Consider the following 72089-nt stretch of genomic DNA (forward strand, 5'->3'; position numbering starts at 1 on the left):
CTTTTTTTATTGTTATTTTATAGAGCAGGCTGAGAACATTTTCCGTGAAGATCAGGGGAAGCGAGTGTCAATTAAATTGTTCCCTCAATTATTTTCCACATTTGTGAACCAGCTCTCTTATTTTTAGACCTGACTGGAAAACAGGATTTCTATCCGGCAAGAAATGCTCAGAATTGACTGTTTTCACCCTGAATCAGGACAAAAAGGTCACAACTTTTCATGGAATGAAAGGCTCCAAAAATGTTTGATTTGGAAATGACAAAACATTTCGTTTTGAATTGGGTGGATATTAAACTATGTGAACTGCTTCAATTACTGGAGACCTCATGTCGCCATTTACCTCTACCCGCCTGGATCCCGGTTCAGACTACATCTCCCATGGTGCACCTCAGCCTCTCCCTCTGGTTGAGCCGCCACCAAGCATCAGGCGAGTCCCATCCATATGAGGGAATGGGAGCCCAAGGTAACCAAACTACAACTCCCATGAGGTGGCTTAGGTGGAGCTAGAGATTGACGTCAGCACAACTTGAAAGGAAATATTTAAATATTGAAACATTTCTGCAAATCCAACATTCTCCCCTGGAACAGTTTGATTTTGCAGAAACCACATTGTCCATCCAAAACCATTTCAGTGGAAATTTCCTGAGCAGCTCTAGTTATTTATTTCAAAGCTGGCAGAGGGGACATGGGCCATGATAGGCACAGATTGTCCCCTTTGGCAGCAAGAAGCTCTCTGAGGCAGTGCCATAGCCTGAGGACTGCATCCACCCTAGACAGCGAGACATTGCAGAGAAGGAGGACACGGTACCACTGCAGGACAGCAAGTATCTGAGATACATCCATCCTATCTTAAAGGATGATTTCAATGGGAGCTAACTGAGGTTCTGGGTCTAAGCAACTTGTCCATGGTCCCACAGAAAGTCTATGGCAGAGCAGGGAGTTGAACCTGGGCTGCAAGACCAAGGATAACACTCTAACACCGTTCCTCTTTGAATGCAACAAAGAGCCACTAATACACATTCTCAGAAAGTTGCCAAGGGCAGGACTTGAACTCATAGAACATGGGTGCCCCTTAGGTTCAATAGCCACAGCATGTCACCTTCGGCCACCCTCTTACTGTGACAGTGCTGTATTGCGACCCACGGGCCACCAAACAGCCAGCAGATGGTTGGTCATCACCACCACTGGACTAGATTGGAAGCGCTGGTCCAGAAATGAAAGCCCCCCATCACCAGATTCCTGTGCTGCCCATCCCACACCAACACCCCCTATTTTATTCTCATTTAATTCCTGCATCCAAAGCCAGCTAGCTGCAGTAGCAGCCATCCTACGAAATTCAGACGCAGTCCAGGTCCCCTTGAAAACCAGCTTCCGCGAGCAGCTGCCTTTCTGTCCATCCACCCGGCGAAAGCAGTTCTCTTCTCAAGCACGTATTTTCATGCAAGAGCAGATGAACTCACGTAGAAAAATCATTGAGACAGGAGAGCTTCCAAGACCCTTCTAAAATAACCTTTCCCCCGTTACTCTATTACACCGAAGCAAATTAAAAAGCAATTTGTCAACACATCGTTCACGAGCATCTGACACAGGAGAAGGCAAGGCTTGATTTAAGATTAAATCGCTCCTGATCAGGGGTAAAGAGTCTTCTCTTTTGTTACTTTCTTCAGCCGCTATTTATATGTATAAAGTGGTGGGCCCAATGTCTCCTTGGTGCAATTCCATCGGAAATGATAGAGCAATAATAGATAACAGAGGCCGGGAGAGAATTGGGCTCCTTGTTTCAATAGGAAATGTTCCAGGACTATTGACAGAGAGACCACAAAGGTAACTTTAGCCTGAGGTCCTAGGAGGGACCTTAACCCTTTCAAAGGGCCTGATCTCATATCGCCAACACCATCAAAACTCAGGGACCAGGCTCTGAAAAATCACGAGAAGGCCTTTTTGTGATGAGAAATTGGGGTTTTGACTACACCAAAATTATGGTGAAAATTGTCAGTTTGATTCCAAAAGTTTCCATTTTTTTGTTGGAAAAACAGCACCCTGAAAGTATCAGAGGGGTAGCCGTGTTAGTCTGGATCTGTAAAAGCAGCAAAGAGTCCTGTGGAACCTTATAGATTAACAGACGTATTGGAGCATGAGCTTTCATGGGTGAATACCCACTTCGTTGGATGCATGTAGTGGCTACATGCATCCGACGAAGTGGGTATTCACCCAGGCTCCAATACGTCTGTTAGTCTATAAGGTGCCACAACACCCTGAAAAGTTTTGGCTGAGAACAACATCTTTCAGTTTCAAAAATTGTTCGGTTTTCAGCTTGGGCAGTGGGGTAACTGAAAAAGTTGAAATTTTTCACTGAAAATTTTGCAGAAAACGTTTTTTTTCTCCTCTTTTCATCAACATTTTCCGCATTTAAATCCCTCCCTTTCCCCGACCAACTCTAGTTAATCTAAAACTCACCGTCTCCTGGCATAGAAAAGTATGTAGCATTGCTCACAACAGATTCAAGAAAGGTGTTCTCATTACACCTTGCAAATGGCCTCCTCTTACGAGGGTGTCCAAAATGAAACTGTGTTGAGTGTTTTCATTCTTGGCTGTGGCTTCCTAGTGCCCACAGGGTGCTGAGAGAAAGAGCAAGTGTTGGGGATGTGGGGGCTGGAGATTTATTTGGGGATGACAAAATGTTGGTATATCTGGAGCTGAGGTTGGTCTAATATATCTCCTGGAACTATGGACTATAGACTGGGGAAATGGGGACCACTGTGATAATCTAATCTGACCTCCCGTATGATCCAAGCCAGAGACCTGCTCCAAAATATTTCTTGGGAGCAGAACTTTTAGAAAAAACAGCCCTTCTTGCTTTAAGAATTGTCAGGGGCGTAGAGTGCACCTGGCCCCCTGGTAAATTGTTCTAGTGGTTAGTTACTCTCACCGCTAAAAATGTACACCTTCATTCCAGTCTGAATTGGTTTAGCTTCAACTTCAGTTTCATCTTCTGTCTTTGATTCCAAGTTGGTAAACCCAGGGCGGGGCTAGGATCTGCCTTGAGTGGGGTTGGTGCTTCAAAAGCCGTGGCAACCAGGAGTTATCAATCTAAGTACTTCTTTGGCCCTCAGCCTTGTGGACCAAGAGGCTAATTAGCTGGATCTCCATTTAGCCTAATCTAGAGAGAGACGTGACAGAGGTGTGTCTGTGCTCCGGTAGGCTGGAGAGGTAGCTGCATACAAATGCTTGAAGGAGCTGCACTAAGCAAGTCTAGTTTAGGATTTTAATCAGGGAATAAGTGTTCATTTACTGCTGATTGTCTTGGTCATTCCATCCATTCATATCTTTTTTAAAGTGGTGTTGATCTTCTCTGTCTAATCTAGGATTTTAGCCAATCCTGTGATGGGGTGTGTACCCCACACCAGCCCTGATAGGGCTAAGAAGGGCCGGAGAGGCCAATTAGGTCACCTGGCATCATCTGCCAGAGGGAGGGCCAGGGTTAATTGAGAGTGAAGCACAGCTGGGAGGCCTGGCTGAAAGCAGAAGATGGCTTCAGGGGAAGGAGGCTGCAGATTCTCTGGGCTGAGGGAGTCTGTCTGGGACAAGGAGGGGATCCCAGGGGGGAGAGTAAACCCTGAGATCCTACGCTGGAGTAAGGAGTCTGACAAGAGGCTAGGAAACGGGGAAGTAGCCCCAGAGAGCAGAATAGGAGCCCGTGGTCAGGAACAGGCATGGGTAGGGAGAGAGGCTGGGGAGGAAGGAGCCCAGGGAAACAGCAACAGGGAAGGGACTGAGCAGAGCTGGATTGCTGGTTAGAGGATCCCTGATCTGGAACCTGGTGTAGCGGACAGGCCCTGGGTCCCTCGGCACTGGTATAGGGGCACAGATCACTGTCTGGAGCAGGCATCTGACAGTGGTCCTGGGACTTTGTAACCCAGGAACGGGTGGACTAAAAGGGGACCTGGCAGGAGGGCCGAGTTACCAGAAGAGACTAACGCAGAGAGCGGAAGGGGGCCGCTGATGCTGCGGGAGCTACTTTCCCAGATCTAGACACGAGGAGGCACGTTAGGAGCCAGTGGGCACCCCTTACAAATCCACATGGTCAGAGCGGCTCCTACACATTAATGAATTTGTCCTCACAACACCCCAAAAAGGGAAAGATCATTATCTGCAAGATGGGGAACTGAGGCCCAGTGAGACTAAGGCCCAGTGGAATTAGGCTCAGATTCTCTGAAAGGATTTGGCTCCTAAGTGACTGGTTTGAGGTCACACCGGGAGTGTGGGGCAGAGCCCAGAATTGAAGCTGCATATTCTGTGTCTTGACCACAAACCAGGCTTCCTCCACCTTTGGCGGTTTGGGTCGGTTATGGCAAATACCATGGGCGGCTTCAGCGTGTTCTTTCCACTTCTGGTCATTGTCTCCCCACTGTCACTGGCCTGGCATCTTTGTTTCACTCATAGAAGATTAGGGTTGGCAGAGACCTCAGGAGGTCATCTAGTCCAACCCCTTGCTCAAAGCAGGACCAACCCCAACTAAATCACTCGTTACTTCAGATCAGGAACCGGGACAAGAGCCTGGGGGAAAGGATCCAAATTGCTCTTGTCCAGCTCCTAGAAATGCTACAAAACACCACAGGGGCAATGCCAGGGGGTGACCTTTGCCCCCACACTATTCCCCGGGACCAGTCAGGCTCGGTTTGTCAAGAGTGCCTCCACTTTCTCTGAAACCCTTCTATGAAAATCCATTGCCCTGGGCAGGCCTGTCACAGAAGTCATGACCAGCGGGAGGACAGTCGTGGGAAGAGGGGCACAGTCGTGGAGGACTGACTGTCTTTGACTAGCTTCTCCATCCCCATTTCACGAACTAAGCCAATCGAGGCCATTAGATACAACTCCAATTGGCTAGATTCTGTGCCCTCGGCTCTATCTGGCTGTAGTGGTGTCATGCCAGGCTGTTGGCACATACCTGGCATACGCCTGGTAGATATGGCCTGTGTAGAAGGCTCCTTTTTGAGCACGGGGGACACACTAACAGCTCCTGAGCTGTGCCACCTCCTGATTTCTAGCCCCGGGGACACGGCCAGGGGAAAGGGGCACGTCCCCGGACTCCAGCAATTCCCAACTGCTGTAAAAGTCCTGGGAGGCTGTTTGCAGCCTGCATCACACAGAGCAGCACTGAGGCTGGTAGGGACGGGCACCGCAGCCTGACCGCTCCAGGATCAGGAAGGCATAAAGGTGTCCGAAAGCTACCTTTGTGCGCACACCCTTCTTTGAGCCTGGGTACAAGATCTGGCCCTAGGCCCGTTGCAAGTCCTCTGGGATCCTAGCAAACAGCACCCAGTAGGAAGGTTAGAGCAGAAATTACCAGCACATCAGTTGCCAGTGGGTTTAACACTGTAGCTAGAAGAGAAGAGAAACAGACGATGTTTTGGCCAGTCCCAGCTGTCCTCGGGTTGCACTTCCCATGGGCAGGTGCGGGTGGTGGAAACGCGATCCTTTAATCCCTCTTTTCCTGTCTGCCGTGTACATGCTTGAGCCGCGATCCAGTTTCCTTTTAACTCTGAGCTAAGTGTCAGAGGATTTGATTGCGATTGGCGTGATCTCTGCTTGTGTCTTCAGCCCCCTCTCGGGCACCTGTGGGGACGCCTGCCATGGGAACAAGAGCTTTGAATTCAGGGATCTTTTCTCCCCATCCTTGGAGAATGGGGCAGAGACTGGCCTAACTCTGCTCTCACTGAGGTCAGCGGGAGTGTGACCAGCGACTTCAATGAGAGCAGAGTCAGGCCAGGGCTGAATCCTCTGTGGTACCTACCAGTGCCAGCTGTGCTGGGGGGTGGCAACGGGACGCTGGAGGGGGAGCCTGAGCCAAGCCATCCCAGACAGGAGCTCGAAGAAAAGTGGGGGCTGCCAGTGCATCAGGGCGGAGGTGTCGTGCCCAGGACATGGCCAGGGCGTTCGACTGTGCAGCTCCACAGGCCGTGTATGTCTGCCCCCAGTGGGGCTTTGCCATCCCCCTGATAACCGACTTTGCTCCTCCCCGTGACAATTGCTTGGCTTGCGCCAGGGTCTAGGCTTTAACTTTCCCATCAAATCTCTCCCTGGGTAAATCTAGCAAAGCTCTGACAACACTCGCAGGCGAGGCAAGGGCACTTGCTACACACACAGGAGGGAGCTAGCACTGAATCCCCGATGTCAGCATGCGGCTTCCCCCGCTCAGAAAGCCTGCGAGGCTGGGGCCAGAGCCTCCTCCCCTTTGCACAGTCACAGCAAGGACTGAAAGCCACCTTGAGGATTCCCCTACAATAGGAGAATCCTCCGGAGGAGGGCTGGCACGTCCCTTTCCCTTCCCCTATACAGGGTAACGGCATTCCAGGGGATGGCATGGGGCAAGAGAGGGCAATCCTGTAACTTGGGAGCCACTGGGGCAAGTTAGAGCAGCTCTGAGACTGCTCCAAATCATGCTAAGGGTGGTTTGCCCGAGATCAGAAGAGAGCACAAAGAAGGCCCCTCCATGCTCTCTGGGGATCAAGCACATGGTCTCCCTCAGTTTATTAGAGTTGCAGCAGCGTGAAAGGCAGTGAGCGCCCCTCTGCCCCTCCTGGAGAGTCTAGTCCGCTCAGAGCCTCCCAACCCCCTGTCCTGCAGGAAGAGAAGCCCCTTTGAGAACCGTTCTTCAGTAGGATTCGCCCTGCGTGGGGCAGGTTGGACATTAACATGGCTCGAGGGCTGTCACACACTCTCTTCCCAGCGTGACAAGTCAGAGCGACCCTCGGGGACTGTGCGAGAGCTCAGCACAATGAAATCACAGCCTGGAGAGCTGGCCACTGACCCCAGTTCAGGCCCAGAGTGCTCAGCTACAAGCTAAAAGGGAACTGTGTCCTGCCGCCTCTGCAATAACCAAAGGTGCTGGGAGCTGGTCAGAGAGCAGGACGGGGGCAGCACTGTGAACCAGCCCAAGGTGCTCACGGAGCAACACCCCTAATGGCCCGCATTCATTCTCTTGGATGCAGGGATGCTCCTCCAGGCCATGCACTGAACTGGCTCACGGGCATGTGCTCTGCTGCCCCCTACTGGTGGAATCCTAGCTGCTCATCCGAGTGTCATAGGGCTTGTACTGCTAATGCCAAGTGGTGATCCTTCTGTGGCACCACTGCCCCTACTGGATGGAATCAGACCCGCTCGTCTGGAAGTCCCAGGTGCTACCATGGGCACAAGAGGCCCACACTGATGTTTTTAGACCAGGAGGACCCAGGCTCTATCCCTGCTAGCGGCGTGAAGGTCACTGGCTGACGGTGTAGCGACAGGCTAGGGGGGATCGTTACCGACTTTACATGTGTATAACAGTCCACTTTGTAGTAGAGTGTCAATATGCTTTGCAAATATTAATTCACAACACCTCGGCGAGGCAGGCAGGGCTTATTTTCCCCATGGTACAGGTAGGGAAACCGAGAGGGGAAATTGAGTGGCTGAGGGTCTCACGGCAAGTTGTGGCAGCTTGGTGACTACAAGCCAGGAGCCCAGATTCCCAGTATCCTGCTCTAAACAGAGAACCGCATTCACCCCGGTGCCAGGAATAGAACCCAGGAGTCCTGACTCCCAGGCTCCAAACGCTAGGTCCCCATCTTTCGCAAGGTAATCAGCACTTTCTTGTTTGGTTGGTTTTTTTCCCAGCCGCGGCCACTGATTATTTCTAAAGCTGTTGGCTCCCTTTGCAATGACACACTCAGTTTGGAGGAGGCTGGAGCAGAGTTTGCCAATCCGGGCACCATCCAGGCACAGGGTATGGCCTGAGCTTTTATCTTGAGGGACACTGACGCCTTCAACCAGCTCGCAAGGCCAACGCACGCCCAAGGGGACCCTGCCTCTTTCTCTTCCACTACAGGAGATCAGGAGATGGGACAGACAGCAGCAAGACAGCAGGTCTGGAAGCTGGTGGTACCGATCCATCCATCGGATTCCGGTCAACGCTACCTCCTCTGATGGGAAACACCCAGTTGTGGAGGGCAGAGAATTCCCTGCATCTCAGAGTCAGGGGGTCATGTTTGGACCTTGTCAGATAGTCTTCGACAAAACGACTAGTCGCGAAAAGCACCAATTCGTCAAAGCTGAAAGGGGTCACGGGAAAGGATCGGCTTGGATGAATTTTCTGATGTGAAAAAACGTTTTAAAATTGGCAAAACGGGCTCTTGGTTACGGAGGGTCCCATTACCCTCTCACTCTTCCCCCAGTGTTCTCTAATGCTTTGTCCGGCAATGTTCCTGTCACCTGTGGGGACTGAACCCGCAAACTCTGCATCTAAAACATGAGTAGCAGACTCAAAAACTGCTATACGGGCCTTAGCCACTACAGGCAGACAAGGAGCCCCACATGATGGCACTGTGGGTTATGTGCTATTATTTTACTAAGTTCAGACATTAGCTGGGAGGAAGGATGGCCTAGTGGTTAGGGCAGAAGCCAAGGACTAGGGAAACCTGGGTCCAATTCCTTGCTGTACCACAGACTTCCAGTGTGACCTTGGGCAAGGATGGTGGAGGATGGTGAAGCACTGGAATGGGTTACCGAGGGAGGTGGTGGAATCTTCTTCCTTAGAGGTTTTTAAGGTCAGGCTTGACAAAGCCCTGGCTGGGATGATTTAGTTAGGATTGGTCCTGCTTTGAGCAGGAGGTTGGACTAGATGACCTCCTGAGGTCCCTTCCAACCCTGAGATTCTATGAGTCTGTGATCTGGGCCTTCCTAGGCCTCAGTTGTCCATCTGTAAAATGGAGACAATAGCATTTCCCCCCTTCATAGGGGTGTTGTGAAAGGAAAAATACATCACAGATTGTGAAGTGCTTTGAGATCTACAGACGAAAAGCACTGTTACTGTGAGACTAATGGCAAGGAGCTCTTGGCTCTCCTTGTCTGAAGAGCCATACTACAAATCCGATCCTGCCTGGGCTAGGAGCGCAGGATTGGCTCCCACAGCTGTCTTATTCTCCAGTCCTCCCCCGGTCTCCATCACTTTGCACGCCATCAGTCAGTGATTCAGTCCATGTATTAGATAATCCCCTAATGACATCTTGATCAACTAGTTTATTGATGCCCCATTTTCTGAGTTCCCTTCCCCAGAGCCGTTTTTACAAGGCCTCCACTACTTCCAATTGTCCAAAGCACTTTTCCCCATTTCTCTTGATAAAGGCAGATTTTAAAAAGCTGTTCAGCATCTCACTCATTTTAGAGCCATCATGTGTTTCATCTCTCTTATTGTTTAGTAAATGGCCTACTTTCTAGCACTTCCTTTCCCCTGAGACAGCCATAAAAACCTTCCTTATTCCTCTTAACTAATTTCTCTAGCATTCACTCGTTCTGTCTGTCTCTAATTATTGGATTCCTGCCCATATCTTTTCCTTGCCAGCTTTGCATGTCTTCCCGTTTGGATTCCTTTAAACGTTGACCTTCATTTTATTTAAGCAGGGAAGGCAGCGATTCCCAGTGGTTACGGTGGACAACTCAGAACCAAAGATGATGGTTCTAGCTCCAGCTGTGGCCACACCTTTTTGAGTCACTTTCAGGACGTTACATTCCCCAAGGCTGACCGGATTCCCCAGGGTTCAGCACCCACAATCAGGGACAGATTTTCCACTGAGCTCATGGCAGTTGGGGGCTGAGATCTTCCTGACTCTTCCATAGGGCTCTGGGAGAGGGAGACGATGATGGGCACCTCCTTCCCAGCACCCGTGGTTGGCCCTTGGCTCTCCCTACCCTGCTCTCCAGTGGGCCTTCCCAGCTATCTATGGGGCTGGGGACATAACTGCATTAAGAAGGGGGAGTTCCACAAGAGAGGAACACATGAATTTCAGGCTACACTGAAGTCCATGGCAAACTCCTGTTGACCTCAGCGGGGCCTGGATTTAACCCCATGGCCCTAGTGTTAGCTAAAGGGCCTGGCTCAGTGGAACTGCTTGCTTGAGGAAAGGCTGCAGGATCAGGCCCCATTATCACCCAATCCACACCACCCCCATGACACTGACCACAGAGGTGTCTTCCCCCAACCCCCGTGGGGTGCATGGCCTGCACAGAGCATGAATGGATGGAAGCCGAACGCCATGGTCCAGCCAGGGCTGGGTCAGTCCCTCCCTGTTGGTATGTCCCTGCTCTCCCACTCACTCCTGTTCACTGGGCATCTGCCAAGGGAGGGTAGCAGGCACCTTCCCATCCCATCCTCCCCCAGCCACATTCCCTCCATGGCCCCTTCCTCTGAGTAGCAACAGCCACCATCCCGGCGGTGTGTCAGCCACCGATTTTCTCTGCTGCTGCTGGACCCAGCCTGCCAAGCGCTCCATTCCCAGTGCTCCAGCCTCCAACGTGACCCAGGCACCACAATCTGAGCTAGCATCACCAGAAGCACCATGCTAATTGGCTGGCCTGGCCCCGGCACTGGGCTTGCGTCCCATTGCTGAAATTGCTTCCCCTTTACAGCTGCGTTGTAGCGTTTGTTTTGTTTTCTCCTCCGCGTGTCTCCAAGGCCATCCCTGGCATGTGTGCAAACTTCAGCCCAGCCTGGCACCTCTATCCTGATGCAGGTGGGGCGGAACATCTGAAGGTACCAAAGCACAGCAGGTGGCCAACCTCCATGGCCAACCTCCCCAGCCAGCTGTCTGGCAGGTGGCTTGTCTTCTAAGGAACCCGCTGGACAAAACAAGCTGTGAAACGTGAGCATTGAGTTCCTGTTGCTAGGCAGAGGATTGCGCTGGTTCTATCTAATCTATCTATCTATCCCCATCCACCCCCTCTATCTACCTATCACTAGTTCATCTCCGATGTCTGTCTCAGGCATCTGCCCCTGTGGGATCTAGGTGCTGGGGTAACTGGCCTTGGCATAGCTACAAACACAGCCCCAGAATAGTCAACCGGAGAGCAGCTGGTTCCGTCCCATCCTGACTAACCTCCAGGTCGAGCTCTTGGAGCCAGCCCTGTACCCCCTCAGGTGTGCACGCTGGGGCGGGGAGGTGCTCCTCGCTGCTCCCTGAGTGGTTCTGAAGCCCAGGCGTGCACTCGCCCCCGGCCCCTGCTGTCCTTATTTCCCACAATGCTCTCCACCCACGTGTCTCAAGCTTGATCAGGGACCCACTCCTGCAAACGTGGGCAGGGGGAACCAAATATTTTTTACCCAAATCCTCTAGAAATGTGGTTGAAATTTCATCCAAAAAAATGGAAAAGGTCTGTGAACAGTTGTTGGGGGGGGGGGGGAGAAAAATGTTTTGTTTCATTTCTAAATTTGTAGCAAACCTGATTGATTGATTGCTTTCCGACCAGCGGTCCCTGCAGGTACTCAGCATTACAGGGTTGTGAGAGTCCCCGGCCTGTTCTGCAGACCTAAGACATTTGGATCAAGATCTTGGGGGGGATCCTCATCTTAGGAGCTGTGACAATTTGAAGATCTGCCCTTGGACTTGAGGTGCTTATCGGAACCTCCCCAGGGTCATTTCTAGTCTGTGAAACCCTCCAGAGAAGAGACGACGTCCTGCCTGGCCTGAGAAAGCTGATGATCGCAGGGCAGCGTCCTCAGCTCCACCCGCGTAGCCCCGTTTCCTTCAAATTCCAACAGCAATATCAACTCTGCCTTCTAAGTAAAGCCTCCCTGACACCTGTGCAAGCTCACTGAAACGATGGAGCAGCACGGACGAAACACAGGGCAGCATCTGGCCCTGCAATTGGCACTCAGGGCCTGAGCCCATTGAAAGTTTCACTGATTTCAGCAGGCTTCGGATCAGGCTCTGAGTTACCAATTCAGCGAACGATGCTCCAGTCGGGAAAGAATCCGGCTTGCTGTCCCACTGCCGTGTTGAGTATTACGCTTGTTTTGACAGTAGCGCCAGCCGCCTGGCCGCAGACTAGAAATCAAATGGGCAGCAAGGAGCCGTTTTTACGTAGTCTATTTCCAGCGTAGACCTGCACTTTAAAAACATTTGTTCCTAACAGCCAGCGGTTCAGCATCCCTGTTCTCACTCCAGTCAAAGGCCCCCCAGGAAGCTTGGCTCTGAGAAGTGCTCTGAGAAGTGCTGTCCCAAATTTCTCTTATGTGGAGCCCGGCTGTATGCTAAGCTGGGGGATCAAGGCATTTTCATGCCATTATCATCTGGTTCTGCGTCAAGACACGGGTGCTTTTTTTTAACATCTATTTACTCTTAAAATATCACTTCCAGAGCCCTAGGGTGACCAGATGTCCTGATTTTATAGGGACAGTCCTGATTTTTGGATCTTTTTCTTATATAGGCTCCTATTACCCCCCCACCCCCTGTCCCGATTTTTCACACTTGCCGTCCGGTCACCCTACAGAGCCCAAACTTTCCGCATGAGGCCGAGTGGTCAGTTTAACCCCTGCTGATGGGAATCCTTCAGAGACATTTTGAGAGGCTTATTTCGGGCCTAAACTTTAATCTCCCCGAGGACTTTTTTCCTATGGGGGAAAAAAAGGATTTGTCTTAACTAGGGAGTACGGGGGCTCCTCTTGCAGAGGTAGTTTATAGAATATCAGGTTGGATGGAACTGCAGGAGATATCTAGTTCAACCCACTGCTCAAAGCAGGCCCAATCCCCAACTAGCTCCTTCAAGGATTAAACTCACAACCCTGGGTTTAGCAGGCTAATGCGCAAACCACTGAGCTATCCCTCCCCCACACTGAGCCAGCCCTTGCTTTGCGCTGCTGTCATGCAGCACAAGGGAAGGGCTGTCTAGTGGCTAGAGTATTCCTCTGGGCTATGAATGACTCCGGTTTAGTGCCCTATTTTGCCACAGACTTCCCGTGGGACCCTTGGCAAGACACTTAGCTCCCCATATGTGATGTGGGGACCACAGCAATTGCCATTGCTGCGAGGATAGACACTGTGACGTTATTGACATGAACTGTGACCATATAGATCATTGTTGCAACCAAGGTCCTGTAGTGGCACCAAATCTTGTATAAAGGGGGTCAAATAAGGTGTCTAAGACAAGGTTATGGTTTGCTGGTTATGATTGTGCTGTCTGTATGCATGTCTCATTTTTGTAGTTGAAGTTATGAATATTGGCTATGTACTTGTATATCAACGTGTTTTGATTCCAAATAGCCTCAGTGACGCATTTGGTCAGCTTCTTGAGAAGGGGCTAGTCTCAGTAAGTGCCCAATCAAGAAACACTTAGTTGATAATGAACTCCAATCCACATCTGAGCTTTCCTGGGAACGTTCAAACTAACATGTAAACAATGGCGTCGGCCTGTAAAGAAGTGAGTCATGCATGGACATGTGACTTGCCCATGTGACTCCAGGCGCCATCTTGCTGCTGTGATCGTCCACAGGACTGCTGTATCTCCTCCATTTTGTCTTCAATCCTGCTTCTAACCTCTGGAGGGACTTTGCTGCAAACTGAAGCTCTGAACAAAGGACTGAATGACCCATTCCAGCTGGGGATGTTCCCGAGACTTGATTTGAACCTGCAGCTTATTCCACCACTGCTACAAGCCTGAACCAAAAACTTTGCCATTACTGTATGGAATTGATTCCATGTAACCACTTCTAGCTCTCATCTCTATCTTTTTCCTTTTATGAATAAACCTTTAGATTTCAGATTCTAAAGGATTGGCAACAGCATAAGATCTGATTTGTATATTGACCTGGGTCTGGGGCTTGGTCCTTTGGGATCAGGAGAACCTTTTTTCTTTTGCTGGGATAGTGGTTTTCATAACCATTCGTCCCCATAAGGAGTGGCAATGGTGGTGATACTGGGAATCTGGAGTGTCTAAGGGAATTGCTTGTGTGTCTTGTGGTTAGCCAGTGGGGTGAGACCAAAGTCCTCTCTGTTTGGCTGGTTTGGTGCCTTAATAGTAAAGGAAGTCCAGCCTTGCCTAGCTTTAAGCAATTTGTCCTGAATTGACACTCTCAGAAGTGTCCCACCAAAGCCAGCATCGTTACAGATACGTTAAAGACTGAGGCTCTCAGACACGAATGAGTATTGGGGGCCATATAAATACCTAAGATAGGTAGCAGCGGGGTTGAAGTGGCATTGCTCGGGTGGAGATTAACTCCAGGCTAAGAATTAGGGTTCATGTAATAGCATTAAAGGTGCAAGTGCTTTTTGCCATCTCACAAGATCTGCTGTTCTATCTACTCACATGCGAGTGCCTCCAAACAGCAGTGAATTCACCCTCCCAATCTTCTACTCCACCACCTGCCCTTGGTGTGAAGCACTCTTGTGCTGGCTGGGGATCCCTGACCCCACCAGCCTCTGGCTTCACAAGCACCACTAGCCAGTCCTCTGCAGGCCCCACTCTCTGTACAGGTTAGTGATAGGCACAACCGACCCCTGAGCCCTCCAAACATCCCGGTGGAGCACCCAGCCCTGATCCACTGAACATGCACAGAAGAACTCTTGCATCTGTTCTTCCCAAAGGACCAATACACACCAGCTTGTAAGCGTCAACTCAGGACCAGCACTTTGTTTAACAACACAGCACTGAGATATATTTAGAGTGAAAACAAGAACAAGTTTGCTATCAAAGAACAGAGATTCCCATGATAGTGACTTAAAATATTAGAAACAAATGGTTACGTATAAAACAAACTCATCACCCACTTTCTAGAGACTAAACGTAACTCACAGGCATTCCCCAATCTCCCTCAAGATCGCTCACCCAAGTTCTTGCCCTAGCATTTTCACCCAGTTTGGCTGAGAGCCCTTTTCAATAAGATCAAACTCACTGGCGGCTTGTCCTCACAGACTGAATGTCAGGATCCTAAACAGAAGTAGGCAGGATCAGAGGTAGAAGACAGGAGCCAGGAACCAAAGCCCAGGGTCAGAGTCAAGCTGAGGGTCGAAGCCAAGCCAAGGGTCAGAGACGGAGTCAGGAATTGGGCCGAGGGTCAATACCAGGTATCGGGGACAGTGATGGGTTCCGGGGGTCGAGCAGGAGTCAGGATCCAAGTCAGAACCAAGGTTAATACCAGGAGTTCGGAGACAGAAAAGCAGAGCAGGGCTAGCCAGGGACCCCCAGGGTTGCCGGGATATTTCCTGGTACACCCCATGAGTATATATAGAGATCAAGGAGCCAATCAGGGATTGCTCAGACAGGCACCCATCAGTTAGAAGGCCTGGTGTGCGCCCTCTACAGATCATGGGTTGCACAAGGCAGCTGGTTACAGCTGTTGCTGGGAGGCCATGTGGGGAAGTTGGTTGCCCTGTAGCCCCAGGTTCAAGTCCTGACACTGAAGAAATAAGTTGGAGTTCATCCATACCCCAGATATAGCACCAACAGTTCTTTGTCTATCGCCTGCTTCTTCCTGTTAATTTCCTTTCTCTGACAACGTCTCAATCCTTCATTAGCATTCGGCTCAGACATGTGAGTGGATGCCCATTGTGCACCGGCCAATACTTCATTTACATGTGAACAGACCGATAGATCAACACTTCTTGACTGAAAGAAAACCTGCTTCTGACCTTTGCTCATGACCAGTCCCTAGACACATACTTTTCAGTGTCTGTACATAACTCCTTACCCAACATCCACCCATGTGTTTCGCAGTGATATCGATGACTAGTGTGACACAGGCTTTCATTAGAGACCTCACAGGGCACTCTTTGGTGAACTAGGACGTACACGTCAGACCCAGGAGATCCCTAGGCAGCCCTTCTGTGCCCTTTGGCATGAAGAAGTTCCTGGCTCACAGAGCAGAGACGGGCTGGTTCCCCCCACATTACAGATGGGGTAGTGAGGCACATCTGAGATTAAGTGATGTGATCAGAGTCACACAGGGAGTTGAAACTAGTTCTCCTGGGTCCCAATCCAGTGGCTTAGCCTCAAGTCCAGCCTCGATTCCCCTGGCTGCATCAGAACCAGAAAACAGGCCCCTTTCCAGTCTGGCTCCAGAGACAGGTTCAAAGCTTGAGGCTGAAGCCTGGAAGATCCCAGCTTGGCTCTCAACCCCCAGGGTGCTGACAATTGGCAAAAAGCCACATCATCTCCTTGCGTGCTCACCACATCAGATGCGGAGTCCCCAAAAGGCAAAGTCCCGGAGCCCACAATCGCACTTTTGCAGAGCAAACCCCCATCCACAAGGCGCTTTCTCCTGCAGATGCTCCGCCGGCAATTTTCAAACTCTTGTAACGTTGCGAAACCAAACCCGCCCATCTTCCAACCAAGCCGAGGCACCAATCCGCAGTGAAGATTAGGAACCCGATCCTCTCTTAGAATCATTGAAAAGGCTCCTGTTGACTTCTCTCGACTTTGGCTGGGTCCCTGTGGGTATGTCTACGCTGCAATCAGAGTGGAGACTGCAGCTATGTAGACAAACCTAGGCTAGCTTTGGTCTAGCTGGCCCCAATGGCTATAGCAGGGAAGCCACGCCGTCACGGCTCCAGGCTGGGGCGGTGGGTGAGGGCTCCAGATGGCGGTGCGGGATCTGGGGTGGGGCTGGGGCTGAGGGGTTTAGGGTGCAGGAGGGTGCTCTGGGCTGGGACTGCAGGGTTCATAGGGCGGGTGGGGTATCAGGGCTGGGGCAGGGGGTTGGGGCATGGGAGGGGGTCAGGGGTGCAGGCTCCAGGTGGCATTCACCTCAAGGAGCTCCTGAAAGCAGCAGCATGTCCCCCCTCCTGCTCCTACGCGGAGGCACGGCCAAGCAGCTCTGCACGCTGCCCTGTCCGCAGGTGCCGACCCCACAACTCCCATTGGCCGAACTGCAGAGCCAGCGCTTGGGATGGGGGCAGCGGGCGGAGCCCCACAGCTGCCCTTACGCGTAGGAGCCAGAGGGGGGACATGCCACAGCTCGCATGGAGCGGGGAAAGCCCCCGACCCTATTCCCCAGCAGGAGCTCAAGGGCCGGATTAAAAGGTCTGATGGGCTGGATGGGACCCACGGGCCATAGTTTGCCCACTACTGCCTATGTGAAAGCCAAAGTTGGCAGTTGGCTCTTTCTCCTTCAGCAATATTGTAAACCACCTGGTGAGACTTTTGTCCCTAGAGATGAGCTCAATGCACATGTGGAATTTATATTTCAGGATCTGGGAGGATTTGAGCTGGTTTGGAATTTTGGGGTTGAACTGTTTTTTGTTGGAAAATGCCAATTGATTTTAATGGTTTCTCAGCCCAGGAACTTCTGGGACGGGGGGAGAAGAGAGAGGATGAGACCCGTGCCAACAATCCAGTGACTGGGGCATTCACCTGGGAAGCGGGTGACCCAGGTCAAGCCTCTGCTTCCCATCAGGCAGAGGGAGGACTGGAACCAACATACGTCCTAGAGGAGTGCCCTAACCACTAGGCTAGCCAGTGTCTCACTAAGATTTTTTTTTTTTTTTGGTGAAACATTTTCACAGAATCTGCTCCTTATTCTGCAGCATGAAACCAAACTCCGCAACCTCTCCGGTTTTCATGAAAGGAAATTCTCATGTTCCAGCCAGTCCTTGTTAACACACTGGACATTTTGGCTGGGCACATTAAGGAAAGGGGGCGCGTCTGGATACCAGCCTGGGTTTGGATTTCAACCAGCCCCAAACCATGCCAAGGCACTGGGCAGTGGGGCCAGATCTTTTGCTCTAATATGACAAAACCACAGGGGCACAGGTGGGTCCCAAATAACCGCACTTACTAAACGCACACACACACGTGAAAGACTGAGCTATGTACCTGGTGCTGCTCCAGCCTCCGACCTGAAACCTAACTATAAACTATAAATCCAAACTACTGAAATCCACAGTGAGTGCCGCTAGAGGGCTCACGACCTATTTAAAGAGGTACTCCCCTATTCCTCTAACGTGCAATTGGTCAGACTGCCTCAAGTCACACACGCCGCCACCCCTTGGGGATTTTGCTCAGTCTCCGAGGCCAAACACGGAGCATTTCAGCTTTGAGAGGGGCTATCTGGGAGAGAGACACACACTCAGGGGTGGGGATGGAAAGTGTTTTATAACCTCCTCAACCCCGGCACACGCTGCCAGAGAGACAGGTGGCTGGGCACACGCGCATGGCACCGCATGAAGTGTGAGCTGCACCCACGTGCCCCTTCCTGCCCCCCAGACGCACCCATCATCTGCCTCCCACTTTCTAAAGGAGCATTGAAGAAAGATGCAGGGACCGGCGGGGCCCTTCTCTGGTGGGCGGGGCCCCTCTCTGGCGGGCATGGCCAGCGGATGCACGAGGCGGAATTCTAAGCAGACAGATCCATCTCAACTCTGCAGCAAACTGGAGTACAGGATTAAATGTTTTCCCTCCCTTTTAGCATGCCTTATGCCTTATTTATGACACCCACGGAGGAGAGGGAGCCAGCTTGAGGCAGAGGAACGTGGGGAGAATAACGCAGAGACTAAGTGAGGAACAGAAGAATTATGCAAGAGACTAACTCGCCGACGCAAAGCAGAACGGGACAGGAGTGGGGCCGGAAGTGGGGAGAGCAGGGGAGAGCACAGGAGCCAAGCTAGGGATAGAGGATTGGGGTCCAGCATGGGGTGGGAGTGAGGCCAGGGGACGAAGGAGCATACAATGGCCCAGAGCGAGAGTTGGACAAGAGGTGATGGATCACGGAGCACCCATGGAAATCTGGGATGGGCAAAGTCCAGGAAGCACAGGGGGGAAAGGAGCAAAAGTGGAAGAGAAGCAAGCAGTGGCATCAGATAAGCTGGGTGGGAGTGGAATGGAAGCCCCCAGACTCAGCAAAGAAACCAACCGGTTAGGGAGACTGAACCCCCATGCCACCCCCTGGCCTGGCAGGGAAAGTAAAAGGGCAGAGAGCCTCCTCCCCCAGGGGCAGCCAACCTCAGGCCTTTCACCAGCACTAAACCTTCACTGTTCTTTTTTGTGGGGGTTACACCAGAGTTTACAACTACATGCAAATGAGTTTCTCCTGTGCAAATGAGTTGCACCTAATGCGAATTAGCTCCTTTGCTCAGTGGCATCAAATGGCACTCCCGGAGCTGCCCAAAGCCCGGCAGCTCCACACCCAGGGGCGAGCAGCGGGGAGAGGCTCTGGGGTGCACGGGGTGGGGGCTGCGGTGGTTCTTCTGCCTCAGGCAGAAGGGGATGTGATGCTGGCTTTGCATTGTGTCTGGCACTTCCAGAGGCCTTCTCCTTCACCCGGTGTATCCCTGGAAACCCCCGGGCCAGAGAAATAGCCAGAGAGGAGTTCCTCCCCCTCCTCCCCGCCCCACACACACACACTTCTCTGAGGTCTGAGGGCTTCCTTTTTGGATCCATGAATTCATGGCCAGCATCATTACAGCCTACCCCAGGGCTAAGCGAGGCCTTCAACCTCCAATTACCCTTTCAGCCAGCAAGGAGTTCGAAACCCCCCCCTACAAACAACACGAAGGTCAGGGCTGAAAGTGGACCTGGCCACACAGATTGAAGATCTCAGGGGTGGGTTTGGGCAGCTCAGTCACTGCTGAGCGGGGCAGGGGGCTTGTTTGGTGGGAGCTTAATGTCACCCTCTAGTGTCTGGCCCCACACAAAGAGGCTAAGGATCTCCATGGGGAACCGACCTCTGGGCTGAACCTGGCCAGTACCACTCCGTGTGTAGGAAATGGGGTCTGGGTGGTCCCTGGAGAGAACACCCACCCCAAAGCTAATTCAACCAGGCAGCACGCCTGGCTCCAAACACAGGCTGGGCCTGGGATCTGGCTGCGAAGCCCCCTCATAAATGGTCATTGGGGGAGGATGGAGAGGACGGGAGCTGGTGGCCATCAGACACCAATAGGCCATGGGATGGGGCCTACAGAAATCCAAACTACTGAAATCCAATCCAAACACGGGATCCAGCTCCCCACTCCAAACTCATGGAGATCAGCGAGGGCAGGGACGATGGAGCAGGTGGGGGAGGGGCTAGTCTCTCTTTCACGCTCGCCCTGGGGGCACAGCTGGCAGCGAGTTGAAGTGGCAGGGTGAAGAGTGATGTCTCAGGAGCATTGGAACGCTGGGGAACGCCGAGAAGAGCAGGATTGAATGGTTATTTCCAGACGTCTTGTGCCAGCTGCAGAAGGGACATGTCAGGGCCGTTAGCTTATTTCAGAATGGGCGGGGGGGGCTAAGTGGCGAATCCGTGATGCTCCGAGCAGTGAGGGGTCCAGTGCAGACTCCACGGTTCTATTCCTGTGATGTTACACTCCATATTCTTTATGAAAATATGCCCATGATATGGATATGACATAGCTGAGATGGACTTCATGCAAGATGGCTCATGTCAGATATCACTGGAACGGTTACGATCTACTGAATGCGATTATCCAGTTTGTATGTGTGACGGTACCTCCCGTAAGGTTTTAGGGAACTATGACATAACTGGAATATGTTTTGTGCTGCCTGTGCCATGTCACGTATCTCTGTAAGGGTTATGGTCTACTATATCTATTCATCCTATTTGTACACGTATATCATTTTGTACTTGAGGTTAAGAATATGGGCTGTATGCTTACTTGATTTTTAAGTAAGCTCTGTGAGGCATTTGGACAGCTTCTTTAGGAAGGAATTCACAAGGTTAAGTACCCGATCAGAAAGCACTTGGGGAACAATGCATCGTGGAATGCTCCGATCCACATAAGAAGTCTTCCAGGAGACATTCAAGATACCATGTGGACAATGGCTTCTGCCTGTAAAGACTATGAGTCATGCATGGACATGTGACTTGCCCAGGTGACTCCAGAACTCCATCTTGGAGCTGGACTTTGCATAGGAGAGAGGAGGGGGTCTCCACTCACAAGAGAAAAATCTATTTAAACCCCTGGGAGACCCCCTCCATTTTGTCTTCAGCTGGCTAAAGAGGGAGCCTCTCCACCCCCCAGGATACTTGAAAGAAACTGGAACAAAGGGCAGTGACTGCAAGGGGTGTGAGGGATTGCTTGACCCAGGTTAAAAGGAGATTAGCCTGTAAAATGGAGCATTCTGGAACTAGTGAGGATCTTATCTGTATTCAGTTTGATTAGACATAGATTTGCGCATTTTATTTTAGTTTGCTTGGTGAGTTACTTTGTTCTGTCTGTTACTACTTGGAACCACTTCAATCCTACTTTCTGTATTTAATAAAATCACTTTTTCCTTATTAATTAACCCAGAGTATGCATTAATACCTGGGGGGGGGGGGGGAGAGCAAACAGCTGTGCATATTTCTCTATCCGTGTTATAGAGGGCGAACAATTTATGAGTTTATTGATTTATTTGGGTTTAGACCCCATTGGGAGTTGGGCATCTGAGTGCTAAAGACAAGCACACGTCTGTGAGCTGCTTTCAGGTAAACCTGCAGCTTTGGGGCAAGTAATTCAGACCCAGGGTGTCAGTGCAAAACTCCCCGGGGCTGCATCAGGGCTTGACAGTTCCCTTGGCCGAGACGAGACGTGGCCCATTTGCTTGGTTTAGCCAATTCCGTTGGTGTTCCTCTCCTGCTAATGTTCCTGGCAGCAGGACCAGCAGCTTTGATTAATGCTGCTCGCCTTAGGCAGCTTTATTTAATTTGGGGATTTCAGTTGGGTAGCTGAGTGGCTGGCTGCTCGTTACACGGGGCCAGGAGCTCGTTAAATCATTACCAGAACACTGCCTGGCAGGAGAGCGCGCCGGATCGCTGAGCCCCCCTGGAACTGGACTGCGGAGGTGGCATCGTGGAGCTGGAGACCTGGCCTGGATTTCTCAGCCCACCTGGAATGGACTCTTGGTTCCTGGGACGGACTCTTTCTGCTCTAACACCTTTGGAACGGACTCTGAGCCTAGCCCCTTGGTCAAGAAGCAACTGGGCTGGGAGTTCTGGGCCCATAGGAATGGACTTTGGGGATAGCTTCTGGGATGAGAAGATCCTGAACTGGATTTCTCTGCCCACAGAATCATAGAATCATAGAATCATAGAATATCAGAGTCGGAAGGGACCTCAAGAGGTCATCTAGTCCAACCCCCTGCTCAAAGCAGGACCAATTCCCAGCTAAATCATCCCAGCCAGGGCTTTGTCAAGCCAGGCCTTAAAAACCTCCAAGGAAGGAGACTCCACCACCTCCCTAGGTAACACATTCCAGTGTTTCACCACCCTCCTAGTGAAAGTTTTTCCTGATATCCAACCTGGACCTCCCCCACTGCAACTTGAGACCATTGCTCCTTGTTCTATCATCTGCCACCACTGAGAACAGCCGAGCTCCATCCTCTTTGGAACCCCCCTTCAGGTAGTTGAAGGCTGCTATCAAATCCCCCCTCATTCTTCTCTTCTGGAGACTAAACAATCCCAGTTCCCTCAGCCTCTCCTCATAAGTCATGTGCTCCAGACCCCACGTGGAATGGACTGTGGGTGCAACTTTCAGGTGCACTTTTTCATCCCACGTATTCTAGGTCTTTGCTCTGCCAGACCTGCTGTTATCTCCTTCACTGTCACCACTACGAGCCGGAACATCAGCTGTTGTACAGGGGAATAGTTCCACAATGGAGTCACATTCATTTATACCAGCCGAGGATCTGGCCCTAAATTGTGTAGGAAAATGACCTAAGCCCCCAGAAAAAAAATAGTTTTGTTCCAGGCCAGTTCGCAGCTCGTGAATTTAGGGTTTGGGGTTAACAGAATTTTGCATCCAAACATAAGAAGATAAGAACGGCCATACAGGGTCAGACCAAAGGTCCATCTAGCCCGGTGCCCTGTCTGCTGACAATGGCCAATGCCAGGTGCCCCAGAGGGAATGAACAGAGCAGGCAATCATCAAGTGATTGTTTCCCATTCCCAGTTTCTGCCAAACATGGCATCTGTGAATCCTCATACACTTCACTGCAAAAGAAATAATATAATCTTTCTCCCCACCATGCTGAGATTTCAAAAACATGGAAGTTTTACCTCAAAAACAGGCCTGTGTTTGCGTGAACTCTTTTTACAAGTGTGTTGATTTGCCTGTATGGGGATGGGTCTGGTGGTGGCACTGGCCCATACCAGTGTATGTGTGTGTTGATGTTTGGACATATTTGTGCCAGGTGGGTCTGCTCTGTGCTGCCGTCACTCCTTGCCTCAGACCGCCAGTCGTAGCTGTAAGCTTGGCACCAATCTATACCCAGCCCAATAAAAACAACAAACTCAAACTTTGGCAGTCTGCACCTTGAAACAAACCAACCAACCAAAACTCCAAGGCAAACGCCCATCTGCAGCGCTTGAGGGCAAGGCCCTGACCTGGGCTACCACCGAGAAGCTCCACCTCTCTCCCAATCTCACCCTGCACTGCCCCCTGAGAAGGAGCAGGCAGGCGTTCTTAACTGGCCTGCTGGTTCTTGATTGGCCAGCATTTCCGCCTGGCCCTTCTAGGCCTCTGGAGGATTGTCTTGTTGATAATGTGGTTTGAGTGGATTTTCTTTGAGCAGGGGGCAGCAGGGTGCGGATCAGGGAGCAGAGAGGCCTGGCAGACCCCGTCACAATATTACACACACACACACACGCGCGCGCACACACACACCTACATTAAAACAACATTATTAAGGTTGCAAAGTCAAGCACTGAAAAGTTAGGAAATGCCAGATTTAAGGTTGCCTGGACAACCTTAATTCAGCCCCTTCGTGCGTATGCATTCTGATACAGTCCTTAACGACATGAACACATGCTGCTGTGTCCACAGGACCCTGCCTCGGTCAGTGCCCAGGATGGTCGGCAGTCTCTTAATGATCAGCTATTTAATATTTTCTTTTATCCTCATTGTTCCCTGTGTGGCCCCAGGCCTTATTTACTGCACCCTAATCAAACCCTGCTGTGAAGACAGGCTTGTAAATCTCCTGTCGGGCTTTCCTACGGTGCTCGTCTGAGTAACTGAGCGCTTCACAGCCATTAACGAATATCTTTCACAACGTCCCTGTGAGATGAAGGGGTAGGATTATTTTCTACATGAGAAAGGGAGGCACAGAGAGATTAAGGTCAAAAGAATCCACTCATTTCAGGTGCCCAATCTGAGATGCCCAGGACCCGATTGTCAGAGTGCGCAGTAGTCCAGAGCGCTTTCCGTGATCAAAGCGCAGCACCCACTGGCTTCCGCTGCAGCTGCGAGCGCTCAGCACTTCTGCGAATCAGGCCCCAAGGTATCAAGCTGGACACCCAGAAAATGAGGAACACGCTGTGAAAAAGTGGTGTAAGCGACTTGTCCAGCATCACGCAGGAGCTGTGTGGCAGAGCCAGGGAGAGAATCCAGTTCCCCGTGGCAGGATTCAACTGCCTTAACCATGAGACCGTCCACTCTTTTCCTGAAATCCCCTGCCTCATTCACTACCCACCTTCCAACTTCTTCTACTAATGGGACGGGATTCCAAGAGACAACAAGCCTCCGATTCATAGCCAGAGCAGGTCCGTCCTGTGCTCTGCATGAGACAAGGCAGAGCTCAAGAAGACAATCTCCTTGAGCACCTTGGGAGAAAGGAAGGGGACCTCTGACATCAGAAGGCCCACATAGGTTGGGCTTAGCCCTGAGAGTTATTTGAAAGCAGGGAGTTCTGTGCTGGATGGATAATGTAGAGGGCTGGAGTTCTCTATTTAACCCCGATCAGGGACTTTCCCCATACTGTCCTTCAATTCTGTTCCAGAAGGGTCGATCCAGAGTATGGTTCGGGCTCCATGGGCTTCAATGCTGTGGCTGCCAACACCGCCTAGCTCCTGGGATTGGACTGACAGCCCCAAACTCGTTTTACCCAGGACGCCGAACAGCCAACAGCTGCTCTTCGCTCCCGTCCGAGGTTGGCTCGGAACCAACAACCTCCATAAAAGCGTATCCCGTGAGCCAGGGAGTCCGTTATTCCCTTCGGCTCCCAAAGCGTTATTAGCTGTAGAGATGAAAGAGAATCACGCCGCCAGGTGACAATAATGTAGCAATAAGAAGATGCAGGCGTCTGCATATTAAAAGTAAGGCAAATAATGGTGCCCTAAGCGTGTACATAATCCTGGGGGAAATAAGTGTGTGAATAATGAATTGCATCGGGAAAATAAACTATGTTATTGCGGTAAAGGTGAGTCTATTAACGTTAAATTATCCCTGCCGTGACTGCACGGCGGTTGTTGCCAATATATCATTGCCTCCTCTCCTAGATCAGCTATGCCCCCAGGTCACTCAGCCAACCAGCAGCATACAGGACCCCCCCAACCATCCACTCAGCAATTTCCTCAGTTCACCCAGCTGCCGAGGGGCCCAACCAAGACTCTGTGGGCTACTGGTATGAACCCGAGTTCTTGGGCTCCAATGCTGATGTAAGCCAAGGGAGGACCTAGCCCAGAGATTTGTCAGAGACCAGCCCCCAAACTCCCAACTGTGGGAAGGGGCCATGATTCAACTAAATGCAAAATCGATACGCATTTTGGAAATCTGGGTAAGGGTCCCCCTAAACTGAGCTCAAAAGAGGGGCTCAGGGCACAAATGCAGCATAAATGCTTGACCAGGATAATAGCTAGATAATATACCTTCCCCCGGCCCTTTTCACGCATGCCCCTTGTCTGGCTAGCGGAAGAGGATTCTGCTGTTAGTTTAATGGCATTAGCTGCAGAGGGTGGGGCTCCCTGTTGAAGCTAAGTGAACTTGAATCCCCATAAAAGTCCCTGCTGAAGTGCTTTCCCTAAATGAGTCGAGCGCATTAGTGCAGGCAGGGAGCGGCGTGATGGATCGTACTCCTCTGCCAAGCACGGCCAGGACGCAATCCCTAATGGAGTTTTGGCAGGAGCTTGGCTTCGCCTCTCAGAAGCTATTTAATCCCCTAGAAACCTCCTCCCACCCTCTCTCTCTGCTGCCGGAAACACAACCAGGAGCGATGGTGTCACAGCGTTTTCCACGCTGCCTTTCGGGACCGTCCATGGTAGCTTGCCAAGTCCAGGGTACTTGACTGCAACAGCTCATGATAACATTAACACCCTGATCAATCTATCCATCCCCACACTCCCCGTTCTCTCGATCTATCCCTCCTCCCCTCAGCCCCCTTCCTCCTACGTCTGTTGTTAGGCCACATTCATCACTGTGGTATCTGAATTCCTGGCAAGTGTATCCCACTGGCCACTCAACGTCCTCTGTTTCTCCTTCTCCAGCCCCACTTCAGCAGCAAGGTTGGTTGCAGTGGGAGGGGTGTGGGAAAGCAGGTTGTGGGCCAGCCGGTTGGAGAAGCAGGCTCTGCGGATCAGGCTTTTCCAGGAGTGAGTCCCGAATTTGGGGGGGATCAACCGCCAAGAACGTTCAGTCTCCTGCCCGCCCGAGCCTCATGCTGGAAGTGGGCTGTTCCCTCACTCCAGGAAGTTCATGGCCATCAGGGGAGGTCACCCCCGGGCGAAGCGGTCCCTCCGGTAAGGGGCTTGTCCCTCCAGGGCTTTCCAGATGGGGACTTGAGAAACTTTGACCTGCACTCAGTGGGGAGCCAGCGCAGAGAGCAGGAATGGCATGCGCCCACTGGCCTGTGCTTTTCAGCAGATAGGCCCCATTCCCTGCGCTGTGTTAGTAGCAGTGCGACTAGTAACGTTTGCACGCAGTGAGTGTGGACACCCAGGGGCAAGAGTGCAGGGGCCTGGCCCTGATCAGCCACAGAGGTGGCTTTGCCCCCTGGAACTTGGGTGTTCTTCAGCGGCAGCGCCTGGGAGGACTTGTGCCTTCTGGATACCCTCAAGGAAGAGGGGAAGCATCCACCTCCTTGCTTTGTCCCGTCACAGCACCTCCTCTCCAGCGACGCTGCCAGGCTCACAGCACAAGTCCCATTGGGCAAATGGGAACTGAGACCCAGAGAGACTAAGTGACTTGCCCAAGGTCACACAGGGAGGCTGTGGCAGAGGCAGGAATTGAACCCAGCTCTCCTGAGTCCAAGTCCTGTGCCTCATTCTTAAGGTCACCCTACCACCCTCAGCCAGAACTCCCACTGAAGCCAATGGGCTCCTTGCTCTCTTTTTTAACCAATGAGACTTTTTCAGGCTCATTCTGGACCCACGTTCCAAGCCCATTCCGGAGCATCCCCGGTCTCTGGCTGGACAGCAATCCCCATCTTCGGACAGTAACGCTGCTGCTTCAGAACAAGTTTCCAAAGAACCCCGGTCTGTCGGCAAGACCCTCTAGAGAAAGGCCTCGCTCCTGAGCGGCTCTTTGACTTCAACCGTCAGGATTGGGTCCCGGCCTTTAAGGCATAACTGCTGTGCAAACACGTTGCACCTGGCCTTGAGATGGTTCAGGGGTACAGTGCACAGCCAGGCACTTATCAGCTCGCTGCACCGGGATGGGAGGCGTCTCCACTTCTACTGCTAATAGGGCGGGACTTTCTATGATCCCCGGCACAGCTGGGGATGCTGGCGTAACAGGATGGAAGATGCATTTAATAATCCAGGCTCTTATTCCCCTGGGATCTTCCCCACAGGAGCTGTAGCAATACAGGGCCCGATTTCCAGGCGGGCTCGGTAACCAGAACTCCAGCCGAAGTCAGTAGGAGCTGCTGGTCTCCAGCCCCTCTGAACAATCAGGCTCGAAAGTGGAGGCCGCCTCGCTGCTGCAAACCTACTCCAGGAGAACTTAAGCGCTGAAAGACCTGGGGACGGGGGACTGGCGGCTCTGGACATCAAGGAGTCTGATCCTCTGAGGTGAGGATGGTGGAACCGAAGAGAACGTGAGCAGCCGGTTGGCTCGCCGCATGGTTTGCTCGGAGAGAGGAGGACAAAAGGGCTGAGAGGCAGGGAGCGCTGTTGAGAGAGACAGTCAGAGAAGCGAGCTGGCTCCTCTCGCTGCTCATCCAAACCTTGGCACTTTTCAAGAGGGACCTAGGACCTGACCCAACCTGGTCTGGTCTTTGGGTTCCAAAGCTAGTCCTCATTAGAGACGCTGGGTCCTTGATGCCCTCTGGCTGGTCTCACACAGGCTCCTTTGTTTACGGAGCCCCCTCAGCTCTTGGACACTGACCTTGCGCTCTGGCCATTAGGGTCTATTAGTAGGCGTTGTGCGGTGGCGTCCCAGAGCCCCAGCTGTGGGCTGGAAGGCCATGGTGCTAAGGGCTGTAGGAACAAAACAGCGTTTGTCCTCCAGGTCATTACGGAGACAAACTCCAATCTGCACCCGGAGCAGGCTCTGGTCCATCTCTCCGGCTCTTCCCAGCCTCGTCTGCAGCTGATCCAGCAAGACCTGGGGCCAGTCCTGGTTTCACAGAACTCAAAGGCAATTCTCCAAGTGACTTCAACGGATCCAGGATTTGACTCTAGGGAGTGCGGGGCCCTATGCAAAGGAAGATGTGAGGCTCCATCCTTCTCCCCTCCCCGCCAACATCACCCACCCCCAGAGCTTTTCCATTGTCAAAGGGCCTCCATCGTCCAGTTTGTAGACAGGGCCTGGCGATACATCTCTCCTTACAAGCAGGCTGGGAGGTTGCAGATGGACCATTATTCCCCATCAGGGTTTTGGATCCACCCCAGAAGTGGCTGCCTGGGAGAATCCACCCAGCTTTTATACTGAGTCCAGAGCAGGCTGCTGGATGAACGCCCGCACTCCCAGGGTCACGTCCCAGCCCATGGAATCTCACTGCTTTGGATTACGGGTCTCCCACTAACCTAGGACTCAACAGCGGGCACGTGCTGACCCTGAGCTGCTAAATCCGCTGCTAATGCACAAGTGCCCCAGCAACAGAGGGTGCAAAGGGAAAGAAACGCTCCAGTCGAGATACGTTGACCTCGACTCCCAGCTGCACCCAGAAAGCGTTCAGCACAGCTGAGGAGGGGGGTGCGAAGGAGCCATTCATTGCCGCGTAGGTCTGGTGCCGGGGGAGGGGGCGGGGTTCAACGGCTGCTCTGCACTGGCCCAATCCTCTATGTAGTTTAGAGCAGCCCCAAGAGTGCTCTAAATTACTTCCAGCTGCCCATGGCCCTAAGGGGTGGTTGCAACAGCTGGAGATCACCAGAGGAAGAGGGCGTTCCAGCCCTGCCCCCTATGCCAGGGGCAACTGTCCGGGAGCACCCTACCTGCCTTGTTAAGCCAACTTCAAGCCCTCTTTGCCCTGCCACGATGGCACAGAGCACTCTTATCAGGGTGGAGGACCTGGGCCATGATGTATAGTTTCCTGCAGTCAGAGGATTACAGGCAGGTCACCCGGGAGGGGGTGGGGGGGGTTCCCTTTGACCACTAGGTTACCAGTTGAGTCACCAAAACATGGGACTCACTCCCACCTGCTGAGTGATCTGTGGGGCTCAGCTGGCCTCTGCTGGCATGTGCTTAGATCACAGATGCCACCCACCCCCTACACACACACACAAACACACACACACCCTACACACACACACAAACACACCCACACACACACCCTACACACACACACCCCACCCCCACACACAAACACCCCCCACACATCCCCTACACACACACACCCTACACACACACACACCCTACACACACACACAAACACACCCCCCCACACACACAAACACAACCACACACCCCCCCTACACACACACACAAACACAGACACACACACACAAACACACCCACACACACACACAAACAAACACACACACAAACACAACCACACACACCCCCTACACACACACAAAAACACACATGGCAGCGTCAGCAGAAAGGTCAAGAACAGCCTGGGCCGTAGAGACAGAAATGAGCGCTCAGCCCTAGATCTGGGTGCAGATGGACCAACGTGCTGGGGGCCGCTTGCCCGGCCACTGCCCGCTCTGGGCATAGCTGGAAGGCTCCAAAGGCCCCGATCTGGATAACGTTCGCCTTGGAGGGGCCCGATTCTGCTCTCACCAGCAAAACTCCGTTGGCTTCAGTGTCGTTTCTCCTGCTCTGTGTTAGTTTCAGCAAGAGGATAATCAGGCCCCAAGACCGTCGCTCCAGCCCCAACCTGGCCTGTGCAAACTGTGCAAGTGACAACCCCGAGAGCCCGATCCCCGCTGCCGAGCTGCATACCATGCATGTCAAATGTTGCTCAGCCAGACCGGCGGTGCTGTACACCCCACGGGTAGCAATGCACCATCCTGCCAGGCCCGGAGGGGCAGCGGAGAATTGACACGAGGTGCGGGGCCTCGGTCATGCGGGTGTGCTGCACGGCAGCTCGCTGGGCACGTTTGCACCTTTCCATTGCTGGGCGTGTGCTGCAAGGGGCTGCCACGCTGGGTCCAGTGGGGTGCAGCCGGCTCTGGGGTGGGGGACATAGCCGCTCACACTTTCAGTTCTGCAAGCCGCTGGCAGGGCCGGCGCTTCCATTTAGGCAACCTAGGCGGTCACCTAGGGCACCAGGATTTGGGGGGGCGGCAATTCAGCAGCGGGGGGGTCCTTCCGCGCTCCGGGTCTTTGGCGGCAATTCTGCGGCGGGTCCTTCACTCGCTGCAGGACCCGCCGCCGAAGTGCCCCGAAGCCCGGGAGCGCGGAAGGACCCCCCGCCGCAGAATTGCCAACGACGACCGGGAGTGCGGAAGGACGCCCGTCTGGGGCGCCAAAAACCCTGGTGCCGCTCCTGGCCGCTGGTTCCCTCTCTTGTCACAGCTACTCACTGTGTGGGGAGCACACCACCGTCCCAGCCTGCCCTGGCATGGCCTGGCATCAGGGCACCACAGACCGGTGCTGGGGCCTCCACCCTGCAGGGTGGCTTTGGGGAGAGAGAGCATCGGCTCGCCCTTCTCCGTGCCCCATCCTGTAGGAGAGTCACCCCCTCCCACACGCGCCGCTGCGTGCGCACGGGAGCGCCGAGCAGCTGCTGCCTCCCGCAGCACGTGTGTGCCACAGACCCCGCTAGCGAGGCGGAAATAACGACACGAGCACAGCAGAATAAACTGATACAATTAGGAGAGAGCAAAATCCAATTTGTCTCAATCTGTCCTTGGACTCTGTCCAAGACGCTCGTGCAGGGGGCAGAGGAGCAGATGGGGGAGGGGAATTCTGCTTGGGAAGAATGGGGGGGGGGGGCGGGGTGGACCCATCCTCCGCATCAGAAGATGAGGAGATGCCGAGGAAAAGCTGGACGCGCAGGGCCTAATTCGGCTCTCATAAAGCAGGAGGCACGCCAAAGAAGGCAGTGGAGCGACTTCAGTGTAGAAGCGACGGGAGTGAGATCAGAATCAAAGCCCCGGCTGGTTGTGCCACTGACGTCCACCCTTACTGTGCTCATAGTACACGCCTCCGTCCTTATCCATCACTCCCCCCCACTACTGAAGCCTTCGTCCTTCCCACAGCCCTGCTGCTGCCCCTCAATCCTGACCCACTGCTCGTCCAGTGCTGGGCTCCCAGCTCTGCCGATGCCCCTCGATCCTGACCCTGCTGGTCCAGCGCCAGGCTCCCCATCCAGACCTTTGCCAACGTCTCGCAATCCTGACCCGAACTGTTAAGGAATAAAACGCCATACTGCATTAAACTACGCGTGCCTTCCTGCCAGCCGCCCACAATCTCCGCTCGTCTTTCTGCTTCCAAGCTGCTATTGAGTGAAGAAAAAAAACGACAGCTCCTTCCCGTGTTGCGAGGAAAGCTGTCGGCGGTGGCTCGTGAGTCCGTCCCGCTACAAGGGAAGATGGGACAGCTACCGGGCAGTATCAGCACTTGATAGTCCACGTTAGTATTTGTCTTATGATAGACTTTAGAGGTGCCAGCTGGGGTCATGGCCACATTGGGCCAGGTGTTGCAAATGGGGAAGCGAGGCCCAGAGAGACTAAGTGACTTGACCGAGGTCCCCCAGGGAGTCTGGGGAAGAGAAGGGAACTGAATCCTAGGCCTGCGGCACATCTGAAACGTAGGAACCATGGGATATGTCTACACTACAAGTGCATCACAGTCCTGAATGACGTAGCTAGGATGGCCTAAGACCCAAGCTAGGGTCCTAACCACTGGGGAGGCCTTTCGCTCCAGGTACCATCCCCTTTCTCTACTAAGCAAGAAGAAAGTGAAGAGAAGTGCGGGGCTAAAAGCAAACAAGAAGAAGCATCTGAGGTGAGTAACAATTTAATGTGATGCACAATACACACATTGCATTGTTGGTTTGGTATCTATTGTATGCAATCCATGTGACTCTCTGTCCCTCTCTAGTGGCTAGTCAATGCATAGCAGTTTATGAAGCTATTAAAGCCAGGTAGGCAGGGGAGCTGAATGCTTGAGCTCAGGTCGTAGCATCATGTGCTTTTTAAATCCAGAGGTCCCAGGTTTGAGTCCCTCCTTTGGATGATCCACCCCCCTGGCTTCCATATCTCCTGGAGTCTCCTGTCTGCCACTGCTCCATCCTCTCAGGAAAGGTGGAGAGAGCATCAAATGGACCTGATTCTCTGCTACCCTGCTGAGGTTGGACGTAGAATCATAGAATATCAGGGTTGGAAGGGACCTCAGGAGATCATCTAGTCCAACCACCTGATCAAAGCAGAACCAATCCCCAGACAGATTTTTACTCCAGTTCCCTAAATGGCCCCCCTCAAGGACTGAACTCACAACCCTGGGTTTAGCAGGCCAATGCCCAAACCACTGAGCTATCCCTTCCCCCAGACTGGTGAGGGTGAAACAGACTCAAGACTGATCAATGGCTCCATGTCTAGTTGGCAGCTGGTTTCAAGTGGAGTGCCCCAGCGGTCGGTCCTGGGACCGGTTTTGTTCAGTATCTTCATTAATGATCTGGAGGATGGCGTGGACTGCACCCTTAGCAAGTTTGCAGATGACACTAAACTGTGAGGAGTGGTAGATACGCTGGAGGGTAGGATACAGAGGGACCTAGACAAATTAGAGGATTGGGCCAAAAGAAACCTGATGAGGTTCAACAAGGACAAGTGCAGAGTCCTGAACTTAGGACGGAAGAATCCCATGCACTGTTACAGACTAGGGACCGAATGGCTAGGAAGCAGTTCTGCAGAAAAGGACCTAGGGGTTACAGTGGACGAGAAGGTGGATATGAGTTGACAGTGTGCCCTTGTTGCCAAGAAGGCTAACAGCATTTTGGGCTGTATAAGTAGGAGCATTGCCAGCAGATCGAGGGACGTGATCGTTCCCCTCTATTCAACATGGGTGAGGCCTCATCTGGAGTACTGTGTCCAGTTTTGGGACCCACACTACAAGAAGGATGTGGAAAAATTGGAAAGAGTCCAGCGAAGGGCAACAAAAATGATTAGGGGGCTGGAGCACATGACTTATGAGGAGAGGCTGAGGGAACTGGGATTGTTTAGTCTGCAGAAGAAAAGAATGAGGGGGGATTTGATAGCTGCTTTCAACTACCTGAAAGGGGGTCCAAAGAGAATGGATCTTGACTGTTCTCAGTGGTACCTGGTAATAGAACAAGGAGCAATGGTCTCAAGTTGCAGTGGGGGAAGTTTAGGTTGGATATTAGAAAAAACTTTGTCACTAGGAGGGTGGTGAAGCACTGGAATGGGTTCCCTAGGGAGGTGGTGGAATCTCCTTCCTGAGAGGTTTTTAAGGTCAGGCTTGACAAAGCCCTGGCTGGGATGATTTAGTTGGGGGTCGGTCCTACTTTGAGCAGGGGGTTGGACTAGATACCTCCTGAGGTCCCTTCCAACCCCGATAGTCTATGATTCTATGACTCCCACTATGCATTGGTGTAAATGACTCTGTAGGGCAAGGGAGATCTGGGCCCCATGCATCTGACACTCACTGAGAAAACCCAGTCTTGATTAAAGTCTTCACGGGATGAAGGATCCACCACCTCCCTAGATAAGTTGTCTAGACCCTGCCTTTGACTGCTAGAATACAGAACCCTCTGCTTTCAGAAATCTCTTCCCCATGTAGATACGTGCAGACCGTGATCAAGTCACCTCTTAACCTTCCCTTGGATGAACTAAATAAACAGCAGCTTCTTCACTCTCTCCCTCTGATCAACTCACTGATATTCACCTAAAAGTCTTATCTGTATTGGCCCAGCACTAGCTACCAGCCATCCAAAGTCACGTTCACCTGAGGGTCATTCGGTGGGTCTCAGTCCGCTTCCTCGTGAGTATACAAGCATATCACCAAAACCAGTGCTAAGGCAGAGACGTGCGAAAGAGCTCAGTTCCCAGGCAGGCACCCAAAATTGCTCAGCACGCCGGCTGCTGAGAGCTTTTGAAAAACTGGCCATTAGGCAGGTGTCTAAATGGGCCCTGAACCCCGGGGAATCCAGCCCCCTTGTCACCTGACGCCTTCAGTCAGGGCAAGGATTGGGCAATGGATCAAACTCCCTGCTCTGTCTCCTGGTGAACCCTCCAGGCTGGTGCTGAGGCTGGTACAGGAGAGATTGTGCAACTCCTTTCCTGGTCACCGCTGACTCATTCACACGGGCACCACTGCTGGGCTGCATCAACCAGAAACCAATGACTGGAGCAAGACAGTTGCCAGCAAGGCACAATGCCAGGGCGTAGGGGCAGGGCATGCAAAGCAGGGGGGCGACACCTTGTCAAGAGCAGGCATGGGAGGGACGGCACTAGTGCAATCTCTGGAGCTGGCCTCAAAGGAGCTGTTAATTCCCCGAGCAGGGAAGCAACATCCATCGTAAGAGACATTAGAACAGCAAAGGAGCAAACCGATCACAACGCAGCTCTGAGGGGAGCCCAGAGGAGGGAAAGGTGCCGGGAGACTGGCACACGTGGGGCTGGAATTCGGCTAGATTTTATGCCCCTCCCTGCTATTTATTATCACTTTCAACCCCAACCGCCCGTATAGTTTAACGCTGTGAAGTCAGTTCAACATGGGGCCCCTAACGGGACAATCAAACCAAATCATCTCCTAGCACAGGCTCTTAAAATCCTCCATACCTCTACTCCCAAGGCTGCTGGGAGCTGCAATAGATGGAGGGTGAGATCACTGGAGCTGCATTTAACCAGCCATCGTGGGTACGATCCACTTGTATTACAATAGAACCGGGGGGGGGGGTGAGGCAGGATTGGGGCCACGCTGGTTTGCACCCGGGGGAAGCCCAGCTTCCCTCATTATAAATCCATGGTACGCCCACATTGTGAATACAGTGGGCAGATCTGGCCGCCCCATCTCAAAAAAGATATATTGGAATTGGAAAAGATTCAGAAAAGGGCAACAAAAACGATTAGGGGTGTGGAACGGCTTCCGTGTGAGGAGAGATTGAAAAGCCTGGGACTTCTCAGCTTGGAAAAGAGATGACTACGGGGCGGGGGGAATATGATAGAGGTCTATAAAATCATGACTGGTGTGGAGAAAGTGAATAAGGGAGTGTTATTTACTTCTTCTCGTAACACAAGAACTAGGGGCCACCCAATGAAATGAATAGGCAGCAGGTTTAAAACAAACAAAAGGAAGTATTTTTTCACACAACACGCAGTCAACCTGTGGAACTCTTTGCCAGAGGATGTTGTGAAGGCCAGAACTATAGCTATTAGCCAGGATGGGCAGGGATGTGTCCCTAGCCCCTGTTTGCCAGAAGCTGGGAATGGGCGACAGGGGATGGATCACTTGGTGATTGCCTGTTCTGTTCATTCCCTCTGGGGCACCTGGCATCGGCCACTGTCGGCAAACAGGATACTGGGCTAGATGGACCTTTGGTCTTGACCCAGTACAGCCATTCTTATGTTCCTGGTAGAGCCTGGGATTTGCCCACCATGGGAACATGTGAAGTATCAGCTCGGGGATGGGGAAAAGGGAGGCACTTCAGTCCCACCCTAACGCCACCCACTGTGGGCGGCTACCAGCCACCTAGTGCCATTATCCCTCCCTGAGGCAGCATACGCTGCCGGCGGAGCTAGCGCGCCAGAGCCACGCAGTGGCCACCTCCTGTTCCACCAGTGCCAGCCGGCCAGGCTTTGCCAATGCCCTGTCCCCTCCTCACCACCATCTACACCAGCCCTGGCGGGGGCCTTAACCCACAGAGCCGCCTCTACATGCAGCCAGGGACACTGTGACGGCGCGAGTCGCCCCCTGTTGGACTAGGCATGAGGAGAGGAAGAGTAGCCTAGTGGTTAAGGTGCTGACTTGGGAGATGTGGGTCCAATCCAGGCACTTCCGTTCCTTGCTCTGTCCCGGCCTCACTGGGGTGTTGCAAGGGGCAATGTATTAGAGGAGTCAACACTCTGCTAATACAGTGGGCCATAGACAGACACATTACAAGGATTCTCCTTCCCAGCCTCTCCGCAGGGTGCCACCTGGTTATCCCGCATTAATTAAGAAGAGATTAACAATGAACTGCGTAACGAAGGACCCTGCCCTGCAGTTGCCTTGCATCTTGCCAGCTCTTTGTAACTCCCATCCAGCTCTCTGCAACCTTCCCCACCTTCCCTTGAAGGCGACGGGAGTTGAGCCAATTCCAGTGCCGTGCTTCAAAGCCGAAGCCTTTAATAACATTCTGTTTCCAATTGCTTTCAGCTGACAGCCGCCGTGGGGGTTTTGCAGCCCCTCGGAGGTAACCAAAATCTTTTATAGTCAATTCCTCGTCTTCTCTCTGTGAGAGTGAGAGTGAGCTACATGCGTAGTACCTGCACTCTGCATGCGGCCGGTGCCGTAAGTGTAGACAGAGCCTAAGGGTACGTCTATACTTACCTCCAGGTTCGGCGGTAAGCAAATCGATCTTCTGGGATTGATTTATCGCGTCTTGTCTAGAGGCGATAAATCGATCCCGGAAGTGCTCGCCGTCGACACCGGTATTTCTGCTCCGCGAGAGGAGTACGCACAGTCGATGGGGGAGCCTGCCTGCCGCGTGTGGACCCGCGGTAAGTGCCTTGTATTTCGAACTAAGATACTTCGTTATTCACATAGCTGAAGTTGCGTATCTTAGTTCGAACTAGGGGGTTAGTGTGGACCAGCCCTTAGAGTCGCTGCTGGGCAGCTCTACGTTATGTAATTGGCATAGAGTCCACGGGAGGATTGGTGTAGTGGAGGCTCTACCACATAACCTTTCCAACCCCAGCATGCCTTCTCCCCTGGTCAAGTCCCAGCAGCCACACATGCACCAGCAGGGAGCTAGACCCAGATTCCCTGCCACCCGGGGAATTCTCTGCTGGCAATTGGTAGCTGGATTCACAGCCCCTTTCCATCACCGGAGAGGCCCAAAGAGGCAGTGAATGAACAGAATGTTGGGAATCATCAAGAAAGGGATAAATAAGAAGACAGAAAATATCATATTGCCTCTATATCAATCCATGGTACGCCCACATCTTGAATACAGCGTGCAGATGTGGTCGCCCCATCTCAAAAGAGTTTTATTGGAATTGGAAAAGATTCAGAAAAGGGCAACAAAAATGATTAGGGGTATGGAACGGCTTCCGTATGAGGAGAGATTAATAAGACTGGGCCTTTTCAGCTTGGAAAAGAGGCGACTAAGGGGGGATATGATAGAGGTCTATAAAATCATGAGTGGTGTGGAGAAAGTGAATAAGGAAGTGTTATTTACTCCTTCTCATAATACAAGAACAAGGGGTCACCAAATGAAATTAATAGGCAGCAGGTTTAAAACAAACAAAAGGAAGTATTTTTTCACGCAATGCACTGTTAACTTCTGGAATTCCTTGCCAGAGGGTGTTGTGAAGGCTAGTACTATAACGGGGTTCAAAAGGGAGCTAGATAGATTCATGGAAGATAGGTCCATCAATGGCTACTAGCCAGCATGGACGGGAATGGTGTCCCTGGCCTCTGTTTGCCAGAAGCTGGGAATGGGCGACAGGGGATGGATCACTTGATGATAACCTGTTAGGTTCATCCCTCTGGGGCACCTCCCATTGCCCACTGTCAGAGGACTGGATACTGGGTTTGATGGACCTTTGGTCTGACCCAGTATGGGCCATTCTTATGTTCCTATGACTGGGCATCTTAGTCTGGCCCAATGCCTCTAGGATGGGAATTACAGGGAAAATGGCATCGGCAAAGCAATATAGGCAGACTTGGGCCAGATTGCCAAAGGAAAGGGCTCGGTTCACTTACCACTGGGGCCCCTTATTGCGGCTGGGTCTGGCGATCAGCTCTCACCGAGGCTGGCACCCTTATCGGTTGCCTGCACCATGGTCTCTCTCTCGTTCTCTGGGACTGCGGTGCTTCCTCTTCATGACTTGGCTCTCTGGCCAGGTCACTATTAGTCTTTTCCTTCAAAGTCCCACTGCACAAGCTGTCCCCGTGTGCTGTGTCAGGCAGTCTTCCAGTCCCAAGTCTGGGTCCAGTGTCACTACCCCAGTGGCTGGTAGGGAAACCCAGACACTCCCTCTACACTGGGCCAGGTCTGCACAGTCCCTCTCTTTGCCGTTTCCTCCTACTCTGTTTTCTCAGACTTTCTCAGTAACTCCTCTGGGGTTGACCCTTCTTCCCAGGCTGGGATATCAGGGTTTGTTCTTCCCCTGGGTTTCCTCCACTCCGGAGTGACTGCAGGATCCCTCCCTGCTGCCAACTTCCTCCCTTTATCTTCCTTTCCCATCCTGTCCCCCAGCTGGGCTCATCAACAATTAGTAAAATTATTAAAACCCGGGGGGAAGGGAGGGGCCTCCGTCAGGTGCAACTATGAAGGTCGATTGGCCCTTTTTAGCCTGCTCAGGCCTTGGGTGGGGTGGCCACCCTTTCAGAGGCACCTCGACCAGCGGCCTGATAGCTCAGCACCCAGCGCGCCCTCGGCACCCTGCACCCTTTGGAAAACTTGGCCAAGCCCTTCTGACAATTCTGGCCCTTGTTTCCAAACTGTGGGGCAGCAAGACTTGTGCACGTAGTCCTGCCTGGAGTGCATAATCCCAAATGATTTCTGTGGGGTTACTTACACCATTCAGGATGACTTCGTGGAGGTATGGGTTGCCAGAGCCAGCCCTTAGTTCTCTACCAGAGCCCACAGGCGGCCAGGAATGCATTAGCAGGGAATCACAGAAATTAAAGATGGAAAGATCGACCTCTCTTTGCGTCTCTAGTGCCCCCGTCCGTTCTCCGTCTCCCGTTCTAGTTCATCAAATCCCATTGGATTAGGGGGCCTAATTCCCAGCCCGAGGCAGGATTGTCCCTTACAGGCCACTGTTGAGTGTTCTGTCCAGTCTAGGGGAAGGGGGCTTCCACCCCATCCATGGGCGCCTCCCCCACAATCTGTCATCTCTTGTGAATCTTCAGCATCCAAAGGGCTCATTGGCTGCATGGGGTCGAGGTGATACACTGCGGAGCGCTCAGGGTAGGTCCTTAATTGAACCCAGCCCTGGTGGGTCACAACCGTCGGCTGGCTGCTTGGCGGCAGGGCCGGCTCCAGGGTTTTGGAGTGAGGGACCGTCCACCGAATTGCCGCCGAATACCTGGACGTGCCACCCCTCTCCGGAGCGGCTGCCCCAAGCACCTGCTTGAGAAGCTGGTGCCTGGAGCCGGCCCTGCTTGGAGGCCTATGAGAAATGAGCCACGTGCGGGAGTCAGGCCAGTTCTGACATCCCCAAAATCGACTCTCTGTTTTGGCTCCGCCTCCCCCTTTCATTGGCCGTGTCAGCAGAGGGGTCAGAATGGGTAAATAGAGGGTAAATACTCACGCTGATGCCAGCTAGTGCGCAGCGTGGAGGGATTCAGCGCCCCGCATGGGGAAGGGCACAAGCTCTCCGACTCCCGGGACAAACCGCTTAATCCTGCTCTGTATGGGGAGCAGAGACGGACGCCAGTCCTGAGCTGCTGAATAATCATCACAGCGCGTTAGCGAACATCCTGCCCCCACAGATCCAGGGCAGCGGCCCCTGGGGCCCTTTTCTCCACATTTCAGTCGGCAGCTGGGACAGCGCAGGATATTGCAAGGCATTTATCACTGGGAACGGGGCGGGCAGGAGCGAGGAGTCTGTCTGGGTTAGCCGCTCGGGGTCAGCCCCAGGCCCTTGATTCGAGAGAGGAGAATGGGCCTGGCCCGGGTTCCCCGGCTGCAGAGCGCTGGCAAAGCAGAACTCCAGCGAGGAGGAATAAGGTCACAGCTAAATCCGTATTTCCTAAAACCAATATGTGTGCGGGTGTGTGTCTGGAAGGAAGTCCTGGAGACAGCTTACAGAAACGCTGCGGCTGGTTCCACCTCTCCGTTCGTGCCCGTGGGAGGGCTGTCGTCTTAAAGACACTCCGCAGCAGAGGCTCCGTTTGATGATGCGAAGTAGGACTGGAGAAATCACCCGTGCAACCAAGAAACTTCGGAAACCAGAGACTTTCAAATCTATCAGTCCATCCCCATGCACACCCGTCTCTGAGTAACTCCTCTGCCAGGGGCTGGCTGCAGCAACCAGGGGTGCATTCAAGATCTAGGGTGGTCCTGTAATATTGCAAAACAGAACTAGCTCATGACTCCATCCAGAAAACAAAACACGTCCTCTGGGCACCTCTCGGGTATCTCAGAGAGCCAGGGTCAACTGACTCGGGCTCATCTGCAGGTACGTCTACACAGCAACTGCACACCTGCAGCTGGCATGGCAACTGCACACCACGGCCTTCCTTTGGGAAAACATTGCAACAATGACTCAGTACGCAGCACCTCCCCCATGGTGCCTTGGGCAGTGTCCTTTGCCTCAGTTTCCCACCTTGCGACAGGCCAATGGCCAAGCGTCCTTGTAACACTCCGCTCCCCTTTTCCCTCCATGGCACCCCACTCACAGTTTGCTGTCCAAGGCGTGCCTCTGGGGCGTGGGTGGTCGAGTGATGCTTCTCTCGCCAGCACTGCTGCTGCCTCTGATGCCAGGGTCACTGCCGTGCCCTGAGGTTCCTCCGCCTAGCCCCGTCCTCAGCGATTTCAGCTCGGAGTGATTTCTCCGGGCAGGGAGGAACCTCACTGCCGCTACCGCCTCTGTTTTGTTTTCACTGCCACAGCGCTCACCCCACCAGGTCTCTGGCTCAGCTCATCAGGGATTTCAGCGCTAGTGAGGGCAGGACTTTCAACTGAATCTAGTCAACTCCATCTTTAGACAAATAGCTCCAGGGACCCTTTAAACAACAGACACATCATTCTTTCCCATCTCTACCCCCTGCTTAGCAAGTGAGGTTCACGGGAGGGTGAGCCCTTCATTTAAGACAGGGGTGGCCAACCCGTGGCTTGGGAACCGCATCCTGCTCTTCGTAGGTCAATAGGAGGCTCCTTGTATAGGCACCGACTCCGGGGCTGGAGCTACAAGCGCCAACTTTCCAATGTGCCGGGGGGCGCTCACTGCTCAACCCCCTGCTCTGCCCCAGGCCCTGGCCCCACTCCACCCCTTCCCCCGAGCCTGCCGTGCCCTGGCTCTTCTCCCCTCCCCACCAGAGCCTCCTGCACACCACGGAACAGCTGATCGCGGCGGGCGTGGGGAGGGAGCGGGAGGCACTGATTGGTGGGGCTGCCGGCGGGCAGGAGGCGCTGCAGGTTGTGGGGGGGGAGCTGACGTGGGGCTGCTGACGTATTACTGGGGCGCTTTGGCAACGTACATTGGTAAATTCTGGCTCCTTCTCCGGCTCAGGTTGGCCACTCCTAATTTAAGACATATTAAGTACAGTCCTGCAGCCCTTTAGCTGGCCAATAAGGAGAGCGTCCTTTCCTTACCCGACACTTCAGTGACTTTTAACCCCAAACAGCCCAAATGGGTCACTTTGGCAAAGCAGCCCCGCCCAATGATCACCTAGGCAAAGCATGTGTGTCTATGCAGATACGGTCTGATCCTGAGGTCTTTCCCCCCAGTTTGTCAATAGATGACAGGGCAGAGCTCATTCAGACCACCCCTTGTACCGCTCTTCCCATACACACCCCTCTAGCTATCCCTCCACCCCTCAATCTATCTAGCTCCATGCACACTTGTCTACCTAGCTACCTATCCGTTCCCATACCTACCCACCCATCTATCTAGCCTCTTCTCGTTTGTCACTTTCATTGTGTATCTCACATCTTAAACTATGCTACAGTGCCCATCCCAAACTTGGGAACCTAAAGTTGGTCTCTGCCCTAAAACACTTACAGTCTAAGCATTTTACAGATGGAGAAATGAAGTGCAAAAAAAAAATTACATGACTGAACCGAGGCGAAAGTCTGGGACAGAGCTAGGACTTGAGTCTAGCTAGCCTGGGTGGTAAAGAGATCCCTTAACCCCAAGACCATCCTTTCCAGATCCTCGTTTACTCTATAGAAAGCATCGGAAAGCCCTGCTCTGTAAATTGACATCAGCTTCCAATGTGGTCGTTGATTACTCTGTGATTTCAGAGCACTGAGACAGGGCACGTTGGTAAGATTCACATTCATCCCACTTACAGGGCCTCCCCATCGGAACTAAATATAACTAATGCTGTAACCACCCGTCTCGGCAGCATTTGCCTGACCTTTAATTGCCATATAAATGTCTCTAATTGCAATTGATAAGGGAATTAGCCTGAAAATTGTCCCAACAAAGTAATGTGAGCAATTGCCTGAATGCCCCATTAAAGCAACAAGACATTCATTTAGCTGAAGAGGGGAAATACCAGTTCTCTGAGGTCTGTCCCATTGAATCACCTTTCCTGATTCTCTGCATCATGTTTAAGCGGCTGTGACTGTCTTTAAAACGCTGAAAAGGTCCCTGCAAGGTCACATTGGCTTGTCATGTACGTTTGGTGACAGTATTGTTAACTGCAAGCCTTCAAAAGTCATGGGTCAGACCTTCGAAAAATCAGGAGATTGGTTGAAAAGAAATGGGAGAGTTTTTTGAAATAATAGATTCGGAGGTTCTTTTTATTTGCCTTTTTGGGTTTTGAGTCTTTGGCAGAAGTGCTAAATTACTTTTTTGTTTCGGTTTTCACCAAAAAGTTTAGTAGCGATTGGACGTCAAACATAGTGAACACCTGTAAAAATGAGGTGGGATCTGAGGCTAAAATAGGGAAAGAACAAGTTAAAAATTGCTTAGACATGTTAGATGTCTTCAGATCACCAGGGACTCATGAAATATATCCTAGAATACTCAAGGAGCTGACTGAAGAGGTATCTGAGCCATTAGTAATTCTCTTCGAAAACTCACGGAAGATGGGAGAGATTCCAGAGGACTGGAAAAGGGCAAATATAGAGCCCATCTATAAAAAGGGGGAATAAGGACTGTGACAGCCTGGGACTGTGGGACCACTGTGCACCCTTAACTTTCAAGCCTGAGCTGTCTCTCACAATGCTTTGCTAGTAACAAAACAGCAAACCCCTCCAGGCACTGTTATCACTCAGCACAACATGTGAAGCCCCACACCCAGCTAGGTTGCATTAATGCTCCACCACTCATGAATCACACTGAGAAAGGCACCAGCCAAATCCCCCCCAGCTCCCAGCCTTGTACCTCAGGAATATACTGTCTTGCACTGCTCGTCTTGAGCAGTGCAATTTTATGAATTGGCCCATCACTTCATCAATGGAAAGTGGATATACACCAGCCTTTGTACGCCTGGGCAGATTTACCAAACGCTTCAGGCAAACTCACTGGTAAAGATTAGCAGTTAAACAATGTATTGACTCCAAAAGATAGATTGTAAGTGATTATAAGTGATAGGCAAAAAGTCAGCGTGGCTACCAATAGAAAAGAAAATATAAGCCTTTCTAAACTCTCAACCCTATTAGACTGGGTAACATCTAGCTTAAGCAGTTTTTCTCACCCCACTGGGTATTGCAATTCCTAGTACACGGGTTTCACCCTGGGCCAACCTCCTCTGTTGGAGTCTTCAGTCTTCTGAGTGTCCTTGTTGCTTGCAGCATAGGTGGGGGAAGGAGAAAGGCCAAGCATGAGGCCCCTGTGTCATGTTTTATGCCCTTTAGTCCATGTGCTTGGAGAACACAGGTCCAGGCATGTCTGGGGGGCATTGATGAGTCCCCAGGCAAGGTTGAACCATCCCCTGGTGTGGCCTCATGCAAGTGAGTCATTGTATTGTAGCTCCCTTGCTGGACAATGGCTGTTGAGGGTAGTTTGACACCCTCCTGGGCGTTGGTTATTTTCCTTGCTGTTGCCTCTGGGGATCTAATATCTGGCCGATTCCCCAATTTACAGCATATTTTACTGACAACCGCACAACACAATCTCATAACTGCATATGCACTAATGATATACATATTTAGATAGAACGGTGACTTTCTGCAGATCATAACCTTTCCCCTGATACCTAACATGGCATGCTTTATATTCAAGATCACAATTATATATAAATGAGGAATATGGCGGTTACAGGGCGCTCCCCCAAGGTATAGAATGTCACAAGGTTAACCTGGGGAATTACGGACCAGTCAGCTTAACTTCAGTACCCAGAAAGATAATGGAGCAAATAATCAAGCAATCAATTTGCAACCCCTTAGAAGACAATACGATGATAAGTAAGAGTCAGCGTGGATTTGTCAAGAACAAATCATGTCAAACCAACCTAATAGCTTTCTTTGACAGGGTAACAAGCCTTGTGAATAGGGGGGAAGCGGTAGATGTGGTATATCTTAACTTTAAGCTTTTGATACTGTCTCACATGACCTTATAAACAAACAAGGGAAATACAGCCTAGATGGAGATACTATACGGTGGGTGCAGAACTGGGTGGAAAACCGTTCCCAGAGTGCAGTTATCAGTGGTTAACAGTCAAGCTGGAAGGACATAACGAGTGGGGTCCCACAGGGATCAGTTCTGGGTCCAGTTCTGTTCAATATCTTCATCACTAATTTAGATAATGGCATAGAGAGTGCACTTATAAAGTTTGTGGACGATACCAAGCTGGAAGGGTCTGAAGTAAATAGGATGAAATTCAATAAGGACAAATGCAAAGTGCTCCACTTAGGAAGGAACAATCAGTTACACACACACACAATGGGAAATGACTGTCTAGGAAGGAGTACTGAGGAAAGGGATCTGGGGGCCATAGTGGATCACAAGCTAAATATGAGTCAACAGTGTAACACTGCTGCAAAAAAAGCAAACACCATTCTGGGATGTATTAGCAGAAATGTTGTAAACCAGACATGAGAAGTCGTTCTTCTGCTCTACTCCATGCTGATTAGGCCTCAGCTGGAGTATTGTATCCAGTTCTGGGCACCACATTTCAGGAAGAATGTGGACAAATAGGAGGAACTCCAGAGAAGAGCAACACAAATAATTAAAGGTCTAGAGAACATGACCTATGAGAGAAGATTGAAAAAAAATGGGTTTGTTTAGTCTGGAAAATAGAAGACTGAGAGGGGACATGATAACAGTTTTCAAGTACATAAAAGGTTGTTACAAGAAGGAGGGAGAAATATTATTCTCCTTAACCTCTGAGGATAGGACAAGAAGTAATGGGCTTAAATTGCAGCAAGGGAGGTTTAGGTTGGACATTAGGAAAAACTTCCTAACTGACAGGGTGGTTAAATACTGGAATAAATTCCCTAGGGAGGTTGTGGAATCTTCATCATTGGAGGTTTCTAAGAGCAGGTTGGACAAACACCTTTCAGGGATGGTGTAGATAAAATTAGTCCTGCCATGAGGGCAGGAGACTGGTATAGAACACCTCTTGAGGTCCCTTCCAGTCCTACCATTCTATGATTCTAAGTCACTTCACCACTCCTTGCCTCAGTTTCCCCAGCTGTAACATGGGGAGAATGAATGTGACTGACCCCCTTTGTAAAGTGCTTTGAGATCGACTGAGAAAAAGGCCTCCATATTAGCTAGGTGTTAACCTGAATGGATCTGGAGATGTAGGCTCAATTCTTGGCTTGACGGAAAACTCCCTTAGTTCAGTCACTTAATCTCTTTTGTGTCTCAGCTCCCCGTCTACAAAGTGGGAGTGATATTAATCCTGGTGCATGTCTTCTCTCTCTAGACCGGCAGTTCAGCAGGGCGTGGACTGGCTTGTACCGTGTGTCTGTGCAGCACCCAGTGTACTGGGGCCGTTGTCTCAGCCTGGGCCGCTGGGGATGGTGCTTTCTGACCTCACCGGGCTGTTGTGAGGATAACATTCACTCGGGAAGGAGTGACTCTCAGGCCCAGGTAAGCAAAGGCGAACTCCCAATGGAAGTGAGGCACCAGAATACCTCTGAAGGCCTGCGCCTCACATACAGTGGGGAGGAAGGCCTTATAAGGCCCTAGATAGACCTGCCTACCTCGTGGGGCTGTGAAGCTGGATCCATTTGTGTTTGTGCAGGGCCGTGAGCTCCTCAGATGGAAGGTGCTCAAGAAGCCAGTTTTGGCTGTGTCCAGTTTTGGGCCCCACACTACAAGAAGGATGTGGAAAAATTGGAAAGAGTCCAGCGGAGGGCAACAAAAATGATTAGGGGTCTGGAGCACATGACTTATGAGGAGAGGCTGAGAGAACTGGGATTGTTTAGTCTCCAGAAGAGAAGAATGAGGGGGGATTTGATAGCAGCCTTCAACTACCTGAAGGGGGGTTCCAAAGAGGATGGAGCTCGGCTGTTCTCAGTGGTGGCAGATGACAGAACAAGGAGCAATGGTCTCAAGTTGCGGTGGGGGAGGTCCAGGTTGGATATCAGGAAAAACTATTTCACTAGGAGGGTGGTGAAACACTGGAATGCGTTACCTAGGGAGGTGGTGGAGTCTCCTTCCTTGGAGGTTTTTAAGGCCCGGCTTGACAAAGCCCTGGCTGGGATGATTTAGCTGGGAATTGGTCCTGCTTTGAGCAGGGGGTTGGACTAGATGACCTCTTGAGGTCCCTTCCAACTCTGATATTCTATGATTCTAAGCCATGGCTTATTATGCCCTGAGGTATGTTTTTTTGAGGGAGTCTTGTACAAGTTGCTTTGGTGATCTCACTTGTTAAGAGCCAAGGTCCCCAGAGCCGTGTAAGAGAAAGCAAGATGCAAGGCCCTGTATAGTCATGCCTGTGAAGAAGGCAGCAGAAGCCTCCGGAACCACACTGCTGGCTTTGTGCCTGGGGTGAATTTCACCCTCAGCGCATCATGCCCTGGTTTCTCTCCCATTTCTCCCTCGCTGTAGGATTTCAGCTTTGATTCAGCAAAGCGCAACATGGATTCCTAGATTCCAAGGCCAAAAGGGACCACTGTGCTCGTCCAGCCTGCCCTCCTGTGTCACACAGCCCAGAGAACTGCCCCAAACTTATTCCTAGAGCAGAGCTTTCAGAAAAACCTCCCATCTTGCTTTAAAAATGGTCAGTGGCGGAGAATCCACCATGTCCCTTGGTAAATTGTGCAAGCGGTTAACTTCTCGCACTCTTAAGAATTTACGTTTTACTTCCAGTCTGGGATATGATTGCTCTCTTTAAATATATCAGAGGGATAAATACAAGGGAGGGAGAGGAATTATTCCAGCTTAGTACTAATGTGGACATGAGAACGAATGGATATAAACTGGCCGTGGGGAAGTTTAGGCTTGAAATTAGACGAAGGTTTCTGACCGTCAGAGGGGTGAAATATTGGAACGGCCTTCCAAGGGAAACGGTGGGGGCGAGGGACCTGTCTGGTTTTAAGATTAAGTTAGACAAGTTTATGGAGGGAATGGTTTAATGGTAAAACATATTAGCTGAGGAATACCAAGCAATGGTAGGTAAACAGTATAATGGCTAACAAGGGTCAGGCTGGAGACTCTTGCTCGGGGTCTTACTGATCGCCACATTTGGGGTCGGGAAGGAATTTTCCTCCAGGGTAGATTGGCTGAGGCCCTGGAGGTTTTTCGCCTTCCTCCGCAGCATGGGGCAGGGATCTCTAGCAGGAGGGTTCTCTGCCAATTGAAGTCACTAAGACACAGGATTTGGGGACTTCATCAGCAGAGTCAAGGAAAGGGTAGGGACGGTTTTGTGGCCTGCAGCATGCAGGGGGTCAGACCAGATGATCATAATGGTCCCTTCTGACCTTAAAGTCTATGAGTCTATGAGTGTCTAGCTTCAACGTCCAGCCATCGGATCAGGTTACACCTTTCTCTGCTAGATTGAAGAGCCTATTATTCAATCCTTCTTGGGGCTCTTCACTGACCCCTCTCCAACGTATCAACATCCTGCTTGAACTGTGGACCCCAGAAGTGGGCGAGCCTCCCAGCAGCAAATACAGAGGTCAAATAACGCCTCTACGGCTACCCCTGTGTGTGCAGCCCAAGATGGCATTCGCCTTTTTGGCCGAAGCATCACCCTGGGAGCTCTCATTCAGTGATTATCCACCACGACCCCCCAGTTCCTTTTCAGAGTCCCTGCTTCCCAGCCTCTACGCATGCTTTGTTCCTAGATGTATCCATTTATATTTAACCATATTTAAACCCATATGGTTTGCTTATATCCCGCTTACCAACCTATATGAGTCAACAGTGTGCCCTTGTTGCCAAGAAGGCTAACGGCATTTTGGGCTGTATAAGTAGGAGCATTGCCAGCAGATTGAGGGACGTGATCATTCCCCTCTATTCGACATTGGTGAGGCCTCATCTGGAGTACTGTGTCCAGTTTTGGGCCCCACACTACAAGAAGGAAGTGGAAAAATTGGAAAGAGTCCAGGAGGGCAACAAAAATGATTAGGGGGCTGGAGCACATGACTTATGAGGAGAGGCTGAGGGAACTGGGATTGTTTAGTCTGCAGAAGAGAAGAATGAGGGGGGATTTGATAGCTGCTTTCAACTACTTGAAAGGGGGTTCCAAAGAGGATGGGTCTAGACTGTTCTCAGTGGTGGCAGATGACAGAACAAGGAGTAATGGTCTCAAGTTGCAGTGGGGGAGGTTTAGGTTGGATATTAGGAAAAACTTTTTCACTAGGAGGGTGGTGAAGCACTGGAATGGGTTACCTAGGGAGATGGTGGAATCTCCTTCCTTAGAGGTTTTTAAGGCCCGGCTTGACAAAGTCCTGGCTGGAATGATTTAGTTGGGATTAGGTCCTGCTTTGAGCAGGGGGTTGGACTAGATACCTCCTGAGGTCCCTTCCAACCCTGATATTCTATGATTCTATGATCCAGATCGCTTTGATCAGTGACCTGTCCTCTTCGTTATTGACCACTCCCCCAATTTTTGTGTCGTCTGCAAACTTTATCAAGGACGATTTTCTGTTTTCTTCCAAGTCACTAATAAGAATGTTAAATAGTGTAGGGCCAAGAGCCCATCCCCGTGGGACCCCCCTTTTTGATGATACCCTGTTTACAATTACATTTGGAGATCTACCATTAGCCAGCTTTTAATCCATCTAATGTGTGCCGCATTCATTTGATAGCTTGAAACATGTCCTTAGCATGAAGTGCCTGCTTAAATCCCATTCAATGCCACTTAAGCATGTGTTTTAGTGCTTAGCTAAATCAGGGCCCCATGGCATGACTCCCTCTGGCTGGTCTCCCAGTGGAGCAATGAGGAGCCTGATTAAAAACCAGCCGAGAACAATTTCAAAAGGCCCCAGCATGTAACAAGATTGCTGGATGCGGCACTCAAATACTTTTAATGCTGAATAAATATTACAAAAGAGATAACGAGGGGCTATTTTACCTCCGCGCCAATGCAGACCGAGGTATGAAATTCCTTTTAGAGCGATACGTTCCCCAGTGCAGCATATAATTGCTGTTAGCAATTCACCGATGGGCGATATTCTTCCTAATTTATCCTGATCAAATCCAGTTATTCCACCCGTGTGCCGGCAAGTTGCAGCTGGTCTTTGGCTGCTCTGCTCACTGACACTTATTCTCTTAGTCTCCAGAAGAGAAGAGCGAGGGGGGATTTGATAGCTGCTTTCAACTACCTGAAGGGGGGTTCCAAAGAGGATGGAGCTCGGCTGTTCTCAGTGGTGGCAGATGACAGAACAAGGAGTAATGGTCTCAAGTTGCAGTGCGGGAGGTCTAGGTTGGATATTAGGAAACACTGTTTCACTAGGAGGGTGTGAAGCACTGGAATGGGTTACCCTAGGGAGATGGTGGAATCTCCATCCTTAGAGGTCTTTAAGGCCCAGCTTGACAAAGCCCTGGCTGGGATGATTTAGTTGGGGATTGGTCCTGCTTTGAGCAGGGGGTTGGACTAGATGACCTCCTGAGGTCCCTTCCAACCCTGATATTCTATGATTCTTTATTTCAGAGTCTGAGGATTTTTGTTTTGAAATTGCTGGGGCTGGCCAGTAGCCACCGTCTCTTCCCCAGGCCACCTTTTCTAAATTGCTGTTATCTTCCAGCTCTGTTGCATCGGATGGGCAGTCATCTGGGTGGCGCTCGATCTGGGTCCCTTGGAGGGTGAAGATAATGGTGATGATGGTGATGCCCAGGTAGTGCAAATGGAAGAGCCGGATTCACAAGTGGTCGTACCAATGCTGTGCAGCCGATGGACCGGCCAGTCCCGGACTCCGCCTAACATTCTCCTCAGACTATAATTTAGGGATCCCCCATGACCCTCCCCCACCCCAGACTTTTAAAGGTCGAAGACTGGGCCACGGGTCGGCCAAGGTAATTTTCCTCTCATATATGACACAGTCTTGGATTTGATCTATGATCTCAAAGGTGTAATAACTGGAGTGGGCCATTAGTGGTGTCCTGCACCTACATAGTGACCATGGCAACATTTCAGCCTAAGCCTACACATAATGGTCCACAAAAAAGGGTAGAGATTTTCTGGAACTCTGTGCCACAGGGAACCCCATTCTCAGGAGCTCCGGGTCACAGGGAACTAGAGCTTCATGCCATGGGGAACCCCATTCTCAGGAGCTCCAGGCCACAGGAAACCCCATTCTCAGGAGCTCTGTGCCACAGGGAACTGGAACTCCATCCATGAGGAACTCTATTCTCAGGAGCTCCATAGATCAGATGGCTGGCTGGAAAACTCCTTCTCTCCCTGCTGTAGAGAAATCCAGGTGTGGGTCCAAAGACAGCTGCGTCCGCTTCCGGCAGCTCACTGCAAGGGGACACTAGTAGCCTGGCTGTATCCCGGGCGTTCTCTGGATTCAGAGACGTTAAGGACCGGTTGGATCACCCAGATCTGCCGGACAAGATTCTTCCCCCACCCGAACCCGGCCAAAATGCTGCAGGCCACCCTCAGACCTCAGGCGCACCAGCACGGATCCAGAGCACCCCCAACAGGAGTCAGGGGGGCTGCGCCCGCTCCCCCATTGGAAACACTCACACAAGCCGACCCCACGGCCACGTGTTGGATTTGGAAAGGGAATGGAGGGGGTTGGGCTAAGGAACAGGAAAAGCAAAACTAATATCAGACCAATATCTACCTGAAGGGGGGTTCCAAAGAGGATGGAGCTCGGCTGTTCTCAGTGGTGGCAGATGACAGAACAAGGAGCAATGGTCTCAAGTTGCAGTGGGGGAGGTCCAGGTTGGATATCAGGAAAAACTATTTCACTAGGAGGGTGGTGAAACACTGGAATGCGTTACCTAGGGAGGTGGTGGAGTCTCCTTCCTTGGAGGTTTTTAAGGCCCGGCTTGACAAAGCCCTGGCTGGGATGATTTAGCTGGGAATTGGTCCTGCTTTGAGCAGGGGGTTGGACTAGATGACCTCTTGAGGTCCCTTCCAACTCTGATATTCTATGATTCTATGATTCAAATGAGAAGCTGCAGGCGGGGAGAGGAAGCCTGGTGCAATGGTTAGGGCATGGCCCAGGAGAGCTGGGTTCCAATTCTGCCTCTGCCAGTGATTTTGGCCAAGTCCCTTCCCATCTCTGTGCCTCCGTTTCTTCTGCCACCCTTGTAAACTCATCGAGGCAAAGCCTGTCTCTTGCTACATTCCCAGATAACGCCTAACACAAGCGGGCTGCTACATAACAGTGGTCACAGGGGGTGTGGCAGGAGTAGCCGCTACCATGCAGGAGCTTGAGTGGCATTGGTCTTCTCCATGGTGAATTTCCTCTGCAGTGAGGATTCTGCTGTTTGCCTGCAGTTCTTCAGTGGCATGTGTCAGGGCCCTATCACTTGTGTGTCCTGAAATGCCGTCATTCAGGAGTGGAGATGCGTGAGCCCTTCGCACACAGTCTTTGGGAAGTTTTGCTCCCAAATCTCCAACCTGGGTGTATTGTGTTTGCTCCGTCTTGCATTAAGCTTCTGAGAACACATCCACTGGCTAGTCATTTTTTTTTAAGTCCCAGCTCCTGGAGGCACGTGATTAGGGGACTGGGGAAAAAAGTATGTTTCTAGCCCTCATCATTTCAGAGGAGCATTGGAATACATGATCTCTAAGAGTTTTGATATCAGTAGGCCCTGACATTTTGGTTTGTTTAAAATATTTGGGGGCGGGGGGCAGAGGAGGCATATTAAGGATTTTTAAACATTTGGGGTTGGCACCACTGAAAAAACAATTCACGAATGGGTCTGCAACGGGCTACACTCCCCGTTGGGGCGCCCCCTTGTGGCCGTATCTGCAGATTAGCACCATTCAGTCTGACGCTCCCCTTCCAACGGTTGCTCGCACCGGGTCCCCTTCTGCTTTCCAGGACTCGCAGTGCTCCCCCTTCGTGACTCAGCCCCTCCAGCCAGGTCTTTATAGTCCTCCCCTTCCAGGGTAGCAAAGTCCCACTGGATCAGCTGTCCTCATGCCGCTCCAGACAGTCTTCCAGTCCAAGGGCAGGTGCTGTGCGGCTGGTAGGGGAACCCGGGCCCACGTGCTAGTCTGAGTTCCAGCCCAGGAACCCTACGTCCAGCAACTACGGTGTGCTTGCTCCCAGACCCAGTAGCTATTTCCTACTCCCCTTCTCTGTCTCCTGCCCTCTCCCCTGGATTTACCAGTCCACACACCCTCCTCCCAGGGAGGGACTGCAGACTACTTCCTCCGCAGCCTCCTTCTGTTCTCAGATCCATCCCTTTCTGCAGGCCCAACCCGCTCCTTCCCCGCTGAATGTCAGCTTCCATTACTCATTATCGATCCCTGGCTCTCCTCCAGGGGCAGCGTGCCAGGTTAATTGACCTAATTGAACCTGCTCTGCCTTGTGCAGGGTGGACACCTCACAATCGGGAAGACGGGGGAATGGGTCCAGGAAACGGTTTCCTGCACATGGTGTTTTGTTCAGCTCTACTGAGAAGCAAGTGCCGCCCCAGAGAAGCATCCCCTTTGGCTTGGTCCGCAGGAGGGGAGGAATTTGGACAGAGATCCAGAGACTGTCAGAGCAGCTGGGCATGAACGGAATGAGCCAGGCCTCTTTGGCTAGTATGCCACGGGGTGGAGGGATTCCCGGCAACCCCCTCGTCTCACAGCTTGATGGGCTGAGGGGCCGGGCGAACGTTTGCTTTGAGGGCTCGGAGTGAAACACGCACTGATCAGCAGCTGGAGATGCAGTTAACCCCAATGGCAGTGCCAGGCAGCTCTCTCTTCCCATGCCCAGGCAGGCGGCAGAGACAATGCCAGGGAAACAGACGAGCACAGCTGCAGAGGTACCAGGCAGTCTTGGACGACACCGGAAATGGCTTTGATTCAGCCCAGCGCTGGCAACGTTTGAATCAGAGGAGCTGCAGCCCTTAGCAAAGGGGTCCTGCCTAGAGCCCTTTATTTCGCTCAACGAGTGCTAAATTCATCCCATTTCCCCCTCCCCACCCGCAGTGGCTCTTGAGTTTTTACAAGCCATGGGTCGATTCCCGGGGACTTTCCCTCTTCCCCTCTCCCAGGCCCACTGCCCCTTGCTCCCCTGGCAGACCTGTGTGTGACAGCACTAGGGGGACCAGACAGCAAGTGTGAAAAATCAGGACAGGGGGTGGGGGGTAGTAGGAGCCTATATAAGAAAAAGACCTATACAATCGGGACATCTGGTCACCCTAAACAGCACCAGCCCAGCCACTACATTTGACAACGCTCCCTTCGCCCCGGGGGGAAGCCGACTCGAAAGAAAGCAGCCACCAGTGGGGCTAGAGTCAGGGATTCCCCTCTCCCCACGGACAGGCAGCCCATCTGTCCCGGGAGCTGGGATGCCAGGGCAGCTGTCTGCAGAAGACCCAGGTGTTCCAGAAAGACGAGGGAAGAGCCTTGCGACCCCACAGCCGGCCGATTGTACTGGGCCAGCCACAGACAGCAGAGGCCTTTCTGCCTGTTCTAGTAAAGATCCCCGCCAATCAGATCGCTGGAGATTTCCCTTCTAGCCCCGTGTCGGCCCTTTTCTTCGTCTCCTCAGGACCCAGTATGCCAACCACTGGCTGTGAGAGAAGGGGGCTAGAAGCAGCCCTCTCCGGATGCATCCCCGCATTGTTCACTAGAAGGTCAACGCTCTGGAACAGGTTGGTACGTGCCTTTGGCCGGCCGGCCCAGTTCGTTCATCACGCCCCGCTGAGCAGGGCCGGCTCCAGGCACCAGCCGACCAAGCACGTGCTTGGGGCGGCACCTTAGAAGGGGCGGCCAATGTTGGGGTGGCGGGGGGTGCTCAAGGGTGTTTTTTTTTGTTTTGGCCGGGCAGTGCGGGGAGCGTTTCGGCGGCGCGGCACTGGGGGGGAGGGGGAGGGGCTTGGGCGGCCCGGCGATGGGGGGGCGGGGGTTGGGCAGCCCGGCGCACCGGAGGTTCGGCCAGCCCGGCCCGGTGCTTGGAGGGGGGTTGGCCCGGCCCAGCCCGGCCCGGCGCTGCAGGGCTTTGGGCGGACCAGCATGGCGCTTCAGGGGGGCAGGGGGTTGGGCGGCCCGGCGCGGCGCTTGGGGATTTGGGCGGCCCGGCGCTCTGGGAGTTTGGGCGGCCCAGCCCGGTGCGGCGCTAGGGGGCGGGGGTTTGAGCGGCGCAGCGCTCCGGGGGGTTGGGCTGGACGGGGCGGGGCTCAGGGGGGCGGAGGTTTGGACGGCCTGGCCCGGCGTGGCACTTGGGGAGGGGCGGGGGTTTGGGCAGCCCGGCCCGGCCCGGCACTGGGGGGGGGGGTTCGGCAGCACGGCGCAGCGCTCGGGAAGGGGGGTTGAGCAGCCCAGCGCTCCAGGGGTTTGGGCGGCCCAGCCCGGCACTGGGGGGCGGGGTCGGTGGCGCGGCGCTGAGGGAGCGGCCTATGGCGGGGCGGCGCTCTTCTTTTTTGCCTGGGGCGGCAAAAAAGTTAGAACCGGCCCTGCCGCTGAGAAGGGGACAGGCTCGGGAATCCTGCCCAGAGCAGCTGGAGGAAGGGGTACTCGTCTGAAGTCATTCCTGGAGCAGGGAGAAGACTCCAGGGAAGAGGGCCCCGTGGCCACTGCCATGCATAAGGTAGCCGCTACCGGTGCAGGAGCTTGAGTGCTATTGGTCTTCTCCACGGTGAATTTCCTCTGCAGGGAGGATTCTGGTGTTTGCCTGCCGTTCTTCAGTGGCAGGTGTCACTAGGAAGCTAGGAGAGAAAGCCATGGACCTGCAGAGTAGCAATGTGGCAGGAGAGCGAAAGAAGGAACAGAGGAGTGGCCCTGCAGCCACTGTCTGGTGCCAGGGGCAGGGAGATGAGAAAGGACTCAGGAGGGTTGTCAGACTTTTGTTAAGCCCAAGGTGGGCGGCCAGTGCTGGTGATTGCTGTTTCGAAGGAAGACTGGGGCCCGAAGAAGAGTGGAGAGTAACAAACACTGGCAGAGCCTGAGCCATTTGGAGTCAGATCCCGGAGCTTTTTGTTTCGAGGCGCGTGTAGGAAGTTACGGCATCCGCCGCTCGAGAGAGTGTTTGGAGTGACCTTGCAAAGGGGAGAAACTGAGGCTGCAGGGTATCCTCTTGCCACGGGAGGGCAGAAACCCAAGGCTTTGGTCTCTGGCTGGGATCCCTCCCGTGGTGGTGGGTTGTGCTCAACTTCTTCCCTGCCACCCCTTGTCAATTTTCTGAGGGCCCGGCCAAGGGTGTCATAGCACACAAGTGACAATAGCTATGCCTAGTAGAAAGGCAAGGCGGGACTTCCTTAGGAAACAGCTGTTTTCTCGGTGGGAGGGACCAGGAGAGAAGCCGAGACTGGCTCGGAGCATAGGCCTTACACACACACAGTCCATACCCAGACATGTGCACTCACAGGTGTGCACTACTCCCTCAGGCACCACACATGTAACACACCTCTGCCACTCATATGCATGCACTGCACACATACATGTCCTGCCCACACCTCCGCGCTCCGCGGGTGCACTCGCACACCTGCACTACGGGCATTTGCTCTCACACCCATGCAATGCACTGATGCACCGTGCGCAGACATACTCTTCGTGCCCAGGCGCTCACAAACACAGCCGCGCACACGTTTTCACACACGTGCACGATCAGGCAGGCCCTCTCACACGTGTGCACAGCGGGGTTCCCGTACGCACACAGCTTTGCTGAACTGCTAGGGCATTGAGGACGGATGGGACAGAGTATTGAGAAACACCAGTGGGTTACTGCAGGTGGCAGCCTGCGGCAACCAGACACCAGGGGACCATCAAAGGGGGCTTTCCCGCCGTGGATGGGTGGGAACTCCAGATACCCTGAAGGCAGTGAGATAGCTGATAGAATCATAGAATCTCAGGGTTGGAAGGGACCTCAGGAGGTATCTAGTCCAACCCCCTGTTCAAAGCAGGACCAACCCCCAACTAAATCATCCCAGCCAGGGCTTTGTCAAGCCTGACCTTAAAAACCTCTAAGGAAGGAGATTCCACCACCTCCCTAGGTAACATGATCTACATGTATGATCTGTTCCAACCATATGTGTACTGCCTGTGACCAAGATTGTAGTGCCTTTACCCCTCTGCCAAAGGCTCATGGGATTTTCATTGTGTTTCATGTCTAGATGGAACCAGCATCCTGGAGATTGACAGGATCCCCTGAAAAACAGCTGTCTCCTCAATTAACGGCAGTGAATGCCGTGTCTTTCAGACTCCGTGGCTCACGCTAGTAGCAAACAGGACTGCACTTTGGACACGCTCACTTGATGGTGTTAGCATCTCCGGGCTCACAGCTTGGCATTGAGGCTGATTAAAGATGAGCTACTCGGTGATTATAATCTTTCAGGGTAATGAACAAATTGAAGCGAATGGAGAGAAGTTCATACCTCTTCTTGGGCCCGGCTGACTGTAGAATCGATGAGACAGCGGCGCATTGATTTGCGTTTGGGAGACTTCTCCTCCAAGCCACAGGAAAGCTCTTGGTTTCCAATTGCAGCCTGGAGACTGTAGCCAAAGACAGACGCAAGGAAGAAACAAAATCCAGATTCCGTCCCTCAGCCAGAGGGCAGGATACACCTGGGATCAACCCGACTGGCTTTGGGAAGCACAGACCCTGGAGTCTATCCGAGGTACCCGAGGAGTGAGTCTAACCAGACACAGGGCAAGAGCTTTCACTGGTGTAAATTAGCCAAGCCCCATGGATGGTTTGGTTCAGGCCAAGAGCTACTTGAGATTCCAATGTTGCCAAGTCTCACAATTTTATCCTGGGATATTTGGGGCGGGAGGTGGTAAAGCCCCAGCTGCGGGAGTCAGGTGATTGCATCAGAATTGCAGCGTTCATTGCAAAGAAAAAAGCCAGTTTCTAGCCCTCATGAAAAGCTTGAAAATATGCCCCGCATGCGAGCCTAAAGGCACGAACGACAGAAAGCAAAACAAAGAGTCCAAAATGAATTATTCTTGTTAAATCTTGTGGTTTTTCAGCCAATCTCTTCATTGGACGGGGGAGTGACTTGTGCTTTTTGAATGCTTGGCATTGGCAATAATAATTCCCAGTTCTTTTCCTCGGCAGATCTCAAAGTGCTTTACAAAGGGGGTCAGGATCATTATCCCAATTTTAAAGATGGGGAAACTGAGGCACAGAGCAGACCCCCCCACACACACACACCTCTCCTGAGTGCCACACTGCCTCTATAAGATGTCTGTACATTTCAGGGAAGCGAGCCCATGCAGTGGGTCTGACACAAGAACCCAATCCACACGAGTTCCCCTGCACTCGGAGCCCTTCCCCGGCATCCCCTACCCCCTGTTCTCAGTAGCGTTTTGGCTGCCTATTTTTTCCACTGGCCACTCGCCCGGCTTGGTACAGCTTCAAAGTGAACGGGAAAGAGCCGCAAAGGAGCTCAAGTGGGTTTTATTCCAAACTTTTCCTGCAGCCATTCATCAGTGCCCAGGACAAAGCCACTTAACCGCTGTCTACTTCTGTCCTTGTGAAGGACTAGAGAGAATGATTGCCGTTAAAGAGAAGCAGGCTTTGGGCTGCAGGGATATGGATTTGAGGCCTGACACAACCAAATGTTTGATGTGATCCTTTTTTTCCACACACACAAACACCCCCCCACTCCCCGCCATCTCGTTTGCAGGCTAAGATGGAGTTTCATCCTTTTGTCGGCTGGATTTCTGCAGCGAGGAAATCCGAGAGGGTTTGAAAGCCTTAGACACAAATCACTCACAGCTTAGCCCGCCACGTGCTTAGAAACCCCCCAGCCTTTGAATATTGGAAGAAACCATTTGGCAGAAGATTCAGGAGGGGAGGTCGTCGTTCCATTATTAGTGACAGACTGATCACAGGCTTGGGAATTAAAGGGCTTGGAAATTCTGTTCAGGTCATTATTCATCTCGCAAATTTCCCCTCAACAACCAACTTCCTTCCAGCATGCCCAGCAGGAGTCTATAATTAGATTCCACCCACACCAGAGAAATAACAGTAATTAATAATAATCTTTTATTGTGATTATTATTTTAGTTTACTTATTTGTATTGGAATAATAATGCCGAACTCCTCCGTTGATTTCAAAGTGTTTCAGTAGTGCCTACAGGTCGCAATGTATGAAAGGTGCCACATGGGCACATGGTAAAGGAAACGCCTAGCCTCAAAGGTCTATGCATCTGTCTATTACAATGTAACGTCTTTACCTTTGGCGACTCTACATTGTCACCATATCCAAGACTAAATCATCAGATAGGTGGCTAATCCACTTTCAGGCTCTGTACATTATTATCACTAATGATTATTTTATCAAGAAGGCCAGCTCCGGGCACCAACTCAGCAAGCAGGTGGTTGGGGCGGTCAAGGGGAAGGGGCAGCACATCGGGCTCTTCGGCGGCGGGTCCCTTGGTACCTCTCGGAGGGAAGGACCTGCCGCCGAATTGCCGTTGAAGAAGAAAGTGGCGCGGTGGAGCAACCGCCGATCGCAATTTTTTTTTTTCCGCCGCTTGGGACGGCAAAAACCCTGGAGCTGGCCCTGTTTATCAATTGTTATTATTCGCAATTCATTGCCGAACAAATGATCATTTGTGCTGAGTTTTCAGCCATCGCAGACATTGTTACAGCTCTCCTCCAGGCGTGCACTAGTAATGACATGAGATCTGCTCCTCACTTTTACTTGTGAACATTGTGAACAAGGGCATAGTGGTTTGTACTCTCTGATCAGTGCAAAGCCTGAATCATAGAAATGTAGGACTGGAAGGGACCTCGAGAGATAGTCTGGTCCTGCACTGAGGCAGGACTGTTACATTCCTCATGGATGTTTGTCCAACCTGTTCTTAAAAACCTCCAATGACAGAGATTCCACATCCTCCCTGGGTAATTTGTTCCAGTGTGTAACTACCCTGGCAGTCAGGAAGTTTTTCCTAATGTCCAACCTAAATCTCCCTTGCTGCAATGTAAGCGCATTGCTTCTTGTCCAGGGGTCAGTGGTTAAGGAGAACAATTTATCACCCTCCTCCGTATAGCAACCTTTTACGTACACCTCTACCTCGATATAACGCGACCCGATATAACAGAAATTCAGATATAACGCGGTAAAGCAGTGCTCCGGGGGGGAGGGACTGCGTGCTCCGGCAGATCAAAGCAAGTTCGATATAACGCGGTTTCACCTATAATGCGGTAAGATTTTTTGGCTCCCGAGGACAGCGTTAAATCGTAGAGGTGCACTTGAAGACTGTTATCATGCTATCATGAACGATCAGACACTCAGGGCTTGCCTACGCAGTTTCTACACTTGTTTAGAAATGGTATCGTGAAATGAATATAGACCCCTAGGTGGATGCAATTATTCTGATGTAAAGGTGTCTTCTATCTAAGGTACTTTTATAGCCCCTGTTGCCACAACCTCTGAGTGTAACCCACTGGTGTTACAGGTCCCCCTCTGTGCCAATCCATAGAAGATATGGGTTGTCCCAGGCCATCTTTAGCTCAAGCCGTCGCAGTTCACGAGTGGAGGTCGCTAGTTCATGCCCCGCCGTGTTGGCCAGGATGGTGGCCATCACATGAGCACTGTGCATCTGTAACATGCATAACCTCATAACGGTCGTCCCCCTGTGACAGAGTCAAAATGACTTGATTGAGCTCGCAAAGCACAGGGACTCCAACCTAGCTCTCCTGAATCCCAGCCGTGCCCCCGAGCCGTCAGGAAAGCCTCCTTCATGTTAACTCCCTCGGAAGCAGGTTACGGGGGGATTCGAATCTGAGCCAACTTGCGCACAATGCCCGCCACCCTCCGCTAAGCTCAAAGCTAGACGGACATCAGCACCTTTCGGCTGGAATAACTGTCTACACTAGAGGGCTTGTGTCTCTTTAACCAGCCTGGCATAGCAGAGCAGCTGTAAAACGTGAAACCGGGCATAGCGGAAGAGAGAGACGGCGCGATAGCAGAGGTGACGATGCCAAGCTGGTGACGTGAAGTGGGAATTCAGGGGGAGCCTGAAGGCAGAGACCAAGAATGCTTGATATTCATGCAGCAGAAGCAGAACGAGACCCACTCCATTCAGAACGGGTCTCCTGACATGGTTTCTAGCACCTCCCACATTGAACTGGGCCGGAAGTGCCCGAAGAACACCCTCCCAAGGGGTATTTTGGGACTTCGGACTCCAGTGGGGGTCTGGAGGCCATGTGGGTTCCTATTCCGCGAAGCGCCCAGCGTGGGTGCTGCAGGAATAATACATTACGACAATCAGTGGTGCCAACTCTCTCGGTTTCCTTCACAAGAGACGGGATTTTTTGGAGCCGTCTGGTGATGATGGGAGAAGCGCCAGCCCCCTCGTCGAGTTCAGCCCTGCTGGAAGCTGGCAGCGCATCTCCCAGCCTCTTACTGTTCACACAGCAGGGAGCTAATGAGCCGTTTTCTCATCCCCCTCCCCTGCCTGGGAAGGGCAGAGGGGGTGAAGAGCCCCCCAAGCACAGAAGGGGAAGAGGGGACCCTGCTGCAGGCTTGTGGGAGGGAGTTGAAGAACCTCAAGAGGTGCAGCGTGAAGTGGGGGAGCTGAACTGATATGGAGCCTGGAGGATGCCACCAGGTTCGAGGAAGGGGAATAGCCCTTGTGGATGGGGCAGGGAAGAATAATTAAAATATAATGAATTCTTTTTAACTATCTGGACAATTAATTATGCGAGTTAAAAAAAAACACACCAAAAAAGTGATTGTAATGACTGGAGAACGTCTCTATTTATGGAGGGATCAAAATTATACAAAGCAAGAAGAATGATTTCAGGCTATTTTTGCAATGCTTTGAATGTGACTGTTATTTACAAAATCATATTTGGGGATTATAAATATCATTAGTGCACCAAAATGAGGAAAGCTCTGAAAGGTGGCAGAGGTTGCAAAGATATTCTTGCATGGCAAGATCTTCGCAGCTCACATAAATCTTTACTAAAAATAATTGGAAATCTCGATACACAGAGTGAGGGCTTTGTGTTTCGTGGAAGTTCACCGTTCATCTTCCAGCTCCATTTTACAAGGCCTTGTTCAGTACATTGCTAAATAGGTGTGAATTAAGTTTTCCCATCATATTTTCGCTTTATCACACTCCCGAGCTCTCCGCTGAGTACTTATGTTGTACCTGTTTACAAGAACTTAACATAAGTTGGGACGAAGTGGGGATTGTCCCTTGTTATGTTGTATGTGAGCCTATGTGAGTTTTACTGTTTTGCATGAATACTGTGTGTGCCTCAGTTTCCCTGTGCGCTGCACCAATACCTCGGTGGTGGGAATAGAGGTGTGTGACTTTGGCTGAGACCTCTGGGGCAGGTGAAGCTGGAATGGGTTCCCTAGGGAGGTGGTGGAATCTCCTTCCTTAGAGGTTTTTAAGGTCAGGCTTGACAAAGCCCTGGCTGGGATGATTTAGTTGGGAATTGGGCCTGCTTTGAGCAGGGGGTTGGACTAGATACCTCCTGAGGTCCCTTCCAACACTGAGATTCTATGATTCTATGACCGGTGACCTTTGCAACCTGAGACCAAGGAGGGGGATGAAACCAGGTGATGACCAGGTGACTGCCTGAGACGATAGACAAAGAGAAGGAGGAGGTCTGAGGTCGGGTCGCTGGAAGCTGGGAGTCTGCTTGGGGGGACTGGAAGAAGGGGAGTCCAGGGCGTCTGGCCCAGAACTCCCCAAGATGGACTTGGCTGAAAGTCACTGATTTCTGTGCTAACAAGTTCTATGTTCCTGTCGACTAATAAACCTTCTGTTTTACTGGCTGGCTGAGAGTCACGTCAGACCACGGAGCTGGGGTGCAGGGCCCTCTGGCTTCCCCAGGAGCCCTGCCCAGGCGGACTCGCTGTGGGAAGCGCACGGGGAGGAAGGGGATGCTGAATGCTCAGGTCAGACCCAGGAAGGTCAAAGATGTGTAAGCGTCTTGCCCTGCAGACAGTACACTCAGAGAGAGGAGGCTCCCCCCGAGTCCTGACTGGCTTCGTAGGGAGTAGTTCCAGAGCATCGCCCCCATAACTCCGGGACATAAATACTTTCCCTTTTTCCTGCCTCTTGGATGCTTCCCTCCACCTACCTGTGCATTTTTGAAGGGTTACTTTTGAGGGGCCATCCAGGCTAATAATGAGATGCCATTAACAGAAGCACCATTATATTGAAATGAATCTCTTGCTTCTTAGAGACGCAGGCTAGGCTCAGATCAAACAAAGACATCTTGCATCTTCTCTGGAATGGGTCGCAGCACTGGAATGGGTTCCCTAGGGAGGTGGTGGAATCTCCTTCCTTAGAGGTCTTTAAGGCCCGGCTTGACAAAGCCATGGCTGGGATGATTTAGTTGGGGTGGGCCCTGTTTTGAGCAGGGGGTTGGACTAGGTGACCTCCTGAGGTCCCTTCTAACCCTGATATTCTATGATTCTCCATTCAAATTCTCCTTAAATATATTTGTGGACCTCCAGCCTGCACCGAGGCCTGATCTACAGATAAAAATTAGGTTAATCTAGTTACATCACTCAGGGCTGTGAAAACCCCCAGAGCTAACCCCCAGAGCAGACATGGCTAAGTTGACCGAAGAATTCTTCCATCGCCACTTTTGGAGAAGTGGATTAACTCCATCAACAGAAAAACTCTTCCTATCGATGTAGGACGCATCTACGCTATGACACTACAGCGGCTCTTGGGTCGACATCCACCAAGTTTCCATCTGAGCAGCCAGGGGAAGGCATGTGTGCATTCAATGTTGACTTTTCCACCTTGAAATTATCACATACACATTGCCTGACGAGTAGAGGGGAGTTGAAAAGTCGAAAGGCAGACCGAAAACCACGGTGGGAGGATGTTTTTGTAAAAATCTCATGATTTGCGGGGCTAATCTCCTGATTTTTTCGGCTTTGGCATGATTTTCAGCCTCCTGAGGTTGGCAGCCCTGAATAATGGTCAGTAACGACCTCACCGGACTGGGAGTAAAAGCCAGCCCTGTGCAGAGCCAGCCTGATACTTCAGTCCCGCTGAAGCCGGTTTCATTCTGTGTCTGTACAGCGCCCAGCGCAGAGCGGCTCTGATTCCAGCTGAGGTTTGTAGACCCTACCATAACACACCTTTAAACATAACAGGTTGAAGGCCTAGTGTCCAACTCTGCACAGCTGTCAATTGCACCCCATGCGAGTAAAGGCTGCAGAACCGGAGCCATAATTTTGGGTACACAAATAATTGTGGGTGCCAATAACAGCATTTCCATGCCGGCTAACACAACGGCACCCACAGAACTGGGGGGTGGGCTGAGGAGGGGGCTCTTTGTAAAATTAAGCCCTTACGGCCAAGTTTTGCTCCTGGTTTCTCTCACACAAATTCCACTGAAATTCGAATTGAGCATGGAAACTGGACCTTAATTTATCTGTTGGCTACCTCCTAGGCGGACTCCCGGCTTTCACAGCCTGCTAGGAAGCAGATCAGGCCTCGAGCCAGCAAAAAACTTTAAGCACGAACTCAACTTTAAGGTCCCACTGATGTCAATGAGACATAGGCACATGCTTAAAGTTAAGCGTGGGCTTAAGTGCTTTGCAAAATAGGTCTGGTTTGCTGAATCCAGGCCCCAAATGTCATTCATTGCACATTTCATTTAATCCAGCTTCTTAAATAAATAACAACTAGTATTAAGAACAGTCTTCAGCAATTACATCAACACATAGATCCTGTTAGATCGCGGCGGCCGCTCTGTCTATATTTGGAAAGATCGGTTAGCGTTTCACTCAATATAATAAGTGGCCGATTGAATCAAAATGGGATCTTGATTTGAGACCCCTCATTTAGCGTGTGACTGATGTATCTGCCGTTTGGATGTGTCAGAGTGGAACCGGCTGAAGAAACGAACGAGACACCAGAGCACAGAGAGAGCCGAAAGGGGCCAGGACAAGTGGAGTGAGAGATAAAAGGGGTGGGATCTCTCCGTCATCTGTATCCCCCCACCCACAATTCCACGTCCCCCGGAATGAAGGTGGTTTGCTTCATAGCTTCAATTCTTTATTCAGCATGTCTTCCTCCTTGCAGCCAGAAGCAGTGAGAAACGGGCCTATAAATATCTGGAGAAGCAACACGGCCCAGAAGCAGACCTGGGTTGTATCCACCATGACCCCAAATCTGTTCCAGCGTCACTGCTTCCCGGGCTAGAGTCCCCCATCCTGTAAGTACGGCCGACATCCTTTGTTCTTAGAGGTGTCCGTTTACATTTAGCCCTAACTATATAACATTTCATCAGCAGATCTCCAAGCACTTTACAATGGAGGTTAGTAACATTCCTTCCATTTTATAGAGCTGGGAAAAGAACTCATTGTCTTTGGTCTAGCCCACTGCTCTATCCACTAGTCCACATGACCTCCCCAGAGTAGTCAGTGATGCTATATCCCTGTAAACACCTAGAGAAATAACTCCTGGTCAATTCCTGAACCCAAGGAGGAGCTGCTGTTTCTGGAGCTTGGGCAATCTCCCCCGGCTGGTCCTTCATACCTCTCATGTTAGATCCAGCGGTACCTGGCTACTTCCTACGTGGAAGGACAGATGCTCCGTTCTGGGCCTAGGGAAACAAATCTCTCCGCTGCTCCCATCGTTCATCTCCTTGGTGAGGAGCATGCCGGACCCTGCTCCCTGGAGTGTCACCAACCCTGCGATTTTCTCCTCCGATCTTTGGGCACCAGGTGCACGTTTCCAGCCAGGAAACCATGGGCAGCGCTGTGCTGCTGACTGTCCAAGCTTCAGCGCAATAAACCCCCGATGGCTTCCTTGGGCGGGGCCCTTCTGAAGGCTCGGCCTTAGGAGGTGGTGTCACCTAGTGGACAGAGCACAGGCTTGGCCCTTAGGAGACCTGCGCTCTAGTCTCAGCTCTGCAGCTGGCCTACTGGGTGATCTTGAGCAAGTTGCCTCCCCTGCTCCGTGCCTCAGTTTCCCCATGTGTAAAATGGCAGTAATGATACTGACCTCCCTTGGAAAGTGCTGGTGAAAAGAACTAGATATGATAATGTCAATGGCCACTGCCCCTGTAAAACATGCTGGCCCTGTGGGGTCTTCTCTTTCCTTTGACACTTGGGTCCCAATTCTCACCTGGTGCAGGCATTTTATACAAGTAAAATAACAGCACCTCGTGCGGGGCAATGGAGACTCCGTCCTACGATTTGCTCTGTTTCCTCCTAGGCCTTTTGACTGATGTTTGCAGAGAAGGTACGCTGCTTTGTGCTGGGCTGGGCACATACGTAGGACTGACCTCACTCCAGAAGGGACATGTGCATTTTTCCAGGCGTGCATTGAATGAGACAGGGCTTCACAGGAGATGCTCTTACTCCAGCCAATGTATTGAAGCGTTTAAAAACAGTGACTTCATCTGCCTGGACTTTCTCTCTCTCTCTTTCTCACACACACACGCCCGCACACACACACGTGCACATACACACGTGCACACACACACACACAGAGGAATTTAAAAACAAAACAAACTGGGAAATTCTAAAACCAACCAAATAAAAAATTCACTTTTGAAGGTATTTAAGGGACAACATTCTACTTCCCGCTCCTTCCTTTTATAAAAGCCAGGCACTTATAAGCAAGGAAGTGAATTGTTAAGGCCTATTATAACTTTCTCCCGCTCTACAAAATCAACACACACGTGTCTCTTCTCAGTGTGGGCTGCATTTTATCTGACGCAACAGTTTGGAGGACTTGGATAAAATGTTCCGCTTTAGTGTACGGCTAATAGTCATGTTCACACCCACTGGGCTGTAGATACAAACACACTGCTGTACATACACACCTACTGTGCTGTACGTATATACACACACTGTGCTATACACACACACATTGTGCTGTACATAGACACACACTGTGCTGTAGATACAAACACACAGCTGTACATATACACATACTGTGCTGTACATATATACACACACTGTGCTATACACACACATATTGTGCTGTACATAGACACACACTGTGCTGTAGATACAAACACACTGCTGTACATATACACCTACTGTGCTGTACATATATACACACACTGTGCTATACACACACACACTGTGCTATACACACACACATTGTGCTGTACATAGACACCCACTGTGCTGTAGATACAAACACATTGCTGTACATATACACATACTGTGCTGTACATATATACACACACACACTGTGCTATACACACACACATTGTGCTGCACACACACACACACACTCACTGTGCTTTACATATACACACACCACGCTATATATAAACCCACACCCACACTGTTATACATACACACACACACACAAACTCTGCTGTACGCACGCACTGTTATACATACATACACACACTCACTGTGCTGTACATATATACACACTGCAATACATACACACACATTGTGCTGTACACACACACACACACACACACACTGTTATACATACACACACATAAACTCTGCTGTACACACACACTGTTATACATACATACACACACTCACTGTGCTGTACATATATACACACTGCAATACATACACACACATTGTGCTGTACACACACACACACACACACACTGTTATACATACACACACACAAACTCTGCTGTACACACACACTGTTATACATACATACACACACTCACTGTGCTGTACATATATACACACTATGCAATACATACACACACATTGTGCTGTACATATACACACACCATACTGTACACACACCCACACACGCACTGTGGGGTACACACATTGGGAACGTGAGTGACGTTTTCAAACCCATGGAGCAAAATTGTCAGAAGCTTTAGGACCCTGCGCCTCCCTCCCTCCCGTCCAGCGGGACTTACTGCATACGTGCTTTTAAAAACTGTCCTGTTAACTAAAACAGTCCAACCTGCGCCTGCCAACACCTACACACGTTTAACGTCCCTGCCCTGGACAGTTCTATTGATTTCCTAGTTCCAGAAGGGAAGCGTTTGTAGGATCAGGGCTTTGGGCTATGGGGCCAAATGTTCAGGTCTTCAGAGAGATTTCCATTTTGAAAATCTGGCTCTGATCACGGGCGCTGAGCCCTGGGGAACCCGGCCCCGATCGTGGGCGCTGAGCCCTGGGGATCCGGTCCCGATTGCGGACGCTGAGCCCTGGGGGATCTGGCCCTGATCACGGGCGTTGAGCCCTGTGGAACCCGGCCCCGATCGTGGGCGCTGAGCCCTGGGGGATCTGGCCCCGATCGTGGGCGCTGAGCCCTGGGGGACCCGGCCCCGATCGTGGGCGCTGAGCCCTGGGGATCCGGTCCCAATCGTGGGCGCTGAGCCCTGGAGGATCCGGCCCCGATCGTGGGCGCTGAGCCCTTGGGGATCCGGCCTCGATCGTGGGCGCTGAGCCCTGGGGATCCGGTCCCAATCGTGGGCACTGAGCCCTGGGGATCCGGTCCCAATCGTGGGCACTGAGCCCCGGGGAACCCAGCCCCGATCGCGGGCGCTGAGCCCTGTTGAACCCAGCCCCGATCACGGGCGCTGAGCCTTGGGGAACCCGGCCCCGATCGCGGGTGCTGAACCCTGGGGGATCCGGCCCTGATCGCAGGCGCTGAGCCCTGGGGGAATCCGGCCCCGATCGCAGGCGCTGAGCCCTGGGGGAATCCGGCCCCGATCGCAGGCGCTGAGCCCTGGGGGAATCCGGCCCCGATCGCAGGCGCTGAACCCTGGGGGATCCAGCCCCGATCGCAGGCGCTGAGCCCTGGGGGATCCGGCCCCGATCGCGGGCACTGAGCCCTGGGGAATCCGGCCCCGATCATGGGCGCTGAGCCCTGGGGAATCCGGCCCCGATCGTGGGCGCTGAGCCCTGGGGAATCGGGCCCCGATCGTGGGCGCTGAGCCCTGGGGAATCCGGCCCCGATCATGGGCGCTGAGCCCTGGGGAATCCGGCCCCGATCGTGGGCGCTGAGCCCTGGGGGATCTGGCCCCAATCGCGGGCGCTGAGCCATTAGCAATCCAGCCCTGTTACAGGTCCTGAGCCACCTGAAAAATCTGCTCCTCACGTGGACCAGAACAGTCGTTGAAATACAAGTTGGCCGGCCGTGATTGAGCTCAGAAGCTCTCTCCTATCCCACGCTCACACATCAGCGTCCAGATGTCACCTCAGCCCCTGCTTCCCCTTTGCTATCTCCGCAGCGCTAAAACCCCGCTGTTCCCTGAGAGATGAAATCAGCGGGCCCCGTTTCCCTCCAAGTTTGCTGGCGGGCTTCATTGGGTTTATTTTTATTCTGCAGTTGTTAGAGCGGCTGTTCTGTGATCCCATTTAAAATCATCGATTTACCACGGCGGCCTCAATAAGCAATTTAGAGCGATTTAAGTTGTTATCTTGCAACAAATCGCACGGTGCTGGGGCGGGGGAGTGGGGGGGATGGAAAGAGAGGAAAAGCAATCAGAGACCTGGACCAAGCTGAATCCATATGCCGCAGGCTGTGTTGCCTCACCTCTCCCTTCCCCCCGAGTGGCGGAGGGGGGAGGTCTCTGCTTCCTACCTGGTGGGAGAAGCCACTTAGCCCTTGACAGGCCCTTGAGGGAGTGGTGGGATTTAGGATCCCTCATCGACGTGCATGGGATGAATCCAGATGTAGAGCAGCGGGAGCAGCTTTGCAGGCCTCGGAGATGATCTCGGAGACAAGATTTCACAGTGACCAGTGAGGGCCAACTTCAGGCGCCCCACTGCTGAGCTCCCAACAGGCGCCTTTAATCTGTCTCCCGTTGGGCGTCCCCAACCGGAGGTTTCCCAAATCACTGGCCACGTTGGAAAACCCTTGGCTTCCAGCGGCGGTGTCCACAGCACAGCCAGCCATGCCCTGGCCTCGCCCCTCCTCTGCCGACCACGCGCCAGCCGGTGCTGCCCATTCTACACCAGCCCTGGCTGTGTGCCAGCTGAGGCTGAAGGACGGTGTTGCAAGCCCCTAAGCATGGGCTGTCACGAGGCAGAGTGGTTCAAATGGTTAGGACTTCAATTGGGGATTCATGGGATTCCTGCATGACCTGGGGAAAGATACTTAGGCCAAGTCAGAGGTTTGTCAACATGGCTGTGTCAGTCTGGGGTGCGTGGAAACCTCCCTCCCTCCTCCTCCCCAGGCCACATAGCTAAGAACTTAAGAATGGGTCAGACCAAAGGTCCATTTAGCCCAGTGTCCTGTCTTCTGACAGTGACCAGTGCCAGGTGCCCCAGGGGGAATGAACAGAACAGGGAATCATCAAGTGATCCCTCCCCTGTCACCCATTCCCAGCTTCTGGCAAACAGAGGCTAGGGACACCATCCCTGCCCATCCTGGCTAATAGCCATTGATGGACCTATCCTCCAGGAACTTATCTAGTTCTTTTTTTAACCCTGTTATGGTCTTGGCTTTCACAACATCCTCCGGCAAGGAGTTCCACAGGTTGACTGTGAGTTGTGTGAAGAAATACTTTTTTATTTGTTTTAAACCTGCTGCCTATTAATTTCATTTGGTGACCCCTAGTTCTTGTGTTTTGAGAAGTAGTAAACAACACTTCCTTATCTACTTTCTCTACACCAGTCATGATTTTATAGACCTCAATCATATCTCCCCTTAGCCATCTCTTTTCCAAGCTGAAAAGTCCCAGTTTTATTAATCTCTCCTCATACGGAAGCCGTTCCATACCCCTAATAATTTTTGTTACCCTTTTCCAATTCCAATATATCAAGCAAATCCCCCCGTGTAGACGCAGCTAGCCAACAGAGGAGTGTGTCTGACAGCGTAGCTAACGTCGTTTGGGAAGGTGGGGTTAAAAACTCCTTCCATGGGCATAAACTGCATCTACACAAGGGGGCTCGGCTGGTTGCACCAGTAAATCTGTATCCACAGAGCCTGTGTTGTTAGACAAGGTATTAGTCTCTCTGCCCTAAATGCCAGCTTTTGTTCTCACCTGTCCCTGCTCCAGCTGCCCCATCCGTGAGGCCACAGAGGTCAGCAGAATGCTGAAGACTCGCCTCGTAGGTCAGAACCTGAAGCCTGGCAGTTTCCCCTGGCCACGCTTCCTGTCCCTGCCATCTGGGCAGGGAATTGGCAGCGAGATGGCCTGGACTGGGGGTTCCCTGTAGCTGCGGTTTAAACGGTAGCCAAAAGACTGTTTCATCAGCCAGGGAATAAAACTCACAATGGGACTGATCAGAAGAGTGGCTGCGTCTGAGATATCTGTAAGCAGTCACTGGGTATTTGTTCCTGATTAAAACATCTGGGCTCCCTCTCTGCCTCGAGGACCTGTCCAAAGCCCAGTGGAAAGACTGCCATGGATTCAAAGGGCGGGTTCGCTCCGTCTCTCTTCTCTTTCTTTCCCTCCCTTGAGAAGCAGGATGAGCCAATGGCTAGGCCCCAGCATGGGACTCACAGAGCTGGGTTCCATATCTGGATCTTTGTGTGTCACTGCCCCGCTCTGTGCCTCAGTTTCCCCTCCCACCCCTTTGTCGAACTGTAGGCTCTTTGAGACAAGAGCGGTCCCACACTCAATGCTTGGCTGGGGTTCCATGTCACCAGGGAGTCTGCCTGCACCCTGGCCTGGCTAGATCCCCCATGGTCACGATCTGTCCTGAGCTGTACCACCCAGTCTCCACCATTCCCTGATCTGGTCACCACCCTGCCGATTCTGGCTTTCTCGCCATCACTGCAGGCCAGAGCTGAACCAGCAAGCAAGCTGCAGAGGCAAGGTTGGCGAAAACTAGGATGAAAGAACATGATGGAAGCCCCTGTCGGGAGGCTGGTCGCCCTGGGCCGGGCTGGGATTCACGGGTGGGGAACCCCAGCCTGGCGGTGATGATCGGAAGGCTGAGTTCTCCTCCACTGTCGTTGGTAGGGGCAATTTACAGTCACTGATGATGACAATAAAGAGTCTCTGGGCCGAGGAGAGAGCATGTGAGTGACGACAGGCTGGGAGTTCGAGCACGTCGCTAGGACGGGACGGACCCAGCCAAGTCACTGCTCCTTTAATTCTTTATCATTTATAAAAGTGCAAGCAGAGAAGGGACGGATCCCCCATCTATGTCTCCTTGTGCGGTTCCCTTCGAAATCTCCTTCGGCTTGCCCAATTGCCTGACAAATTTTGACCTGGGAAGCATATTTTCCCCCTATGTTTCGAAACTGCCAGCAAACCGAAAAATCCATCCTTCGGCCGGCCCTGCTCCACTTAAAATGGAGATATCCTATCTCCTAGAACTGGAAGGGACCTTGAAAGGTCATCGAGTCCAGTCCCCTGCCTTCACTAGCAGGACCAAGTACTGACTTTGCCCCAGATCCCTAAGTGGCCCCCTCAAGGATTGAACTCACAACCCTGGGTTTAGTAGGCCTGCCTGTCTAGTAGGCCAGACGGAGCCGAAGGGCAGGCACCGCACAATGCGACCATCAAAATGGCATTCGCCGAACAGGCAGGAGTTTGCGGATTGATAGCGACCTGCACGTTCATCTGTCCCCCGGGGCGGCACAGACAGAGCCAGATGCCTGCCCCTCTGTAACAGAGCACCCAGAGCGAGGCTTAAAGAAGAGGAGACAAACCCCCTTGGGTCTGATTCTCCCTTCGCTTCCCCCCAGGGGAAATCAGCAGTGGAGCTTCGAAGTCCAGGAGGTAAAATAGGAGATCAGAACCAGGCCCAAGTGCAGGGATCTAAACACTCCTGTTTCAGGACATCACGTCTCCGGTGCAGGGACCGCCTTCGTGGTACAGCGCCTAGCACAATACACATAATAAATCACAGTTATCAGTCAGCTAACTCTCCCTAATGGAAGCCTGGAGGAAACCATCCCTGTCCTGCTTTGAGCAGGGGGTTGGACTAGATGACCTCCTGAGGTCCCTTCCAACCCTGAGATTCTGTGATTCTATGACAGGGTATCCCATCACTGCAGGCTCTGAGCCTGTGCTCTGACCACGACTGGAGACAGGCTAGCAGACCGGCTGGGCCCCTGATC

This window comes from Chrysemys picta, chromosome 19, assembly GCF_011386835.1.
Source record: "Chrysemys picta bellii isolate R12L10 chromosome 19, ASM1138683v2, whole genome shotgun sequence".
Taxonomy (NCBI): Eukaryota; Metazoa; Chordata; order Testudines; family Emydidae; genus Chrysemys; species Chrysemys picta.